The 71,320-nt window shown below is 41.4% G+C and overlaps 7 protein-coding genes and 6 pseudogenes across 8 annotated transcripts in view; 10 read left to right on the top strand and 3 right to left on the bottom strand.

Annotated features, from left to right (window-relative positions):
- The window catches only part of LOC146579503 (programmed cell death 1 ligand 1-like), a 9,811-nt gene extending 849 nt beyond the window's left edge, over positions 1–8,962 (top strand). Inside the window, exons 1-3 of one of the 2 annotated variants that reach the window (XM_085269370.1) lie at positions 1,309–1,318; positions 2,876–3,235; positions 8,151–8,962. In XM_085269370.1, coding sequence (XP_085125496.1) covers positions 1,309–1,318; positions 2,876–3,235; positions 8,151–8,263 — 483 coding nt within the window. In that variant the 3' untranslated portion in view covers positions 8,264–8,962. Of the gene's footprint in view, positions 1–1,308; positions 1,319–2,875; positions 3,236–8,150 lie in introns of those variants that run through there. The other variant, XR_014891593.1, reaches the window with a different exon arrangement.
- Positions 8,963–21,861: 12,899 nt separating this feature from the next.
- Positions 21,862–23,782, top strand: LOC146579502 (histone H1-like; annotated as a pseudogene).
- Positions 23,783–25,483: 1,701 nt separating this feature from the next.
- LOC146579500 (histone H2A-like) lies at positions 25,484–26,503 on the bottom strand. Its single transcript, XM_085269380.1, has 2 exons — positions 26,469–26,503; positions 25,484–25,832 (listed from the first exon to the last, which is right to left on the bottom strand). Exons 1-2 carry the CDS (start codon positions 26,501–26,503, stop codon positions 25,484–25,486), a joined length of 384 nt encoding a protein of 127 aa, XP_085125506.1.
- LOC146579501 (phosphopantothenoylcysteine decarboxylase-like) lies at positions 25,844–26,464 on the bottom strand. The gene has a single exon (XM_085269354.1). It carries the CDS (start codon positions 26,450–26,452, stop codon positions 25,844–25,846), a length of 609 nt encoding a protein of 202 aa, XP_085125480.1. The 5' UTR covers positions 26,453–26,464.
- Positions 26,504–26,828: 325 nt separating the features above from the next.
- On the top strand, positions 26,829–27,239 carry LOC146579499 (histone H3). The gene has a single exon (XM_085269375.1). It carries the CDS (start codon positions 26,829–26,831, stop codon positions 27,237–27,239), a length of 411 nt encoding a protein of 136 aa, XP_085125501.1.
- Positions 27,240–32,719: 5,480 nt separating this feature from the next.
- LOC146579498 (acyltransferase PGAP2 pseudogene) lies at positions 32,720–33,517 on the top strand (annotated as a pseudogene).
- A 664-nt stretch (positions 33,518–34,181) lies between these two features.
- LOC146579497 (phosphopantothenoylcysteine decarboxylase-like) lies at positions 34,182–36,576 on the top strand. The gene has a single exon (XM_085269355.1). The coding sequence runs from the start codon at positions 34,213–34,215 to the stop codon at positions 34,819–34,821; it is 609 nt and encodes a 202-aa protein (XP_085125481.1). The 5' UTR covers positions 34,182–34,212; the 3' UTR covers positions 34,822–36,576.
- Positions 36,577–36,598: 22 nt separating this feature from the next.
- On the top strand, positions 36,599–37,288 carry LOC146579496 (histone H2A-like; annotated as a pseudogene).
- A 1,128-nt stretch (positions 37,289–38,416) lies between these two features.
- On the top strand, positions 38,417–38,954 carry LOC146579495 (histone H4-like). Its single transcript, XM_085267965.1, has 2 exons — positions 38,417–38,421; positions 38,678–38,954. Exons 1-2 carry the CDS (start codon positions 38,417–38,419, stop codon positions 38,952–38,954), a joined length of 282 nt encoding a protein of 93 aa, XP_085124091.1.
- A 15,046-nt stretch (positions 38,955–54,000) lies between these two features.
- Positions 54,001–54,997, top strand: LOC146579494 (CDAN1-interacting nuclease 1 pseudogene; annotated as a pseudogene).
- Positions 54,998–58,236: 3,239 nt separating this feature from the next.
- Positions 58,237–66,775, bottom strand: LOC146579493 (histone H3-like; annotated as a pseudogene).
- A 465-nt stretch (positions 66,776–67,240) lies between these two features.
- LOC146579492 (DNA/RNA-binding protein KIN17 pseudogene) lies at positions 67,241–68,541 on the top strand (annotated as a pseudogene).
- Positions 68,542–69,349: 808 nt separating this feature from the next.
- LOC146579491 (uncharacterized) overlaps positions 69,350–71,320 on the top strand; it is a 7,592-nt gene continuing 5,621 nt past the window's right edge. Inside the window, exon 1 of the mRNA XM_085269381.1 lies at positions 69,350–69,453. The gene's annotated coding sequence lies outside the window, so the exon portion shown is untranslated. The remainder of the gene's footprint in view (positions 69,454–71,320) is intronic.

The following is a 71,320-nucleotide window of genomic DNA, read 5'->3' as shown; positions in this document are numbered from 1 at the left end:
CCCTTACTTACTTTTGAGTAAACACCTTAAAATGTTTTTAAGTCAACCAATTAATATGTTCCTTAACAATTTTTCTACATTATTTAAAAGTATTTAATCTGTTATGCAGTTAATCACAGTCATTACAAAAGTTAATCATTAATCATTTAAAAAAATTAACTTGCTGATTTTCTTCATCATCATTTATTTTAGCGTTTTCTTGTTTTTGCATTTGTAATAGGTTATTAAATAAATTAATCTTAAATAAATTAAGTCAACATTGTCTAAGCAACTAATGATTTTATATGTAACTGTAGATATTTCAACACTTTATGTTTAAACATTGAAAATAAACTTGAAATGTTTTTTCCCCAAAATGTATAAACACATTAGCCTTCAGTAAATCGTTTGTATCATCAAAGTAAATTTACACAATCAGCCTTTATGTGTTTAACGCCACAGTAACAAATGTGTTGAATCTGTAACTCCACTTACAAAAAAAACATTTAGCAAAAGGACTACCTTCAACCAATTGTTAAATACATGTTAACTTTCTATGCACTCTGAACCTCTTAAAGTCTTGCATCTTTCTTTTATATAATGCAGTAAAAAACGTTTAAAATCAGTTTTACACATACAAGACTCAGTTTTCATAACAACATAATTAACAGTATTGTGCAATGCGTAACAGAGTTCTATTATGTGATATTATGCACATGTGTAGAGCACAGCACCTTGGCATGTCCTGTCCCTCAAGGATTTTTGTTCCCTCCACCACACTGATTGTAGTCTTATTGTCAGATCCGGGCGTGTACTGGTCACCAATCAGCACACCAATTTTTTTAAACACCTGCTTTTCAAGGTTAGCCTTAAACTCTTCAGTATGTTAAAGCAAATCTAAAAAAAGGTTAGTGGATTATATCATACACTGTTATCCTAACTAAATCTTAATTAATTTAGATCATCAGTTTAGTTCTTATTTATTTTTTAAAATTACGATATCATAATACAAGTCAATAAAAACAGATTCACTATTTTTTTGTTTTATATTCCTCCCAAAGCAGATGTTTGGTTAATATATCTAACTCAAGTTATAATAATTAATTAGAAATTTCCAGTTTGTTATTAAATTTGTTTCCCTCTTCCACTTCTACTTCTATTTTGTCATGCAGACACTGAAATGATTAAGTGAAGCCCTAATTTCCTTATTTAAAAATTTTAAGGAGCCTTTTGCAATGGCCAACACCTATGCTGAATGGGCCACTGACATGTGTGTGATATGGGGTGATTATTGATCAAGATGTGACCTAAAGTGACTAAGACGGAATCATGATGAAGGGTATGCAGTTCTGAATAAATGGGTTTTGCAACATGATTTCAAAGTTGTGAGAGAATGACTCACATTCATTCCTATGGGCAATTTATTGTTTCCAATTAACCTGTCCCCACCACTAACTGCCTGTCTTTGAACTGTGAGAGGAAGCGGGAGTACCTGGGGAGAACCCAAACAAACATGTAAAACCCACACAGAAATTGGTGGAATTGAACCCAGGCCATTCATGCTGTGAGACAATAGTGATAACCACCAAGCCCACCAAACTCCATGAAAAGGTTCTCTTCCAGGTTCAGTGGGTACTTCGATTGTGCCATTTAAGAAAAAACTCTAAGTATTGAAATAAGTATAAACCAACAAATTGAATTTTGAAGCCAAAGTTTTAATAATTATCATACTTCAAGACGCATGTCATTGATCTGCCCGATTCTCACTTCCCTTGATGAAACTACATCCATCAGTTTTGGGGTCCAGTGGTCAAGTTTAGCCATAAAAGTAGATTCAAGGCTTGCAGTGGTTATTTCCCCGAGAAACTTCGACCATTTTTACAAAAAAATGTCAGGCTTCACAAATATTTTCTTTTCAAAGCACACATTGCTTATGTAAAGTTTTAATGGCAAGTAGAGTCACATAGTCTTTGCCAGGATCATACTACTGAAAGCTTATTAACATATTCCCATATAGTCTGGTGGTTAAGCCTTCTGGTTTCCACCTAGGCGGCCTGGGTTTGACTCCTGGGAACTGTTTACATAATTTTGTTAGGAATTAATAAAGGATTCTGATATCATTAATATTGTCATATTAACATAGTATTTCCAAAAACGCAACTATTCCAAGAAAGGTAATAGTGATAGATACTGGTCTTAAGATCAAGAGCGATACTTCAGTTAAGCTTTATCACAAGCGTAACCGAAATAGTTTACAATATAATATAATGTGTTAGGCAAGTTTTATAAAGACAGAACGTGTGAGGCAAACAGACCAACTCTACAGGACCCCTTCTCACAGACGTATTCAAAGTTTAAAGGCTTCTAACTCTGGTTAAAAAAAAATAAAGTGATTGAAATTAGATAGCAAAATTTATAATATATGTATATAAGTCTTATCCATTCATATGCTAAAGTTCAAAATGGCTAAATAACATTGCTAAATAGTAGCATTACTTACATGTGGTAGTGCAATATTAGGTTGATGTAATTACCAAAATTATTAAGTCAACAGAACCCAAAAGCTCAGAAGACGTATCTCAATAATAAATTTGAGTTTTTCTGTTACAGCCATGCATTTAATCAAGTGGTGGTAACAGGTTTGATGAATTGTTTTTAGGGTGTGTACATGTACACATACAGACATGTACATACTTTAAACCTTTAAAAAAATGTATTTAGATTTATTTTCTTTAGAGCAGTCTAACTTCTGAGCTTGTCAGTGTGCTTAATGAATTTGAACGCCCAGTCTAACGGCTTGATTTGTCCGCTATTTGCTTATATACTCATTTAGTTTTGAGCATTTTTTTTAATTACTCCTAATTATTCTGTGTTGGTTTCTTTTTAACCCCTGAAGGTCAGACTAAATTCACTGTGAGTGCAAAACAGGAGGTCTACTGTGCAGAAGAAAACACTAACGTCACGATGATCTGGCTGCTCCATTTTGACACGAACAGGCCTCCTAACTCCCTGCTAATAGACCTAATGAATGTGAGAAGGACGACACAGATTTTCTTCTATGACAGTGAGAGTGACACTGAAGTGTACCCAGATGAGAACTACAGAGGGCGACTACATTGTAATCCACGGCTAGCCAGGAAAGGACGGCTTGAATGTCTTTTAACTGATGTGAGGCTCAACGATACGGGGACATACGACTGTGTGATTGTCCTTAACAGAGAAAGTAGCTACAAAACATGTGACCTCAATGTTAAAGGTAAGATGACATCACCATCTCCTTTGTTGGTATCCAGGACAATAACTAGACAGGAAAGAAATATTTTGACCTGAATAATCAAGGGATACCCAATTAGTGTGTTTCTTACACTAAGGGACATTTTTCCAGCTTTATCACAGTCAAAAAATAAATGAATAAAAAGAATAAACAAATGTGTCATTTCAGGTTGGGAAAATTCACAAACTGTATATTAAAATATCTACATAGCCAACTTAATACTACTTAATACTTTAAAGGTATCTCCTTGAATGAAACGGTAACTAAACCCCATGCTATATTATCAAAATATAATATTAGAATTGCAATGAATGTACTCTGTTTGAATCTGCTTATGTAGGATACATACAGTAAATTTTATAGATTTTTTTTTTCGTGCTACCTACATTGTAGAGAGTAACTTTACCTCCACTCCTAAAAAGAGAAATTAGTATGGTATTACAGTGGGATTCAGCAGGTGGGGGGACCCTAAGACCTGTGTAGTGTCTCAGCATGGGGAAAATAATCACAACTTACATAATTAATATGAGCTTCAGTAGGTTTTCTTAGTGTACATGATGTGTTCAGCTGACCTGCTGCTCTTTGCGGGTTTACACAACTGAATTCAACAAGTAAGCAGTTTCACATGCCATCTTGGCTAATGCCCATCAACTACACTCACAATATATGGAGAGATGACCCAAATGCAGGACTCCAGGCTGGCTAAGAAGGTTTTATTACAGCGATATGAGGAACAGGTAAATGTGCAGGGATGGTTTGGGTCCTGGCCTCCCTAACCCTAGGAGCAGGAACAGGCGTAGGAACTCCCTGGACACCAGCCCTCCCCACCCGAGGAACAGGTACGGGTGAAGGAGTGGACTGTGTCTCAGCTGCCCTCGCTCTGGGAGCAGGCAATGGCTGGACACTAGTTGCCCCCACCTGAGGAACTGGCACAGACATGCTGAGCCCTAGCCCCTCTAGGAACCAGGACAGGGACTGGCTGTGCCCTAGCCACCATAAGCCAGGAAACTAAAGTAGTAGTAGTAGGTTGGGTCTGAACCACTCTGCAAGCAGAAACAGGCAGTGAGAGAGGTTCTGGCATGACCACAGGAGGAGAAAAATGATCAGGTTCAAAGTCGTAAATGTCCTTCGTGAAAGCCTCAGAGGGCGGAACAGTCTTTATGGATGTAGCTGGGTACTGAACAGTCACTAGCGCTTTAGCAGAGTGAACAGAATCTTTGACTTGGGGTGAGCAGGAGGATGTCTATATCACTCACCCAAGGGAAGTGCTCTGCATGAGAAGAGCAATAGCAGCGGGAGCCTTGCCTCCCCTTGGCGGAGGGAGCAGAGAAACTGGGTGATTAGTCTCTGGAGAGCCCAGACAGGAGGCAGAGTTGCTGAGCCATGTCAAGGAGGAAAAGCTGGCATGAACCATGGTTTCCACCTCAGTTTCCTTTCCAAAAAGGAAAGCGCTGACTACTGCAGCTCATATTTTTCAGAATCCGCTGGGTCCATTCCGTGTTCGAGTCACAGGTCTCGTCATTCTGTCATGTTCAGTGGGTGGAAAATGGAGAGAGGACCCAAATGCAGGGGCATTGAGGGCTTAAAAGAACTGGATAATGAGGAGGGTTGGTGTTACGCCCAGGGCTGGACTGGGACAAAAAATCGGCCCGGGAATTTTGACTAGAGACTGGCCCACCAGGATAAAGATTGAAAATGTGACGTCATTCAGGGGTAAAACCGCAAAGGATTCTGGGAACTTGTGGCAAGAGGTATTAGCGATAAAAAGAAACCCAAAAAATGCCAAGAAGCTGTTGTATTATTAACTGCAATAGCTGGTCGCATGACAGCCACGGGAAGCCGACGGGTAAAGAGATCGTTTTTTTTTTTTTTATCGGATTACGTCGTTGAAGAGAAATTTTTTAAGCCATGTTTCCGAAGTAAGAGCCGACAGATGGTCTGGATATACCAAATATAACGTCTCAGAACACTCCAGCTCACATGTTAGTCTGCTCCAAGCATTCCCACAAAGGTCAGTCTTCTGTTGTAGTTAATACGTCATTTTTCTTAACATAATTGGTGATATAGGTTACAAGCAAGTCTGGCGCTGAACAGAAATTGTCGCGCTATGCTCCTTTATTTATTGTGTTTATTGTGCATAAATAGTGAATTGTCCTGACACAATATTGCGTTTCGCTTCTGTTATTGCCATGGTACATTGACAAAAACATATACTTTTATTCACAGGGTAAAACAGTTGTTTTGTATCACTAATTGTCCAGTGCGATTACAACATACAATATTATTGTCATTGCTACATTTCTGTAATGCTACCAGAAATTATTTCCACTACTAATTAATTACCGTTGAGCTCAAAGGTCCTATTAATAAACGGTTAACGAATGTGTATCTATGACGACGATTTGTGAGACTGGTAAACTTACCTTTGTTCGTACGATGGTCTTTCGTTCTACACGGTGCATTTCAAGGTCCTGTACCCATCCGTCGGTAAACTGTACCTGGGCTTGTTGCAGTGACCTGAAGTTACTAAACTTCATGAGTGTATGCACTCACTCCAAGAACCGTATAATTATAAATCTGAGCGTGGTGAAAGTTGGGCAGCACGCTGACGTCTTTTGTCCACTCTGTGTGCTCGTAAGGGTCTGACCCTTTCACTGGTTTGATTTTTTCCTCGTATTTTTCTTTGTCTTTTCGTCGAGTCTGTCTTTGTACGGACCGGCATTGTTCTCCTTTTGTTTTGTACATTCCTTTTTTGTGCGGCAAAGAAAAAACAAGAAGGTATTGGAACCGGAGAATGAACGTTTTGCGGTGCTGCAAATGCTTGCATTTGATGCGGTACTTGGATTGTTTTGCCACGAGTTCCCGGCATGCAATGCGCAAAAATCACGTGATTGCTAAACAAGGGGGAGGGTGCATCCAGCCTCCTCGGCTGTAATTGGTCCAGCCCAGAGTCGATCATGACCAATTGGCCCATCCAACACCTTTCATTATATATACCCTTCCTAAAAAAAAAAAAAAAAAAAAATCCATCGGCCCATAAAAACAAAAAATCGCCAGCGGCCCACCGGGCAAGTGCCCGGTATGCCCGATGGCCAGTCCAGCTATGGTTACGCCCCTAGTCTAGGCGTGTAGGGACGCACATAAGGTTGGAGGAGAGAGAGACAAATCCCCGCCCTGGTTCCCAAGCCAAACATCCAAACCAGTTGTGAGTAAAAAGGTGATTTTATTTAAGGAAAAGAAGCATAGCTCCAGGGTGAGCCCAGGCCAAAATAATAAACAAAACCAACTAAGTCCCACCAGAGAAAAACTAACTAAACCCTAGGAAAGAAACAGAACAAACAAATGACAGAGCTATCCCTCACTCCCTACCCGGAAAACAGGAGAAAACGGTTCCAAAAGAAAAGGCGGCTCACCCCTTCCGCTTCAGCCCAAGAGTGCCTACGCTCTCAGCTAATGCACTAGGAGCGGCTTTCACAATTCACGCTCACACAAATACACAATAAAAATACAGGCTGGGAAAACCAGGGTCAGGGCCGCGTCGGCTGTCAAGCTACTCGCTCACTCCACTCTCTCTCCCTCTCCCTGTGGATCTGTCAGAGCGGCTTTTTGAAGGTAGTCACCCGCTCCATGGTCCAATCAGCCGCTCACTACTCTTCATTAGGGGAGGGACCTGGAAAGAGTCTTAAGCACAGTACAGAAACACAGAAAGAAAACAGCCCACACAGGGTCCTCATGGCCACAGCCGTAACAGTTGGAAATAGGTGAGAACACAGCTGGAATAAATCTAACTAGTGACCCTAATGACCCAGACAAAGTAGAACTAAACATAATGCACAAAGACAAGAGGTTATCACAATAAAACTGGAAACATACATGGGAAACTTAGTGACAAAAGTCCAAATGGAAAACACTAGGTCAAACACTGAGGTACCCTGACAGATGTGCACATACATTTTTTTTAATGCACGGCAGAACAAGAGCACAATGGTAAGGTGCAATCTCTATCAAAGAGAGAAACAACTGGAGATTACTGTACTAGCCAAGCTACTGCTGGCTCCAGTTTCACTGCTCTGAGATCAGTGATCAGTCTGCACTTATTGTGGAAACAGGTAGCATTTGCAAGTATAGAAGCACCTTCATTTATCATCATAACTCATGAGTATGTATTATGTTAGAAACTTTTAATACCTTGTTTAGCACATGATTAATGAAAGCTTTGCTGATGGAGAGGGTAACTCCTGCCATGTCTGGTTAAACCACTTTATAGTTTCACTAGCCCCGCCCACTCAAGATCAAAGTGGGCTGTACACTATATCGCCAAAAGTATTTGCTCATCTGCCTTCACATACATATAAACTTGAATGACATCCCATTCTTAAACCACAGGGTTTAATATGATGTCAGTCTACCCTTTGCAGCTGTAACAGCTTCAACTCTTCTGGAAAGGCTTATCAGGAGGTTTAAGAGTGTTTATGGGAATTTTTGACTATTCTTCCAGAAGCACATTTGTGAGGTCAGACACGTTGGATTAAAAAAAAAAAATTCACATAATTTATGTGCAGCTAACATAACTGTGTGATGTCATAATGTCAAAATGGACCCAATTCTCATAGAAATGTTTCCAGGACCTTGTTGAATCTATGCCATGAAGAACTGAGGCAACTCTAAAGGCAAACGAGGGTTCAGCCTGGCAGCAAGATGTAATGAGTGAAATGGCCAGTTTGTGGTTTTTGGAAATTGTTTTCACACACCGAGGAAACGTAATAAAGAAGTTGTGTTGTGTAATCCTAGTGCTTAGTCTGTACCAGCTTCTCCATTTTTTTAACTAGTGACTAGGTTTTCTCAGAAGTTCATATTTATTGATCCTGTCACTCATGCTTGTTCAATGTCTTCCCAGCTGCCTTCAAAACACCTGTGGCAGAGACATCAACACCAGTGAAGAGTGGAAGGAACAGCCTATATGCAGTGCCAGCTTTGTTTATAGTGGCGATTTTTGTACTTTTCCTTTAGTAAATAACTACTGTCTATTTATGTGAAGTAGCAGCCCATTACAGATCACTCCTGAGACTGTAATGAGGCTGCTGACAGTTTTTTGAAGTATTGTCAAAATTCCTCAGAGCTGTACCACAGAGCAGTGCACACTTACATCATCCTCCACTGTCCCATATTTAACACAAACTTATGCACTTTTATTCCCAAGTTTGTTTGTTTTTTCAGTGATTTTTCCATTTTTTTTTCCTCTCTGACCTGCTGCATCCCATGTTGATATGTTTAGGCTAAAACATGTGGAAAAGAGAAGTTTAATCATCACTTCACCCAAAAATACTATTTATCCCAAATCTGAAACATGTTAGTTCATCCTAGCTGGATTGTTATTCACATCACAACATTGTCATTATTCACACAATGTATTTATTTTTCATTGGTACAATGTGTGACTAGCACAAATGCTAACCATAAACTGAAAGTAAAAGGGTTAGCAGCTGCTTTGTTATAGTTCTTACAATTTTAATGCTACCTCAGCTTTATAAGTTCTGAAGGAGTTAAAAAATATGCTGTTAATTAACTCTGGTGCTAATGGAGCTCCTTCAGTTTACATATAAGTGTTTTTGTATCGGCTTCTGTTTGCAAACCATCTTCTTCTATGGAGCAGTTTAGACTTGATAAAGGTTTATGTGCAGTAGAGGTCTGCGCGGGAATGTTTTTTTAGTCCCGCTCCCGCCCGCTCCCGCAAGGTTTTGTACCGCACCCGACCGCTCCCGCTGTATATTCAGTCTTTGTTCACCCGCTGCCCGCTTAGAATAATTTTCTACCCAACCCAACCGTTCCCGCTAAATTTAGATCTGGTTTCCAAAATCTCACATTTAAATGGGGTACCACCAAAAAATAGAGATAACAGATAAAACTGCAGGTTGTGCAATGATTGTATTTATTTTTCTTAAACAAGATGCATTTATCTGTCAACATGCAACATTTATCTTTTAACATGGAAAACGTGTTGCAAAAATACAATAAATAAAAACGAATACAGCATTGTGGCTTACTTGTTATTTTTATGTAAAATACAAACGTAACATTTTTCTGTCAACACAGTAGGGAAAGTGTCGCGAAAAAAAAAAAAGTCACTTAAAATTGTAAACAAAAGAACAAAATAGTTGGCCACTGCGAAATTAAATGGTTGTTTAAACTATCAGTTTAACGAAAAAATGTCCCAATGTCGAATTCAAGGTCTCTCCTACAAAAGAAAATATGCATATATAAATACAACAATAAACGACATCTCAAAATTATAAACTATTAATCAAATGAACGAAACTTACTTAAAAAATCCAAATTATTTTAAATTTCCATGCAGGAAAAGAATGTCACTGACTGATGAGGGTTTCAGTACTGAACGTCTCTCCTCCAAAATCCGACCACAAAGGCTGAATGCTCTCTCGGAAGGTGCACTCGTTGCCGGGATGCAGAGGACAAATCTTGCAAGGTTGCTCAGGGCAGGGAACTGGGAACTGTTGGAATTCCACCACTGCAAAATGTTTTGTTGACTTGATAATTCAAGTTTCATGGTCCTGTACTCCTGAATCTGAACATCTAGTGATTTTGATCCACATGATTCTTCCTCTTCCTCCCAATCTGAAAATTTATGAAGAACAGTAGGCCTTTTGGCAGGTGTTGGTTCAACATCCTCATCATGTGCATGATCAAACTTTAAATCTTCGATCATCTCCTTGACTCCCTGTATCACATTCTGTCGCCCTCTTTCATCTAACATTCTCAGACATCGCAGATTTGGTGTCAGAAAGGTTGCTATTTTATAAAGCATGTGAACAGAATGGGATGAAGTGCTGTCTGCTGACAGTAATTCTTTCAGCCGTGTTACACAGACGGTTGCAATTTCAGAGAGCAGAGGGTCTTTTGTGGCTGATGTACAGTGCTCAATTAATCGCACAGACCACGGAAGAACAAGTGAGGCACTGGGAGCTGTGTTATCAGTTTCCAAGTCGTCAGTTGCCTCTTTGAAGGGTTTTAGGAATGATACTAGTAACTTAAGAGTACTGATGCTAATGCGTCCGATCTTGTCATAATTATTGCTCTCAGTCAGCACAGATGCAATGTCTTCGTACTGTTCCAAGACAGAATTTAACATGTCAAAGTTAGAGTTCCATCGTGTCTCTATGGATTGTTTCAGTGACTTTTTAAGCTTGCCCTGCTGTCCTGAGTGTTTGAAATATGTAACCAACTTTTTAACATCAGACAGAAGGCTAGCGATCTCTGGAGACTTTTCGATTATGGCAGTACCAAACGCACTGGAGAGAGTCACGTTTAGTATGTGCGCTGTGCAGTTTAGCCTCGTGTATTCTCGTAAGGCACTGATCATGTTGGCTCCACGATCTGTGACAAAAATAATCTTTTTGCCCATGTCTGTCGCATCAATGCCAAACACTCTTGAGATTCTGCAGCAGGTGCCTTCGAATGTTTTCACCTGTCTTTGAGGTGCTTGGGTCAAAAGGGGCAGCAAAAAGCACTCTTGAATGTAGCTCAGATTGCTCATTAACGTAATGGATGGTTGCAGACAAAAAGGACGTTTTTCGATATGTTTCTGTCCATATGTCTGCTGTAACAGCGCATCCAAACTTCGATATTGTTGCAGTGATTTCCTCCACAACATGTTTACGTAGACTCTGAGCCCTCATTTCAACATTTCTTGACACCGTTGTGGGGTGTGGTAGTATCTCACAGACATCGAATTTTCCTATTCTTGCTGCTGTGTCGACCAAATGTTGGGCCAGCTGTGTGAAGCCTTTTCCAGAGATGGTATTATACGGTCGAATGTCTTGGCAAACAAACTGAACACATTTGTCTCTGGTTTCTTTTTTAAACTTCTCTGGCACCAGCAAAGATTTAGTAAATGCCAGTTTTGTTTGCCCCTTTGTGATGGGACATGAGTGCCGCCTTAAACCTGAGGTTCCAGTCTTGTGACTGCAAAAGGGTAAAACTTTGAGGCATTTATCGCATTGTACAAAGGGTAATTTTTTTCCATTTGCGTCTATGACGCATGAAAAAGACTCCCATACATCAGACTTGCCTGATGTGGGTTTCCTTAAAGTAAACTGACCGTTGTCTAATCCCAGCTGAACGTCCTTCAAGGAAATTGCATCTTCAGTTTGCTCTGCCATGTTGGTAAAGCGCGCTCTGATGCAGGTGATGCGCGCACAGAGTCACAGACTGTGCAAGTAAAATGCACGTGCAAAAAGCACTGATCCATGCGCTCAGTGCGTGTAACAGGCGTGAGCACTGGCTGTACCAGTGCTCAATTAGAATGAGGAAATCACAGATATGCTGTTCCGAAAAAATGTTTTCAGACCGCCCGCTCCCGTTCAAATTACACCAGAGTTACCGACCGCTACCGCATTTTATTTGGAAATTTATTCCCGCGCCGCAAGAAATCTGGTCGGGTCCCGCGGCTCCCGCGGGACAGCCGCGGGAATGCAGACCTCTAATGTGCAGCTACGTTTTAAACCTCAACATGGTCAAAATAGTTTGCTGTTGGTCATTAACACAAGCTAGAGTTATGAAGTTCACTGATCAGTGTTTATCCATTGTTGACCTTAATGCGCTTTGCTCAGCAGCTCAAGACTTGATTGGAATCAGTAATTTGATGAATGTTTTTTTTATTTTTTTATTTCCTTGACGTTTCTACCTCATATTATCCACTTTACATTGGTCCAGAGGAGTCGTCCATTACAGATTACCTCTCAGTTAACCTCTTTCTGTAATGGAATGTTAATATTCACTGGGATTTCCTGGCCAGATTTGAATCATCCACCAGACACTGTAATGTCTGCTGGACATTTTTTTCAAGTTGTTGGTGTGACCAGGGAGGTTGGCAATGAGTGAGATTAATTACTTAGTGGAATATGTTCTAACTCATGTTTTATCAAAGGGAGCTTCATTAATTCATAAGATTCAGGCACGTGCAGAGGGGGGGGGCTATAGGGGCTTGAGCACCCGCCCCTTTCCTGATGGGTGCCCAAAGTGCCCTTTTGATAAGGCAACTTTAAAAAAATATATATATATATATATATTTTTTTTATGTGTGTGTGCGTGCGGAGTCCTGTCTGTGCCCCTCAACAATAATATTTAACTATTAATCACAGTTTTGCTAAATAAAAGGATCTGGCTTGCATCAGTCACATGATCACATTTAACCAATGATCGCCCTTGACGGCAGAACGCGCTGGTTACCAGCCGGGAACGAGCTCACAAAGAGCACGCGCATTTTTTGCGGTCCGGAGCTGTAGGAGAAACACAAGTTAACTCAGAGACAGACTGATGCGACAAAACCAGTAAGTAGGTGTACAGCGCACACTGTAGTGTGTAGCACACAGGAGTATTAGCTTATTACGTACACGTTGGTAAGCTGTCTTGTTGCAACTGACGAACTGAAACAAACGAGCGTGCTGTGTGTGCAACAGCGCGACAAACATTACCTGTCCTTTTATTAACTGCACAGGTAGTGCTGGTCATAGCTGCTGGCTACCTGTGTAAGGCTGTCATGGGTCTGTAGCTCTGTCACCGTTTTAGGGAACATATTTAGTTTTAAAGCAAGTTACAGGGCTTTTCCTGCCTTTCTGGAGGGATTATATTTCACTAAAAAACGATCTAATATGCATGTCCACATAATAATTATTATAATTATAATATATTAAAAAACACAAACTGTATTTTAAAGAACATACATTAAGAAGCAGATTATATTACATTTATATTTTAAATAAGACAAAATTTGGATTTTACAGCAGTAAAATGATTGTATCTCTACAGTTTAAAAATGTAATGAGCTTTGCCCCTGCACAGAGTGGATAGTGAAACAAATGGAATCATCATAATGACATTATTTCATATTTATTACTTCCCCCTCCTCATTGCTTTATTATTGTAGCTCTAGTAATAAATAATAATGTAAGGATTCTGGATCAGCACCATGATGCCCATAGTATATACAGTATTCTGAAGAAGGTCTAAAATGTCACTGTGTGTGCATGTGTGTGTTTTATGTATATGGATTTAAAAAAAAATATTACTCAGGATATAACATTGTCCAGACATGCCTGGTAAGGACATGAGGAGGAAACAGCAGGAGCTGTGTGAGGCTACTAAAGGCAGGGCTATAACATTTTTCTGTCATCATTTTATTATAGATTAAGTGCAAGAGTTGTTAGGTGTGGATAATTAGATTATACTTTATTGCAATAACAAGTTGTGCCTTGTTCTCAGATAGACAGCAAGTGGAGAGTGATATATGAAATGATGGGATGGAAGGAAGAAGAGAAGCAAAGAGTGAATCACAGGCAGAGCCTAAATTATTTCTCACAGTTTTTTGTTGCCTTATGGTTCCAAGCGCTGTCACCAATCTTTGCATTTTGTTATTATCTCATGACACTTGTTTAATCAGCTACCATCTCTCCTATGGACTTTTTAATGTCTACAGTCTCAGATCAACACAGCCCTGCCCTTCCCATATTAGATTCTTGATGAATGTGTGTTGTTGTTATTCAGCCTGGTTCAATGTGCCCCTTTTTAACTTTGAGCACCTGCCCCTTTAAACCTCTCTGCACGGCCCTGATAAGATTAACCAATGAGAGGCTCTCTCACCTTATTTGTTGCTGTTATACTTTCTAATAAGCTTTTTTGGTCTCTGACTGGGGTGTTAGCTTTTTCTGAGCATTTTGTTGAACCATAGTATATCCCTCTGGTCTTAATTCCAGAGTTAGATCCTCGAGGTCTTTATTCCATCTCCTCTTTGTAATCAACTGAATGAACACTGATTTAAAAAAAAAAACATGATGACACATTGTTTTTCAGAAATTTCAGAGAAAAGCAGCAGAACAGCAGGAAAGTTTCACTGAGTAAAACATTCAGATTAATCTGTGGCATGTCTGCTTGAACTCTAGTGTCATAGTGTCCTGTTTTATAAACCTTCGAAACTGGACCATCATCATTAGCAGAGGTTGACAACGAGATCGATGCTCACACATACCACAGCTTCAGCTATTTGTTTATCAGCAAAACTGGAGACAGGGTTTGAGAACAATGCACTAAATGGGAAAGTATCCACAATTTGTGGAGGTTTACTCAAACACATCTCAGCCTAAGATGTCTTTATTATTTTTTTAAAAATAAAATACCTCAAACCTACTGAGAGAAAGCTGATCTCTCACCAACTTTATTGGGATGTGGAGATTGGGGGAATGCACTGCAAAGTGGGCAGACTCAAGGGCACTGATTTTAGGAGTTTGTAGAAGTACAGTACATGATCAACTGTAAAACTCTGCTAATAAAAACTGTATAAAAATAAAGAGACATGTCTAGATCTCCTTTTCGGGATGAGAAGTAACAAGAGTCCAAGTGAAACAATGCAACAGAAGACAGGTTATAAAATATTATTATAACTGCTCTTATATTATTATTATTATTATTATTATTATTATTATATTAGTTATATATTATTATAGTTTAATAGTCCGCGTTATTTTCAAATCTTTATAGAAAGGACAAACAACAGCCACGTTTTTGTCTTCTCACGGAAGCTGAAGAAGAAATACAGATCACATGACTGGAACAAAGTTTAAACTGTTTGTGTGTAAAATTGAGTAATAGTGTCTCTATTACGGATGAATCTCAAATTCACTATGAACACACACAATAATTTAAATTGAATTTTTTTAGGCTCATTTGTTGTTTTCTGTGTTTTCCATAATCTGAAACAAGATTGAGTCTTGTTCCAGATTTGTTTTCATTCTGCACTGAAACAGAATAAGTTTTTATCCAATAAACAGGTGCCCATTCTTCAAAGCAAACACCTGTTTATACCTATTTGACAGAGTTATACAGTTATGAATGTGTCTTTTTCAGTGGCTGTCTGTTTTTTTACAACAGATTATTCATTGCATTATTACTCAGAGCTGAGGTGTTGCGTACAGTGGCAATTTTCATTAATCATTTCTAAATCCAAACATATAACTACAAAAAACCCTTTCCAACTTTGTTAGAAATACAAAATGTGATTGTTTGTCAAACAGTTCAAAGTGTGCCTTACCAATTTTACTGGGTGATAGTAGAACTTCAATGATGCGACTGACAATTTTTATTTTACAGTTTTGACACAATCAGCTTTTTAGAATAGAATAGAATAGAATAGAATAGAATAGAGACTGTATTGTAATTCAGAACACACACCAGTTAGTTGTCATCAGAACGGAATTTCAGTGCATTTACTTGCCATCAGACTGCACGGTATAAATAAAAATAAATACAAATATAAAGGTAGTAGAAAAAAAAGAATCTAGGATATGTACACGTAAGAACATAGGAGACAATTTCTGTATAGACTATTGTTGGTGGAAACGATTGTACAGATTATTCAATGCTTTTTAATGTTTGGCTTCTTTGTGAGGTTGGGATTATCAGCTGTGTTGTGCAGAAGTCGGCTTTATTTGACAACTGTTAGAAACCATATAATTGTAAGAACCAATCACCTAAGTAAAGATAAACAGCAGTCCATCATTATTTTAAGAATAGTCAGTTCAGAAAACTGCTAAAACTTTGAATGTGTCCCTATGTACAGTTGCAAAAAGCATCAAGCACTATGATGAAACTGGCTCACATGAGGACCGCCCCAGGAAAGGAAGACCAAGAGTCACCTCTGCTGCTGAGGATAAATTCATCTGAGTCACCAGCCTCAGAAATCACCTCAGCCTCAGAGGTTAACAGTACCTCAGATTAGAGCCCAGATAAATGCCACACAGAGTTTCAGTAGCAGACACATCTCTACATCAGCTGTCCAGAGGAGACTGAGTGATTCAGGCCTTTATGGTCAAATAGCTGCTAAGAAACCACTATTAGGCAAAGCAACAAGCAAAAGAGATTTGTTTGTACCAAGAAACACAAGGGATAAAGATCAGACCCACAAGAAATAAAGATCAGACCAGTGGAAATCTGTGCTTTGGTCTGATGAGTCCATGTTTGAGATCTTTGGCTCCACCCGCCGTGTCTTTGTGAAACAAAGAAAAGATGAACAGATCTCTACAAGCATGGTTCTCACTGTGAAGCATGGGGCAGCTTGGAGGGGTAACTGTTGTTTGTAAACTCAGACCTAAATTTAACTTTTGAATCATATTCAAATTTGATTTTTTTTTTTTATCATATCAACAGCTGTAATGCAGACTTACATGAAGATGTTCTCTTGTTGTCTAACGTAATCTGGACTAAAATCCAGGAGGTAAACAGACAGAAGATGTTTTGTTGTTTTATTTAATTGAAAACCAAATGAAAAGATGACATATTTAATCAACGTGCAGGGTACTCCCATTAAATGGGAGCTCCCTTTGGTAGTTGCACAGCATTAGACTACAGTGAGAGAGACTGTTGTCTGTTTATTTATGTAATTCCAGAATATCATAGTTGTGAAACACAAATGTAGCAGGTGTCAATATATCATAAAATATAAGATAACTAAAGAACAGGACCTTTAATATAAAATAACTAAAGGACAGGACCATTAATATATTCTGCTAATATCCCAGCTGTAATTGGGACACCTTAAACCAGCAGTGAAAGGAAGTGTCACTGCTTCCTTCCGCCCTCGTGCTTTGAAGCTCGTGATTATTGAAAGTTGTGAATCAGAAAGAAGACATACAAGAAGGCGTATGAAACAAGAGGGAGGGGGGCACAAAACACATCAATCCACAAGTGTGCCTAATGATATGATCCCTTTGTGTTCGAATCCACACGAGGGGATTTATGAAGTTCAAATTATTAATGCTGTTTTTTTATGTCTGTTTTAGAGTTCTAGAGGATGCTAAAGACTGTGTGACCTGCAGAGAGTGACAAACAAAATAACTTTTTTTGATAAATGTTGTTGTTTTGCTTAGTTGTCCTCTCGAAGATAATAGTTGTGAGAACAGTTGCCAGAGTCAGTGGAAGAGCTGATTTTTATTGAAAGCTGTAGACTGTGCCTGAAAACCTACAAACACTGACTGTGAGTGTCTCGTTTTTTATCTGAGTGAAGCTCAAATGTGGAGTGGTTTCTGAAATCTATTCTTATGTTGCTGAGAGTTTTGTTACGTTAATATATTAATAAAGTTGTGAAATATTATCATAGCATTTTAACTAACTAATCTTCTACACGCTGTAAACATGATAATAGTTATAAATGCTTTTAAAACAATGTGGTTTAACCAACATCAGGGTTTTCCCTTTAGTTTATCTGATGAAGTGGCGCCATCGTGTGACGTAAACATTTCTTTTTTCTGCAGGCTGAAGAACAACAACACACATTCATCAAGAATCTAATATCGTATCACACTATATCACTGTCATCAGGTGGAGAAAATGCAAAGAAAACGTAGCCTGTGTTTTACCTGATGGGTACAATGTTACTGTTGAGGAGTTGCTGCTGCTCCTGCTGCTGATGGTGCTGGGGGGAAGGGCTGTGTTGATCTGAGGCTGTAGACTGTAAAAGGTCCATAGGAGTGATGGGAGCTGATTAAACAAGTGTTATGAGATAACAATAAAATGCAAAGATTGGTGACAGTGTTTATAAGGCAGCAGATTAAAAAAGAAACTGTGGGAAATAAACTAGGTTCTGCCTGTGAATCACTCTTTACGTCTCCATCTGCTCAGGGCCGCGGTTACCATAGCTACTGTGGAAGGTACAGTGAATTAAACAGCTGGCACTGCGATGACTTACTGGCGATATGATTGCTTATGTTTTTCATTACAAAAGAATTGTCTGATGTGGCTGTGTCCTCGGAAATCTGGATATACACCCCGAGGTGAATACATATAAAAAAATTGGATGGTGTAATCATTTCTGGAGGCTGGAGTTTTCAGTATACACAAACAACAAGCTGCTTCAGACACTGATCCTCCCGGTGGAAATGCACCTTCTCTTTCATCCTTGTATAAAACAGACTTTTAATGTTAGTTTAAATTCAAAATACACGGTTAAAAATATATATGAACACTAGATAATAAAGCAGGAGTGGGGAACTCCAGGCCTCGTGAGCCGGTGACCTGCAGGTTTTAGATGTGTCCTTGATCCAACACAGCTGATTTAAATGGCTAAATTACAACTTCAACATGTCTTGAAGTTCTCCAGAGGCCTGGTAATGAAGTAATCATTTGATTCAGGTGTGTTGACCCAGGGTGAGATCTGAAACCTGCAGGACATCGGCTCTCGAGGCCTGGAGAGGCCAACTCCTGTAATTAAAAAAAGTGAATGGTTCAGTCTCATGTGTTCTCTAGTAAGACATTAAATTTCACTAAAACTATGCAGTTATGAAACGTAACTTTAATCTGAGCCAAATCGATTTGCTTAGTTGTAAATAAAAGAGTGCAGTAAACGTGACCTGACAGACAGAAGCTAATTATGCCCTACGGAGCCCCCCAGGGGACATGGGAGAAAAAAAAATTACGGAGGAAAAAAAAAAAATTAGGGAGGAAAAAAAAAATTAAGACGGACTTTTGCGAGATCTCGCAAAAGTTTTAGCCGCATTCTTCGGAGGCCGCCAGCTCGAAGCCGACCGGGAGGTCGAGGCACGATGTGCCGGGAAAGCGGTGTTCCTCCCGGCTGTAGTAGGTCTCGACCTCCCGTTAGCTTCGAGCTAGTGGGTGTCAGATCTCCAAAAACGTCGGAGCTCTTTTGCAAATATGTGATGTCTTGTAAACTGAGCAGGTATCTGACGTTTACACAACTACATTCACGCCTCAAAATATCTTAAAAGTGTATTTTGTGACCCAGAAGGAGTAATATTACAACTAAGTAGCTGCCGCCATTGTTGGAGTTTTGCGAGATCTCGCAATACTTTTGCGAGATCTCGCAATACTTATTGCGAGATCTCGCAATACTTTTGCGAGTGCTCGCAATACTTATTGCGAGATCTCGCAATACTTTTGCGAGCGCTCGCAATACTTTTGCGAGATCTCGCAAAAGTCCGTCTTAATTTTTTTTTTCCTCCCTAATTTTTTTTTTTCCTCCCTAATTTTTTTTTCCTCCCTAATTTTTTTTTCTCCCATGTCCCCTGGGGGGCTCCGTAATGCCCAGTGTTTAACCTCCACTGAGAATAAAAACTCAGCAAGGTTTTAAAGCTGTGTGCTGGTGAGCAGTAAACTGTGATTATCACCAGGTTAAATGGACACAGAGAAACGAAACCAGGTGGAATTGTAATTAAAATGATTTCATTGTTGGCTGAAGATAATACGGATACTAACACATCCATATCTGCCACACAGAGCTCTGCATTTACTGCTCATTTAGAACAAATGACTGTCTCAGCAAACGAGGACACAATCACACAGTCCACTGTCTTTGTTAGATGCGCGCCTGTTTCAGCACAGTTCACAAACTCCCTCGAACACAACGTCCGGCCCACTGTGCGGCTCCACCAATGAGATCCGAGGGCCCGCGCAGTGGTATTAGCATACAGCCTGTATAAAAAGCACTGCTCTCAGTCACGGAGCTCATTCGTTACTTCAAAGTATCGAAGAGAGAAAATACCTGAACCCGCCAAGTCCGCTCCCAAGAAGGGCTCCAAGAAAGCTGTGACCAAGACCGCCGGCAAGGGCGGCAAGAAGAAGAGAAAGACCAGGAAGGAGAGCTACGCCATCTACGTGTACAAGGTGCTGAAGCAGGTCCACCCCGACACCGGGATCTCCTCCAAGGCCATGAGCATCATGAACTCGTTTGTCAACGACATCTTCCTTACTTTTTAGACTGTAGAAAGAAACTCACTAAAAATCCAGCATTGATATGACTTTGCCACTCGCGCCTTTTTATTGCACGGTCTTGTGTCTGTATCGTTTTTGGTTGTCTGTCTTTGTTTTGTTGCAGGGTTGTTTTTTGTTTTTTTTTTTTTGTTGTTTTTTTTTTTTCCCACACATGCACATTTATGTGGTCATGTGTCTGTTATATGGAGCACCATGGTCTTTGGAGGAATGCTGTCTCGCTTCACTGTGTACTGTAGCACTGCACATGGTTGAAATGACAAACCCACTTGCTCACTAACCTTACAAACAAAACTAGACTAACTACTTTGATACATAAAGGGCTGATTTGTTGGACTATCAACGGGCAAAAATTGGCAACTACATGCCAAAATCTAAACTAAGAGAAATTCGTATTAGTTTGTTTTTTGTAATCCCCCCTTGGCAACCTTGGATGGATGACACCTTTAGCATTTGCCTTTACTGCCTATGCCACAGGCCCTGCTGTGTCCTTCACATCCAGCTTTTCTAGCTATAACCAAAGAGGAATTTCCATCAAAGCTGTCTTCAATCTAACTCCTAATTTGATGGCTCCATAGCCACCTTTTTTATCTGCCTTTATATAATGCAACTATTGTAGTAAGTGCTGTGCATAAGATGGAGGAGTTGTACAGGATGTCGGTAGGAATGATTTCCTGTGGTGTTCAGAGGTGAATTTTGGTTCTCAGTCTCTCACTCCTGTGACTGGTCAGCATTTTACTTATCTTGGACAGAAAATTGTGGTTACACATTTTTCAGTAGGTGGAAGAATCACAGAATCCTCCAGAAAGAAGAGCAGAGATATACTGGGCATAACTAAAGACACTAGATTAAACTGAGGTCGCTATCCAGGACATGAGATGAGCTTTATTAGTCCCACAGCTGGGAAATTCACCAACATGGGCAGAGCAGGATAAAATAAACAATTACAACAATATTACTATGAATAAAATGATTAAATATGTTTGACTAGTAGAGTCAACAAGACGAGGTTTAACTGGGAGATAAGCTGGATGTGTTTAGCAGGTATTGAGTATTACACATTGAGATACGCAGTGATCAGTTTGTGGATGTGTGTAGTCACGTGTTCATTCACTGCTGTTGTTTATTGTAGAGTCAGTAACTGTAGAAGGAAACTGAGTCAATGCAGACTAAGAGATCAGAGCCAAAGTGTGGAAGCGAGCTGCTGTAAGGTCACTAATGAAGCTTCTGATGTACAACAATGTGAGTGAAACTGTGCTTTGGTTAGAAGCGAGCAGCTGTCACACAAGTCTCGCTGCTCCGTGGGCCTCCAGCAGCATCGGTGTGTTTGCTGGGAGCTCGCAGCGTCACTTTGTCCCAAAGCTGCGCTCACCAGATGCTGCTTTTAACTCTGAGTGTGTGAACAAACATGTGTATCAGCTGGAAAAGGCTTTTTACGGAGCTCTGCTGCGGCTCCACCGGTTTTAGCAGAGAGAAGAGTCAAAGAAGCCGCCGAGCAGCGCTGAGCTCCGCACCGAGTCACTGAGCTTTGGGTTAGCGCCACGAACCGAGAGCACGAGAGTCCGACACGAGGCCTGTACGAGGAGACACAAGCCCGCTGTGGACGGCTCCACTGTCGACCTGCAGTGCTGCTCACACACTCACTTTAAGCTCTTTGATCCCGAGACACGAAACACAAAATGAAGCATTGCGAGGCACGCGTGAGAGCTGCGCGCGCTGCCTTCACTCTCAACGGTTCTCATGATGCGTTTAAGTGCAGCGTGGCGCTTCCGACTTGCCATCGCTGTACCGTGAATCTCGATCAGACGCGAAAGAGGAAAATGTCCGAGGAAGCTCCCGCACCTGCTGCCGTCCCAAGGCGGCCAACAGGAAGAAGACAACGACTTCCAAGCCCAAGAAGGCCGGCCCCAGCATGGGCGAGCTGATTGTGAAAGCCGTGGCCGCTTCCAAGGAGCGCAGCGGCGTGTCCGCAGCCGCACTCAAGAAGGCTCTGGCTGCCGGAGGCTACGATGTGGACAAGAACAAGGCCCGCGTTAAAACCGCCATCAACGAGTGTGATCGTGTGTACACAGCGTCTCTTTATGTTTGTCTCCACGTTGGTTGAGTGTGGAATAAGTGCATATGAGAGCATGAGGGTGGGAATGGATGTTTGTGTCTGTGTGTGCCTGTATGTCTGTGTCTATATGTCAGGTTGGGTATCAGACGCCACCTCTCTGGGGACATCTCAGGCCCTCCAAGGTTTGGAGGCCTATCTCCCCCACCACCACCACCACTTCCCCTGCCAGTGGCGGACTCCCTCAGACATCGGTGCGTTGGTGGTTCTTTGTGTCTGGGGGTGGGCGTCCAGGTACACACCGGCTCACTCCTTGGCGGCCGCTTATCGGGGCCTGGAGCCTGGGGCTCGCTCGGGCCACTTCGGAGGTGGGGTGCCCCCGACCTCTCGGCCTGGGGCTCGGTCACTCAGGCACAGCTGGCTGCCGGCGGAGCTCACGGGCACGTCACTGCAACTCCCCCTGGCTTCTGCTCCGCGGCTGCTGAGTGAGCCCTCATCTGGGACTCTCCTCAGCTCTTTCCGGGACAGTGGCGCAGCTGCCCCTCTGTTGGTCTTCCTTGGTCTCTTGTGTTCTGGGGGCCTCTGGATGTCTGGAGTTTTGATCTCCTCCATACCTGCTTCATACCCTGGAGGACGGGGCTGTGGCCCCCCCACACCCTCTAGCAGATCATTACATGAAGGAACCTTTTAAAAACAAGCGCGTCCATGCTCACAGGTGTACACACGGGTGATCACACCCACAAACTACACCCTTTTTGGCTCCTACCTCAAAGCACACTGTGTTCTGTTGATCTTATGTGCTGCACAATAATGTTTAATATTTAGTATTTACTGTCATATTCCCATATATCATTGTGATGTTGTTTATTCTATTACTCTTGTTTTCTTCTGCTTGTTTTCTTTTTTCTTTCTCAACAGGTGATTCAGGTGATCGATATATGCATTTTTTTTTCTGCTCATTCTGTTGGTTTTTGTTTTTTGCCCTTCTCCCCCGTCCCTCTTCTCAGCTGTTTCTCTTTCCCTCTTTCTTTCTCCGCTTCTTTCCCCCAGTCAAGTCTGTCCCGTATTCAGTAAGTGAAAATAAAATAAACAATAAAAGGTGAATCAAATGGACCATTACGGCAAGGCTGGGATGGTCAATTTGGTAAAGTAAATCCGTTGGGCATCTTTCTTTGCCTTTAGACAACAATTCTGATGGCAAAAGAGTCAAACGGGACAGGCAAAAAAAAAAAACAAAAAAAAAAAGACCGCCATCAAGAGCCTGGTGGCGAAGGGCACTGTGGTGCAGACCAAGGGCACCGGGGCCTCCGGATCCTTCAAGATGAACAAGAAGGTTACTGAGAGCAAAGCCAAGAAGCCCGCAAAGAAAGCCGCTCCTAAAGCCAAGAAGCCCGCCGCGGCCAAAGCCAAGAAACCGGCAGCAGCCGCTAAGAAGTCGCCCAAGAAGACCAAGAAGCGGCGGCCAAGAAAGCGCCCAAAAGCCCCAAGAAGGCGGCAAAGAGCCCCAAGAAGGTGCTCAAGAAGGCTCCTGCACCAAAGAAATCCCCCGCCAAGAAGGCCGCCAAGCCCAAAGTCAAGAAGGCGGCCACAGCAGCCAAGAAGAAGTGAGCTGACACCGCTCTCACACTCAACAACGGCTCTTCTCAGAGCCACCACAGCAACACACAAGAGCTCCTTCCTCTCACTCACTCACCACTCTGTCATTCACAATAATGTCCATGTTATTAAAACACGGTTTTTTTTTTCTCCATTGTCCTCATTACAATTACAACTTGGATTACTATCATGGTGCACATTAGTGCTGTTTAAGCAACTCTACAACTCCAGAGGAATACAAATATTAACGACTTAATATTTATAATCACACCTTCGTAATACAAGTCATAAACTGTTAAAAGTTAGCAACTACATTTTAAAATATTCTATTAAACAACACATAATACATTCATAGATGCATGTTATTATTCACGTATGAAATACTGAGTTCTATTTTTTAAAAGCCTACACTGGCTGTTGTACTGGAAGTACACTGTATATTTTAATGATACCCAGCTAATATAATCCACTTGAAATGCTCTAATCTACAACCTTACCTGACTAAATCTAGTCCAGTTGAATTGATATTGTGTGATTTCAAGGACACATTTTACTCCAAGCTGAGCCCGTACTGCTATTTATTTTACCATGGAGCTCTGTAGCGTGAAGGATGAGGGGAATTAAATTATTTCAAAATAGTCTTGAGGTTTACTTCTTGACCTCACCGATTCTTTGGATATCCCAGCTGAAGAAGAGTCCGGGGCTGCCCTGTGTCCCCCTCCACAGCAGTTTTCCACTAATTCTATTGTTCAGTCTGGGGGGGCTGTCCTCTAACCAGACTAGTAACTGTGGCTTCTTGTTCTTGGCTGAGGCAGCTTTCACTCACTTTATAACAGGCAGACCCCCACTGTCAATGCATTTTTCATACTATACAGTTACACACCAAAGTTTATAGCTGAACCAACTGATTTGGCACGTCAGAGGTCAGCAACTTAATGTCATTCTTGGGAGCTTTAAGGTCGCATGAAATGCTTTGAGAACACAAATCCACTATTGTCCTTAAAACAGGGGTTGACAAAGACATTCTAACAAAAGCCACACTTAGGAATCATTTCCTGTTCTTCTGATCACCAGCTGCCCCCTATTATCCAAGCAAACTCTATTGTAATAGTTTTATTCTACTCACAATAGACACAAAAACCTAAGCGTAGATGTAAGTGACTTTGCAAAATGTCCCAAATTCAGCAGCAGTGCTGAACACGTTGCAAACAGCTGCACATTTTCCTCCCTCTGTACCAAACAAGTCCACCTGTCCCTCTCCACCTGTTTGGTGTTATGATTTCCTGTTGCGTTTGTGGTCTTGCCACATCATGAACTGTGTGTTGTCCGTTTCCATGAGCTTAGAAACTGTTTTAATTATAAAGCGAGTGAACCATGATGAGTGTCCACAGTCAGTTATGAAGCTAATAATTAGTGACATCCAATTTACTCTTAATTAGTAAGATGAGCAATGAGGTTGAACACGACCCCTAACCACAACGCAGGAGGCAGAGCTTTTTGCTTTAGTTTTATATCAAGACCTAAAGTTAGTTTTATTCACAAAAGAATAGACTAAACACACAGAGCTTTGGAGTTAATGAAAGTAGTTTTTCTTTGAAAGTGGATTTCAGTCCCTGATTATGTAAGATGACATGAATGAACGTACATTTCAAAGTAAATCAAGATGCATAATCTACATTTCCCAGTACACAACTTGTTACAAACACCATAACAGCAAGAAGGATGTTTGCTCAGAGAGAAGTGTGTGGCTCTTAAAAGAGCCTTTGTTTTTGGTGAAGCCGAGCGCTTTGCGTTTACTTGGCCTTGGCGGGCTTTTTGGTCTTCTTGGGCAGCAGCACAGCCTGGATGTTGGGCAGCACACCACCCTGAGCGATGGTGACTCCCCCCAGGAGCTTGTTGAGCTCCTTGTCGTTGCACACAGCCAGCTGCAAGTGACGTGGGATGATACGAGTCTTCTTGTCGCGGGCTGTGTTGCCTGCCAGCTCCAGGATCTCAGCGGTCAGGTACTTGAGCACAGCTGCCAGGTAAACAGGGGCACCGGCTCCCACACGCTCAGCATAGTTGCCTTTGCGCAGCAGTCTGTGGACACCACCCACGGGGAACTGAAGCCCGGCACGGGAAGAGCGGGTCTTGGCCTTAGCTCTGCCTGACGTTCATGCCTCCAAAGATAACTCATCTGGTTTCTGAAGATACTCTTTGACAAGACTGACAATTGTCGATACTTCTGCCATGGCACCTTTACCTTCATCTCCACACACTAGCTTTTTGGCAACGCAGGGGATTTCCACATATCCAAACTCTTTCAGTCTGGATACCTGCTGGGCTGTAATAGGATGCAGCCACATAGCTGTGTTCATTGCAGGGCAGAAGAGAAGAGGACGACTGGTATCCCAGGCTCTTACCACACACGTCAGTAGATTATCACAAATACCACTAGCAATCTTTCCAAGACTGTTGGCATCAAGAGGGGCAATGACAAGTAGATCTGCCCAACGCCTTAGCTCAATGTGTAGCACAGGGTCAGATCTCTGTTTCCACAGCTCCCATTCATCCTCGTCACTGTAGATTTTGACTGACACCTCAGCAGAATTATAGAAGTGCTTGGCATGCTCTGTAGTGACTACTCGTACATCCACCCCAGAGAGTTCAAGAAGCTGGGAGACCAAAAGAGGCAGTTTCAAGGCTGCAACACTCCCTGTCACTCCAACAAGGACATTAAATGTCCCGGAAGTTTTCAACAAATCAGTTTTTAAACTTGACATGTGGTCGTCTTGCTGCCTGTCAGCAAAAAGAGTCTTGCCGCGCCCACTCATTTTGACAGGTTCTTTTCTTCGTAGTATCGAGACTAAGAGAAAATGTGGTCCGATCAGCTCAAAGCCTCGCTTATATTTCCGCAGAGCGCGCGCAGCTTCGTCACGCACCAATCGCAGAGAGGCTTGCGGCAGCGCGCAACATCAATGCACTTTTCTCCAATGAGCAGCACACACCGAGGCGGGGCGATGCTCCACGTGGAGCCCGTCACCAATCACGAGCCGGAGCGGCACCGCGTCACAGCCAGTCACACACTTTAAGAGCAGCGAGTCTCCTCTGTTCGCTACATTTTCTGCTCGTATCACAAGAAAAGAAAAGTGAGGAAGAATGGCAAGAACCAAGCAGACTGCTCGCAAGTCTACTGGCGGCAAAGCCCCCAGGAAGCAGCTGGCCACCAAGGCCGCTCGTAAGAGCGCCCCGGCCACCGGAGGCGTCAAGAAGCCCCACCGTTATAGGCCTGGTACCGTGGCTCTGCGTGAGATCCGCCGTTACCAGAAATCCACCGAGCTGCTAATCCGTAAGCTGCCCTTCCAGCGCCTGGTCCGCGAGATCGCTCAGGATTTCAAGACCGACCTGCGCTTCCAGAGCTCTGCTGTTATGGCTCTGCAGGAGGCCAGCGAGGCTTACCTGGTCGGACTCTTCGAGGACACAAACCTGTGCGCCATCCACGCCAAAAGGGTCACCATCATGCCCAAAGACATCCAGCTGGCTCGCCGCATCCGCGGAGAGAGAGCTTAAGCTGCACGCTCTCCTACCAACAACTGCTCTTTTCCGAGTCACCTCACTCACACCAAGAGCTCGCTCCAGTAGTAGCAGTAGCAGTAGTAGCAGTAGTATCTCGTACTCACACTTCAATCTTCATGCTCTTTTTATTCTGGAAACGACAGTCGGCATGAACATGGAATTCACTAACTTCCGTAAAAAAAAAAAAAGAAAGTAGTTTTGTAAGCATGAATTGTTATGCTAAATGGCTCCCTCCTTTAATTATTCACATATTATTTTCCAACGCTCATCACATTTCAGTTCTTTGTACTAGACAATATGATAGACAAAGTGCTCCAGCGTAGACTCCTATTGTTTAAATATGCTATAAAATACTATAAACTATAGACATGACAGTAAGGCAAACATGTTAATATTAGTTTGCAGAGGCTGTTAAAATGTTATCTAACGTTAACATGTTGGTGACACAATTTCATCCTAATGGTACTGACCTATTCATAGGATTCATTTGAGACATATCAAGATCTTCACGAATTGACAGAAGCACTGAAGCAGCTACCCATTTTATTCTTGTCATCTATGTCCTATTGTCACGTGACAGAAGAACCAAAACAGTGTCCTATAACTGAAGTAATGTTGTTAAGTCCTTAAAGTCATATAATTTTATTGTCATAACTGTATTTCAAGCTTTTTTTTTATTTTTGTATGATACCTGATTTATATGGAATATGGCTGAAGTAAACTAAAGTCTGAAATTCTTAGTTGGTCATTTGTTCAATAGTAATTTAGAAGAAGAAGAAGAAGAAAACTTTATTTGTCAATTTCTTCAAATGTACTTGCCATACAAAGTAATTGAAATTACATTTCACACTGTCCCATTGACAACAATAAAGTGCAGATGCACAACAAAAACAGCCCTAACAATAAGGTAATATTAAATAGGTAACAGGATAGAAGCGCCATTCGTCACAGGGAGGCGCCCGAGCGAGATGAGCCATACCACGCCTCTCATGCTTTCGGATAATAATTTGTCTTGTATATATATATATATATATATATATATATATATATATATATATATATATATATATATATATATTATTTATTTTTGCCAGTCCCGTTTGGCTCTTTTGCCATCAGAATTGTTGTCTAAAGGCAAAGAAAGATGCCCAACGGATTTACTTTACCAAATTGACCATCCCAGCCTTGCCGTAATGGTCCATTTGATTCACCTTTTATTGTTTATTTTATTTTCACTTGCTGAATACGGGACAGACTTGACTGGGGGAAAGAAGGGGAGAAAGAAAGAGGGAAAGAGAAACAGCTGAGAAGAGGGACGGGGGAGAAGGGCAAAAAACAAAAACCAACAGAATGAGCAGAAAAAAAAAGAAATAAATAAAAAATGCATATATCAATCACCTGGATCACCTGCTGAGAAAGAAAAAATAAAACAAGCAGAAGAGAACAAGAGTAATAGAATAAACAACATCACAATGATATATGGGAATATGACAGTAAATACTAAATGTTAGTTTCTAAAATTGACGGCGTCTTCATTAATCCCATGCAAACGTACACCTATCTGGAACAACCCTGTCTTGTATATTTTTAACTATTAAAAGATTTTCATCTTGATTTGCATACTTATATTGAATTACACCTTCATTTTTGGTTTCATTAATTTTTTTATAGATATTTTTCGTATTATCTTGGAGAATATCCATCCATTCGCTTCCGCTTGTCCTTTTCAGGGTCGCGGGGGGCGCTGGAACCTATCCCAGCTGTCATAGGGCGAGAGGCGGGGTACACCCTGGACAGGTCGCCAGTCTGTCGCAGGGCCAACACACAGGGACTAGGGTCTCATCTTCATCACAGTCGGTCATAGGACATTTCATGGTGGTAACAAAACAACTCCACTTCACCACCGCCCTCACAGGGAGGCGCCCGAGCGAGATGAACCATACCACGTCTCTCATGCTTTCGGGTAATAGTTTGTCTTGTATATTTTTAACTATTAATAGATTTTCATCTTGATTTGCATACTTATATTGAATTACACCTTCATTTTGTATTCCATTAATTTTTTTATAGATATTTTTCGTATTATCTTGGAGAATATTTAAACCATAATGTTCCCATTGACTTGATAAGTCACCGAACATAAGTCTGTGGTATGGAACACCCGCTCTGGCCCTGCCTCTTTTCTTTTGCCACAATTCCTCCTTCCCTCGAACCCACGGGGCACCCCGAGAAATTGCGCTTTGAGTAATTTTTATAAAAGGAATTCGCAAAACAATCTCTAAGTCTCGGGCTCCCAAACCCCCGTGTTTCCTAGTCTTGTACATAAATTTTCTCTTAGTCACTTCTCGATTGGATCCCCAGATAAATTTAATGCACATCTTAGTTATTTTCATTACAGTTGTTCTCGGAGGAGGAAAAATTGCGGCAAGGAAAAGAAGTTTCGAAATTATGTGTGTTTTTACAATATTAATACGTGTTTTATAATTTGTATCTTTATTTTCCCATTTCATAATTTCCATTTTAATTTCATTTTCTTTCTTATTCCAATTTAGTAAACTAGAGTCAGTATTATCAATCCATATACCCAAAATTTTAATCTCCCTACAAAGAGAGATCATCATGTTAGGTTGTCTGGTCTGATGTCCAAGCCACACCCCTTCAGTTTTTTCTTGGTTCAGTTTGGCACCTGATGCCTGTTCGTAGTGTTGTAATATCTCCATAACTGAAGACAGCTCGTTTTGGTTTCTGATTATCACCGTCATGTCATCTGCATATGCCAAAGCTGCGATTTTAAGGGATTTGTCAAGGACGTATCCCTTAATCCGTTTATCATCATTTATCCTTATCAATAAGGGATTAATTGCAAGGACATATAACGCAGCACTCAAAGGACATCCTTGTTTAACCCCGTACTCAGCACTAAAAGGGGGTGAGAGCTTTCCATTTACCTTAACTTGCACTAGGGACTTTTTATAACTCAATTGAATAATGGAAATAAATTGGTCCGGGAAATTATAAGCTTTCATTACTTTCCATAAATAGGAGTGGGAAACAGAATCAAAAGCTCTCATTTGATCTAATCCTAAAATGCAGAGTTCTGAATCCTTTCCGCTATAAATAATTTCTCTTAACATACTTAAGTTATCCCACATCAGTCGTCCCTTAATTGCGCATGTTTGTTCCTTTTCAATGATAATATCTAATACATCCTCTAGTCTGGACATAATTATTTTAGAAAAAATTTTATAATCTACATTCATTATTGTCAGTTGCCTATAATTGTTAATGTCTTCTCTATCACCTTTCTTATATAATAAACACATAACTCCTTCATAAAACGATTTACCCATTGTTTCTCTTTCTATTCCTTCATTAAAATACTGAGTTAATAATTCAGACAGTTCTTTACTCACAATTTTGTAAAATTCAGAGGGGAGTCCATCCAGACCAGGTGTTTTATCGGTACTAAGTTGGTTAATTACTGACTCCACTTCCTCTCTTTTAATTTTTCCAATCAAAGTTTCATAAATGACAGGATCTAATGGTTCAACCTCACTCAAAAAATTGTTAATAGCGTCGCTGTTTGTAACTATGGATGAAAACATCTCCGAACAATAGTCTCTAATTACTTGTCTTTTCCCCTCTTCTTTAAAAACTGACTTTCCATGTTTATCCTTAATTGAGACAATAAAATCATTTCGACTTTTCTTTTGATTATTAAGAATCATATAATCACTGTTTCCATGAAAGTCAGTACGTCACAACATATTAAATAAAACTTCTCTATTGACTCGATCAATGTCCTCTTTAAGAGACATCATTTGATTTTCCTCCTCCTCTTCCTTCTCCTTCTTATTTCTTAAATATATATATCTACTCACATCTTCGTTATATTTTACATTCTTTGCATGATTTATTTCTCTCGCTTTAAATTTAAAAAATTGACACATATGTCGTTTAAGGAGCTCCCAAAGTTCCGAGAAAGAAGTAGTAAAAATCTTAAGATCTAATATTTTCTTAATTTCAGATTTAACTTCGAACCTAAGTAACTCGTTTGCTAACAAGGATGTATTCAATTTCCAATAGTTCAAAAATTCATGGGGGCAACACGACACTGTTGCCATAACCACCGTATGATCAGAAAAGTCTGTTAAGAGAGTGTCATATTTCAGACCTTGAACATTATGTGATATGTAGAATCTATCAATCCTTGTTTTAGTTAACGAATCGAATCTAGTGTAGTGGACGGTATGTGGATGCAAGTGCCTGTATAAATCACGGAGTGCTGCTTCCTTACAAACCTTAACCAACAATTTGCTTTCTCGCAGTTCTCTAAATTCAACCTTGGATATTCTGTCAGTAGCTTCAGTAACAATGTTAAAATCTCCACACAAAATTATATTAAAACCAATCTCTAATAAATACTTCAGTTTTTTCAGTAATTGTATCTTTTTCGTTCGTTCGGGTGCATTATAAACATTAATAATACGCAACCTTTGCCCGTAATAACAGCAATCAACAAGGAGGACTCGTCCCGGTATTATGTCTCTTCTTTTGATTATATTCACCGCATCTTTTTTAAAGAAAATACCCACTCCGTCAGAGCTGTCTTCCCCTATCGATATTATTGAATGGGCAGTGTTCCACATTTTATTTAATTCACATACATCTTCATCACAGTCGGTCATAGGACATTTCATGGTGGTAACAAAGCAACTCCACTGTACCACCGCTCTCACAGGGAGGCGCCCGAGCGAGATGAGCCATACCACGTCACTCATGCTTTCGGGTAATAGTTTGTCTTGTATATTTTTAACTATTAATAGATTTTCATCTTGATTTGCATACTTATATTGAATTAAACCGTTATTTTTGGTTTCATTAATTTTTTTATAGATATTTTTCGTATTATCTTGGAGAATATTTAAACTATAATGTTCCCATTGACTTGATAAGTCACCAAACATAAGTCTGTGGTATGGAACACCCGCTCTGGCCCTGCCTCTTTTCTTTTGCCACAGTTGCTCTTTCCCTCGAACCCACGGGGCACCCCGAGAACTTGCGCTTTGAGTAATTTTTATAAAAGGAATTCGCAAAACAAGCTCTAAGTCTGGGGCTCCCAAACCCCCGTGCTTCCTACTCTTGTATGCGTCCACTCATTTTCCCGAAGCCTTGTAGAAACACTACTTGGTTCGTGCCATTCTTCCTCACGTTCCTTTCCCTGTGATAAGAGCATAAAATGTAGCGAACAGAGGAGACTCGCTGCTCTTAAAGTGTGTGACTGGCTGTGACGCGGTGCCGCTCCGGCTCGTGATTGGTGACGGGCTCCACGTGGAGCATCGCCCCGTCTCGGTGTGTGCTGCTCATTGGATAAAAGTGCATTGATGTTGCGCGCTGCCGCAAGCCTCTCTGCGATTGGTGCGTGACGAATCCGCCCGCGATCTGCGGAAATATAAGCGAGGCTTTGAGTTGATCGGAGCTAGCCTCGGGAGCCGAAGGATGCTTCAGGGGCCGTACAGCAACCTGGACCGGGACCGGCTCCTCATCCGGCTGCCTTTCAAAAGCTTCTCCGTGGGGACGTTTCTGCTGCCGGTGACCGGCTTCATCGCCTGTATCTTCATCTCCCTCTGGTACCACTATGAGGAAGCGACGTACACGCACTGTAACGTGTCCAACTACCTCCCGTCCATCAGCTCCGCCATCAGCGGTGCGACCGAGCGCTACATCTGGAGCGGCTGCATCGGGCTCCACTCGGCGCCGCGGTACCTGGTGGCCTTCGCCTACTTCAGCTTCTACCGCAGCCGCTTCGCCGACAGGCTGCCGGAGCTGCTGCTGAGCGGGCTGGCGCTCCTCTGCAGCCTCGCCGAGAACACCGGCCTGGTGATGCTCACGTACGTGTCGTCCACGGAAACCTACAGTGTTCATAAGTACGGGTTCATCACGTTCATAGGGAGCTCGCTGGTGCACATGCTCATTACGTGCTGGCTGTGGTACGTCATCAAGAGACACTACGTGAGCTCAGAGGAAGTGACATATCACTGGAAGCTGCGTCTCTTCCTGTTCAACATCAGCTGCTGTGTGATCGCTGCCTACTTCTTCAGACGCCACAACAAATACTGTGAAGCAGGAATCTACTCTCTGTTCGCCGCCTTCGAGTACCTGGTGGTCTTCTCCAACATGGCCTTCCACATGACAGCCTTCTGGGACTTCGGGAGCAAAGAGGTGACCGTGGCCACGCCGCTGGAGGACAAACGATACTGAGCAGGAGGGGGCGGGGCGTTAATGCCGTTTCTGAACTCAAGAGCAGAGAGAGGAGTCTGATGACATCATTCCAACGACACCCTGACCTTCGGAGCAGGACGGCGTGATGGAGACGTGGACCAGAGTTCTTCTTCTGTTGTTGTTTCTCTAGTGTGCCTGTGTCTTTGAATCATCAGAAATGATGCGTATTGATGATGTCACACTTGTTTACAGAAACAGCTGATCAGGGTTTTAATGGTTTTATTTCCACACAGATAAAAACCATCAGAGACTAAATAAATGTGATGGTGATGATGATGATTTCATGGTGGTGTTCTTCATCCTCGTCGTCACCAGACGTTTAGTTTATTAAAAACAAGAAAAGCTTTTCCAAAGTGGCCGATGAATAAACGCTGAAGGAGAAAGTGTTGGAAATGTAAAGAAATACAAATGAACCTTTGAGTAAAGAACAAAATGTTTTGACAGAAATCAGAGAGGCTCAGACGGTCTGAGCATGTGAAGAGGACGGAGGCGGAGCTGCCGGCCTGCAGTGTTTGTATCTTAAACAATCCTGCAGCACGTTACTGAGAGCACACAGGAAATCGTTTTAGTTACACAGGACGTGAAACGTTGCGCGCCGGTTGGAGGCTCACAGACTTTAAAGAAGAAAAAAAAAAAAAACAAGACTCTTTTTGCTCTTTTTGCTGACAGGCAGCAAGACGACCACATGTCAAGTTTAAAAACTGATTTGTTGAAAACTTCCGGGACATTTAATGTCCTTGTTGGAGTGACAGGGAGTGTTGCAGCCTTGAAACTGCCTCTTTTGGTCTCCCAGCTTCTTGAACTCTCTGGGGTGGATGTACGAGTAGTCACTACAGAGCATGCCAAGCACTTCTATAATTCTGCTGAGGTGTCAGTCAAAATCTACAGTGACGAGGATGAATGGGAGCTGTGGAAACAGAGATCTGACCCTGTGCTACACATTGAGCTAAGGCGTTGGGCAGATCTACTTGTCATTGCCCCTCTTGATGCCAACAGTCTTGGAAAGATTGCTAGTGGTATTTGTGATAATCTGCTGACGTGTGTGGTAAGAGCCTGGGATACCAGTCGTCCTCTTCTCTTCTGCCCTGCAATGAACACAGCTATGTGGCTGCATCCTATTACAGCCCAGCAGGTATCCAGACTGAAAGAGTTTGGATATGTGGAAATCCCCTGCGTTGCCAAAAAGCTAGTGTGTGGAGATGAAGGTAAAGGTGCCATGGCAGAAGTATCGACAATTGTCAGTCTTGTCAAAGAGTATCTTCAGAAACCAGATGAGTCATCTTTGGAGGCATGAACGTCATATTGTACATCCAAGCAAAGGCCAAAGCAAAAGAAACACTATGCCTTGTTGTTGGATTTGTCAAACTGCCACGGTCCAACACACTCATGGTAAACACATTTACTTGCTTTCACCTGTTTTACTTCATAAATTCACTTCTTAGAATGTGTGGGTGTGTCCAGAACATCATGACTGAGATCTCTCTAAATCCTCTTTTGGTATTGTTAAACCTGTTGGGGCACAGCGGCTTTACATTTCAAAGACGTGCATTGACTTTTTCAACATTAATTCCCATCATATCACCTCTGGAGCCTGATCAGCCCAGAGGTTAAAAACAAAAAAGTTGGTAGTGTGAGACGTTAATTTTTAGCTGTCACCATCAGTTTTTTGAGGTACATTTTAAACAGTTTTGTGTTGTTTTTTTTGTATATTTATTTTGTTTAGATAGTAACACATTATTTGGTATCCCAAGTAACATAAAAGATAAGGTAGCAACAGCTGCATCTCTCAGAGATGACATGAAAGTGCGTTTTGTATTATGCATTTTTTCCTGACTTGAACAGACAGTTTGAGCCTGTTTACGATGTGCTCGACTTGTTTTTCCTGGAAAGGCTTTCCTCTGAATTTACCTTTGTTTATTCTTTTTGTTTAATGTTAGCTGACGTATTCAGATATAGATATAAGGATAATGAAAACTGCGACATGCCACATTACTGTTTGCTAAGTACCACCCTAAATGAACATCTAATAATATACCTGTTAAAAAGGCCATATTTATACTCCAAGCTGTAAAATGTGTGATTATACATTTTGTTTATTTGCTAAAGGAACTAAAATTTTTGTCATTATCAAAGGGAAAGAGACAAAAGTGCAACAAGTTAAAATTTCAGTCATGTATTCCCATCAGATTCATGAAAGCCGTTGTAATTTGGGGTTTTCTGTGGGTTTTAATTAGTTATTTGAAGTGTCCTTTTTCCAGGATCGATTATTGAGCATAATCAATCATATCAGACATACAGGATGTGCCTTTAATGACTTAAAAAAACAAGAATTGGGTACATGAGAATTTCTAACTCTGGTTGTTTTCCTTTTAAGCATAGTCCACACATTTTCATTAGGGTCGGGGAAGGTGATTCCTGAAGCTTGCCTTATCTATTCCAAAACCAGGTTTAGTTTTTGGATTGTTGTCCTGTCCAGCTCTTGATTTGAGAAAAAGTTGACAAATTTGGAGGTAGTCCTCCTCCTTTAATATTCTGCCAGTATTGCTGGAAGCAAAACAGCCCCAGAGCATGCTGCTACCACCACCATGCTTGACAGTTGCCACAGTGTTTGTCCATTTGAAAGCCTCACCTGTGCTCCTCCAAACATACCTCTTTATTGTCTCAATCTTTGTCACATCTTTGACCATAAAACATTTTTCCAGAAGGCTTGTTCACATGTGGACAGCTGCAAATTTCAGTCGAGCTTAAAGGGTTTGCTTTTGGAGGAGGAGCTTCTTTCTTGGTTGGCAACCTCTCAGTCACTAAAAGTTGTAATCAGTCGCTAACGACGAGTTATTAGACCTTGGCTTTGTCGACCTAAGACACTGTAGAACCTTCAGCACCAATTATTAAAAAATGTAAGTAAGTGCATGTATATATTTGAGCCTGCATTTATATTTTGACCCTGTGTGGATAAGAGACAATCCAAAATGAATTCTTGTTTTTTTTTGTTTTTTAAAGTCACTGAAGATGAATGGTGAACAATCATTCCACTCTGGGAAAGTTTTAAAATAATAAAAAGCCCAAAATTACCATGACATTCATGCCCATGGTGTGTATATGTAAGCTTGGTTGTTCATATGTGTGTGTATATAAAATAAATGATAAAATATGCAAGACTGGAGGCAAAGCCAGAGCTAAGGCCAAGACCCGCTCATCCCGTGCCGGGCTTCAGTTCCCCGTGGGTGGTGTCCACAGACTGCTGCATAAAGGCAACTATGCCGAGCGTGTAGGAGCCGGCGCCCCTGGCAGCTGTGCTCGAGTACCTGACCGCTGAGATCCTGGAGCTGGCTGGCAACGCAGCCCGCGACAACAAGAAGACTCGTATCATCCCGCGTCACTTGCAGCTGGCTGTGCGCAATGACGAGGAGCTCAACAAGCTCCTGGGGGGAGTCACCATCGCTCAGGGTGGTGTGCTGCCCAACATCCAGGCTGTGCTGCTGCCCAAGAAGACCGAGAAGCCCGCCAAGGCCAAGTAAACGCAAAGCGCTCGGCTTCACAAAAAAACAAAGCCTCTTTTAAGAGCCACACAATTCTCTCTGAGCAAACATCCTTCTTGCTGTGACTGTGTCTGTAACATTTTGTGTATTGGGAAATGTAGATTATGTATCTTGATTTATTTTGAAATGTATGTTCATTCATGTCATCTTACATAGTCAGGGACTGAAATCCACCTTCAAAATATACTATCATGAGTGCTTAAGCAGTGTGTTTCTTTTATTCACAAGACAAGAATAGAGGGTCTTAATATAAAGTCAAATTAAAACTAAAGCAAAAAGCTCTCAGTCTCTCCTGCTGAGTGGTTGAGGCTTGTGCCTTGTTCAACCTCATTGCTCATCTTACTAATTTAGAATAAATAGGATGTCACTAATTATTAGCTTCATAACTACCACTGTAGACACTCATCATGGTTCACTCGCTTGATAATTAAAGCAGTTTCTACGCTCATGGAAACAGACAACACGTGGTACATGACACATGTGGCAAGATCACAAACCTTGTCAAACACAATAGGAAATCATAACAACGTGAGGAGAGGGACAGGTGGACTTCTTTGGTGCTGCAGAAACTACCCAGGTACAGAGGGAGGAAAATGTGGAGCTGTTAGCAACATGTTCAGCACCACTGCTGCTAAATATGGGACATTTTGCAAAGTCACTTACATCTACGCTTAGTCAACCCCTGTTTTAAGGACAGTAGTGGGTTTGAGCAGGATTCGAACCTGGGCCTCCTGGTCTCAAGGCGGCTATTCATCCCATTGTGTTCTCAGAGCATATCATGCGACCTTAAAGCTCTCAAGAATTCCATTAAGTTGCTGAACCCTGACCTCTGACGTTGCAAATTAGTTGGTTTAGCTATAAACTTTGGTGTGTAACTCTGTAATATCTATAAAAAAATTAATGAAACCAAAAATGAAGGTGTAATTCAATATAAGTATGCAAATCAAGATGAAAATCTATTAATAGTTAAAAATATACAAGACAAAATATTATCCGAAAGCATGAGAGACGTGGTATGGCTCATCTCGCTCGGGCGCCTCCCTGTGAGAGCGGTGGTACAGTGGAGTTGTTTCGTTACCACCATGAAATGTCCCATGACCAACTGTGATAAAGATGAGACCCTAGAACATCTTCTATTGGATTGTTATAGGACAACTGAGATCAGGCAGAAAATGACAGAGATTGGCTATGATGTGGATGTTAATATTAAAGCAGTTAAATATGGTTTGTTTAAAGAAAAAATGTGTGACGACAAAAGGAGACTCTTTTGGTTAGTAATGTGTGTAATAAACACACATATTTGGAAAACCCGTGCCAAAGGAGTACTTGAACAAAAGATGATAAGTAGTGATGTGGTGAGTAAACATATCATTACAGATCTGCGGAGAAGACGAACAATGGACCTGAAACTTGGGAAAGTTTTCCCCTGGAATGTATTGAAATTGTAAGTTTTAAAAGTGGTTTGTGGACTCAGATGCTCGATTTTCCTCCTTGTTTGACTTTTTCTTTGGTGAGTGGTGTGTGATCACGGTTTTGTATATGTAATTGTATGTGTGTGTACATTTTATATGTAATTTTGTATACTTTAAATAAAGTGTTTAAAAAAAAAAGTAAAGGAGGCGCCAAGCGTCACCGTAAAGTTCTCCGTGATAACATCCAGGGCATCACCAAACCCGCTATCCGTCGTCTGGCTCGCCGTGGCGGAGTGAAGCGTATTTACGGTCTGATCTACGAGGAGACCCGCGGTGTGCTCAAGGTGTTCCTGGAGAACGTCATCCGTGATGCCGTCACGTACACTGAGCACGCCAAGAGGAAGACTGTGACCGCCATGGATGTGGTGTACGCTCTGAAGAGGCAGGGCCGCACTCTGTACGGCTTCGGCGGTTAAACTCATTCGCCCTAATCCATCAAACGGCTCTTTTAAGAGCCACACACTTCACTTTGAGAGCTGTTCTGTTATGGTGTTATATTTTTTTTTCTGAAGTCTTGAAAATATTAGTGAAATACCTGCCAGTATTTCCATACCGACTGCTGATGTAGTGTGTTAGAACTTCACGAACGATTACCGACTGACATTGCCTACATATTGTAACGGACTGGGTTACAAGTTAGTTGACTGTTGTGTTATCAGTGTTCTGTGTTGAGAATTGCAAATTACTTATGGCATAGTTGGACCACACCCGCAGCATGGTGATTTACTGAGTGTCCTTGAATGTGCAGTAGTCTAGAGGCCGGTTAGCCTGTCAATCAGATCAGCTACCAATGACAAAGTCTGGAGGAGAGCAGGTGTGTGTGTGTGTGTGTGGTTGGCGGAAGAGAGAAGAGTGTCGGTGGTTGTGCTGTTGCTGTAGAGCGCACTTTTTTCCCCTGTTTTGGCGTTGGCTACGGCCCACAGTAGCCCGTGTTACTATTCTGAATAAACACCGGTAACCGGAACGCTGATCGTCTGTCTTCTGTCGAGGGACGCTACAATATTATATTGACTCTTCGTTTTGCTATAAGATTCAGCTGTAATGCGTGCTTTTCTTCACAACGTTACAATAACTGACATGACCACAAACTGAACTTCAGAAGTTAGAGACAATGTTTATGCTTCTGACAGCATAAACTCCGACAGCACTGAGCAGCTCCTTTAGTGGCAGGCTGCAGCACCCACGATGTGGGACAGAGAGATTACTCAGGTCTTTCCTCCCCACTGCTGTCAGACTCTACAACAAAAACTTGCAGCTGATCAAACACACACATCCACACAAGTGCAATAAGACTGCTATATGTGCAATTCTTTTTTTCTGACAAAGTTGTACTTTTCTATTTTCTTACTCAGTTGTATATAGCATTTGTATTCTATTTTATTCTATTGCATACCAATGTTTTCTAATTTCCGCTACATAACTTTGCACTTTTGCTGTAACAAAATAAATTTCCCACCTGTGGGACTAATAAAGGTCATCTAATCTTATCGTATGCACTTACGACACAGATCTCTGGTTTCAAAGCAAGTTTTTAAAAAGAAAAGTCTGGGTAATAACTTCACAATTTAAGTCAGTCAGATTTTTATTCATGTACTAAAACAACTAAATGTGTTGCACATACTGATAGACTAACAGGGCTGTCCCACTTCAGTTCTAGTGTGAACATGAGTTTGACACCTATGGATTAAAGATTTAGTTTCATTACTTTAACCAAGTGTACTCTCAGAGGTGAGTGGCTCTTACAAGAGCCGTTAGTCGGTTGAGGAAAGTGGCTGGATTTTATTCAGCTTTCTCATTCTTCTTGGCCTGGATGTTGTCGGCCCAGCAGCTTGTTCAGCTCTTCGTCGTTGTGGACGGCCAGCTGCAGGTGGTGGGGGATGATCCTGACAAGGGCGTGTTTTGGCAGTGGTGGGGACGGATGATTCAACCACCGAACCCTGCCCTGCTTTTGTCTTTGTTTCTTGATAAAAAAAAAAAAAGGAGAAATATACTTGCCTACATTTGCTATTCTACATGCGTTTAAACAATTTAAAATTACAATTCATAGTTTTATATGTGAATTACTTAATGTTAAATTACCATTAAACAAATGACTGAGTAAGTATTTTAGACTTTTGTTTGCTTCAGTCATATTCCATATAAATCAGGTATCATACCAAAAAAAAAAAAAAAAGAAGCTTGAAATACAGTCATGACAATAAAAGAATATAACTTTAAGGACTTAATAACATTACTTCAGTTATAGTGCACCAACATCTCTTATACATTAGCACTAAGGGAACACTTATTGACCTGGTGGTTTTTGTCCAACTACGATTACCACAAAGTAAAAGATCTCTCAGCAAAATGATGCAACATTTTAGGCACAATATTGCCCCGATCAAATCAGTGAGCTGGGATGTTTTATTCTCAACATGAACTACTGTTACAGCAAAAGACATGGACTACATGCCCCACACAACAACTCAATGTCCACTATGTGAAGGAGCCAAACACACGCCTGCTCCTCTTGTTAACTGAGATAAACTGCTGGCATATTTGTTTTACATCTATACTGTCCAGACTCTCCTGGTGGACATGGCATACATCAGGATTGTTTAATCTCATTTGAGTCATTGTTGACCTTAGCCATCTTTTTAGTCTTGTGAGAGCACTGAAGCTTCTTTCAGCCTCAGTACATGCGTTTTATCCTCAGATTAAAATTATTGTGTGGTTGATGTGCCTCACCTTTGGCCCTGGCTCTTCCCCTCTGACTGCACTAGGACATATTGCTACCTGATAAAATAACACATGGATTCGTGCCATATAAAAAGTGAGACATGTCAATTCAGATTCTCTGTCAAATATACACTAATGAAACAATTTACATCAGCAGCCTAACAATTGTCATGATAATAAATACTAGTTAATCTATAGCACCAAATCATCAGTCAGTCACCTGTGACCTCGCCTCTTCACCTCTGTCCGAGCTACAACATGGCAGAGCTGCCTCTGTCACCTGATGAATAACAGTGAGCCATTCCACATACATACAGTCACACATGTGCTTCAAATACAGTCATGAACCACCAAGTCATCATCCAACTTCACCTGTGATTCTTGTATCACCATTACTCCACCACTACACCATTATTAAAACAATTTGTGCAAAGTGCACTCCAAGGTGGAATATTTGCAAAATCATGACTACCTCATGATATTTTGTCTCAAAAATTAACCCTATGAATATGTCAGGATATGTTTACATGTTTGTTTTGCATCTATGAACAGAATCAACTTTCTGGAGATTTACTTTCCTGGGTGACTGAGAATGCATCAAGACGTAAACAGCTCCCTGAAAGGCACAGCCAATCACATTGACCATAGTGAATGAGGCAATTCTGAAAATAAAGTCAGTGAATTCCACGTTGATCCCAACTGTAACTTCTAGTATAGAAACAGCATGAAGATTTAAGTGTGAGCATAAGACTTATATTATAAAAACAATACTAATAAAAACAGTAAAGGAGCGAGCTCTTGGTGCAAGTGAGTGAGGTGGCTCTGAAAAGAGCCGTTGTTTGTAGGAGAGCGTGTAGCTTAAGCTCTCTCTCTGCGGATGCGGATGTGCAGAACTTGTCTGTGTCACCATTTCAGAGAATATGATCAAGAGATGACAATAGCCAAATTGTCCAGCAGGTGCCACTGTGGAGATGGTTTCAGATTGTTTTGAATCACAAACACTTCAAATCTTTCATGAAGCCTTGCTTTGCTCATCATGGTGACACCTTCACTGGAGATCTGTATCTCATCATTGCCATAGTTATGTCACAGTGTAGCTGGAAGCTGAGCCAAAATCCAGATTAAAGGGCAAACTTCATAAATCGCAAAACTGACCTTTATCTTCTGAAGCAGAAAGTCCACATTTATTCCCAACTAAGGGTTTAAATGCACAAAGGGCCAAAATAAGACAGAAATAAAACAGGAAACAAACACTGAGACAGAGACTAAGATGCACAAACTTGACAGGGACAAAAAAGAAAACAAACATGAAGCTGAAACCAGCTAAACACATGTGACACAGGGTTCATAAGAACAACAGGCAAATTTTTACTCAAACACAAAGTCCCCAGAGAGATGCATGCTTCACTAGCACAAACCTATCATCCAGGGGAAGGACAAAGAGCCCAAAACAGTAAGTAGTTTATCTGTAATTCTGTTTTTATAAATTCCTTCACCTTCTTTTACTTTGTGTTTGTAAGTGTGGCTTTAAAAGGACAATACGAGATCTAGTAAGGCTATAATTAGGTAACATGTTCTTATTCTTATGAGGTAGGCCTGATACAGTTTGTTTGCACCATCTACTTTCAAAAAGTTTAAAAAGAAGAAAGATCAGAAACTAACAGAGATCAGTGGAATTATTTCCTCTCCTCAATCTAATCCACTGACCTTAAGTGTTACTCTAATTTAAAAGCTTTGTGAGCTCCTGATGTCATTTCAGTGTTAGAATTCATAGACACTGTTGTGTCTGACACTTTACTATCAGGTTGAAGAAACCTTTTGTATTTCCCATCAGTTTCAGTGCAGTGTTTTCACACGTAAAGAACAACATGGGGAAATTCTGTAATTCTTCACCAACGTGTCTGATCAGATTAGTGGAATAAAGAAATATTTATGGCTTTTTAACTTATTGCATTTATTTTCTGTTAGAAAAAATTAAAACATTTAATTGTAAACTGATTTGGTTACTACAAATTTGTGTATGAACATATAAACTCTGCCGTTTCTTGCATGGTGAACTTCACAGTCACCATCATTATGTGATGTGTTGGTTTAGTGTGTGACCAGCTCAGTTAGAAGAGACTCCCCAATCAGGGCAGCAAACAATACAAACAAACAACAAATCTGCAGAAGCAAAGTTAGTCACCAGAACTATTCTGTTAGCAGACATTTATCACAGATGGCTGGTCTTTGACTCTGACCACACTGCAAGGTGTCACCCCTTATTCAACAGAGCATGTCTGTATCAGAGTGTGCAGATCCTCTCTGGAAACCCTAACTGTAAAGCAGGTCTCAGTTTATTTTTCATAGTAAAAGGAAACCTCAACATCTGTCAGCCTACGAGACCCTCCACAGATTTTTCAGGACTCAGTGAACAAACACCAGAGATTTTTTTTTCTATTTGTGGACTAGGTAGAGGCACAGGACTCTCTCAGCAAACATGGGACCCCAAAACTACAAGCTCGACATCAATATTGTATCTAGATCAGCTCTCTCAAGTTACTGAAGTAATTATGTGCTTAAGAATGCATTCTTCGGGTGGCCAGAGAGAAAGGCCAGATTCTATGGCGTGGGGCGAAGATAATGTTTTTTTTCGGATTACTCCCGACTAACCATGGACCGGCGTGTGTCCTTTAAACAAATCAAGTTGGAGTTGAGGGAAAGAGGAGTGGAATACTCCCTGCTCTACCCTGCCACTCTAGAAATAAAACATAATGGAGCAAGGCACAGATTTTCTTCACCTGAGGAGGCTTCAAAATTCATTAAGAACCCCCCCCCCACGCACACACACGCACAAACGCATCCTCCAACCGTTTATGCATGGACGATGAATACAGAGTTTATCATGCAACATCAAAGGGATGTGCCTTTTTTCACGTCACGCTGTGCGCCACGTTATTGTTTACATGAGATGAATTGCAGAATGGCAGATAGAGACAAAATACTGTTACTCTGACTATCTTCAGGTTTTACAGCTTACATATACACACGCAGTTACTGTCCCTCCATTTAGAAAGGCAGAGGCATCACAGTGTGATTATTTTACATGTAGTTGTTTTTTCCCTGTGTAATAATATTCAACATTGCTATCAATACATTTTTCAAAAAATGCCTCTCTGTGCAAAATGGGTTCAAAAACATAAACAGCTGTGGGATCCTGTTTGTCTGTGATTTGAACCGGGGAACAAATTGTGGCAGGATCAGCCTGATGTTATTTGTATCCCACTGTAACTTTACTGTATAAAGAGCTAACATCTCCAAAATGTCAGGAGTAGTTAGTCATTACAACAAGTGTTTGTGAACTAAAAATCAAGAATGTGGGATACTTTAACTGAACAAACACACACATCCACACATGTGCAATAACACTAAGTGCAATAATCTTTTCTGGCATCGTTGTATTTTTACTCAGTTGTATATAGCATTCGTATTCTATTTTTATCTTATTGTATATATTTATTTTATTTTATTCTACTGTATATAGTATATTATTTTATTCTATTCTGTACAGCTGTGTACTGTATTTATTCTTATTGTATTCTAATTTTTGCGTCATAACTTTTGCACTGTCCACTTCCTGCTGTGACAAAACAAATTTCCCACGTGTGGGACTAATAAAGGTTATCTTATCTTACTGTTTGTCCGTGATTTGAAGAGCCCAGCGCGTGCTCCGGACGAAGGGAAAAGCAATTACGCAGGGGAGACCTACCTTGGCATTTGTGCAGGTAAAGCCAAAGGGAAGATATGCTTCACCATATTTTCTAGTCTTTGGCTTAGAATGAAGTTGGTTTGGAAACATATTCAGCTATGCTTCCTCTCCTGCTTTGCGTTTCTTTGTGCTCCCCGTGCTAGCAGTGTCCAAGTATTTTTTTGGGTTTTTTTCCCTTTCATTGGTCCCCCTTTAGAAGCTGGCTTTCTGTAACTTGAAGAACAGAGGAGTAAGGACAGAGTGGTGGTGTGGGGATTGGTGTGCGAAGAAAGAATAGGAAACCTCCCTTTGTCTTTGTTTTTTTTTGTTGTTGTTTGTTTGTTTGTTTGTTTGTTTGTTTGTTTGTTTGTTTTTGAATTACTTATTTATGTATTTATTTTTCAGTTCTGCTATCAAAGTTTAAAATGAAATAAAAATTGTTGATGACAAAAAAAATTAATTTTTTTCATATCTTTTCTTTTACTTTAAATATATAAACTTATACATATATAAAATATATAAACTTAAGCTGTAGCTGTGGCTCATGTTTCTGGAGTTTTCAATTCAGAATCTTCACTCTCAGGCTGTAGTGCAGTGAGTGACACCTACTGACAGGTACTAAGTGTGGTTGCTGTCAGCTTTGGTAGCGTACTATACCTTTGTGCAGAAAAGAGTCACACTGACACATTCAGACAGTTTAAGAAGCGCTTGGAGAAAAATGATTTAAACAAAAATACCTAACTGTGTGCAGTTTTTTAAAGGATAAATAGTCTACATACATGTCTGAAAGTGATTATTATGAAAGTACTCATTTTATCTGTAGCCACAGTCATGCTTCTAATTATCAGGTGCCCTCTGTATTGCTGTTACACTGCTTAGGTCAAATTGAAACATTTTCAGATAATATAGACTAATATCAGTGAAAGTGATAAACTGTTCTGTACTTAATCATCAGTCAGTGAAGGACTGAAAGCCAGAGAAAAAGACTTTTATAGTTTCATTTTCTTTATGAGTTGAAACATGGCGCCACCTTGTGGATAAAAATCATTTCTGAAGCTCTGAAGACTTTAAAATGTGAAATATTTTCAGAACAAATTAAAGTGCAGGTTTTTCCTCTGGTTGTTTCTACTGCAGTGGTTGTAGGTCTTGTAGTTTTGATCAGTCAGTGTTATTATCTGACTGACATTTTCCTTCTTCTGGCTGTACTGACTGACCTTTGACCTCATGTGTTGATGACTCTTCGCCTCTGTCTCCTCTCACAGGGAGAAGATGATCTGCAGGATCCTGCTGCTCATCATCCTCACCTCATGTGTCTCTGGTTAGTTTACAGCTTCACTTTATGAACTCCAAATAAAGCTCAACAACAGATTTGTTCCAGGCAGGCAGAGGAGAACCACAACATCACACTGGAGTGGACGTTCACCACCAAACCAGACAGATCTCCAAAACTCTCAACATCCGCTGTGAACTCTTTATCAGTGATAAATCCAGGCTCAGGACTGATGACTCGGGTCTTTACCTGTGTGAGGTGAACACTGATTATGGCTTCAGTGTTGGAAGATGTCAACTCAATGTCACTGGTAAGATGATTATAATTGCTATTTTTATCTTTATTTAAATAAACAAGAAGTGAATGACAGGTGTTAAGAACTGTATTATCTTGTACATGGCAATAAACATCATGAGTTAAAGTCCACATGGTCCTGGGACTGACAGCAGCAGTTCTGTTTGTCTGCTGTCATTATTTTTGTTTTACAAAGAAAAAACATCTCTTACTGTTACGTCTGTTTTATTGCCAGAAAATAAATTATATACAAGGTAATGAAGCCACATATAGGGGAAGTTATATACATATGTGGATAGATACAGTGTTGACAATGACTGTTGACAGTGTTATAACTACTTGCACTTTCAATTCAGTTTCCACCCGCATGTAAGCTACAAGATCTACAAAACACTGCTTTTGCTTATTATTACTTTCTTTTGGTCGTGTGAAGGGAACCTGCAAAGTAAGAATTTCATTGCTCTGCGTAACCATTTGTGTTTTGCGGTGTACATGACAATAAACTTCTTGAATCTTGAACACTTTATTAATCCGAGGTGGGAAATAGTTCTGTTTTAGATGATCGGTTGTATTATGAAAGCTAAAAAATGTAAACATTGGAAATATAAACAAAGTAAGTAAAAATAAGTCAAATAAAGTGAAATCATAAATTAAATATTTCAAAGTTAAAATAACACCATGGGGAGCTTAAGACTCATCATGAAGATCGATCACTCCACAGAGCTGGGAAACAAGCTCTGAGGACTGGGGTTCACGCCATCAGGAAGTTTTCTTCTGATTGGTCAGCAATCAAGGTGAGTGTGTGACAGTTCATGTAATCAAAGTTGGGGTAACAGTCAGGTCTCTCTCCTGACACATAAGATTGATGCGGATGAAAGCTTTACCCTTGAAATACACAAAATCTTTACAAAGGATGTAAACATATTACAGTGATTATCACACCAAACATTAAATTAAACAAACCCCAAAATCACAGTTTTGTTTTCCAATCCAATGAAAGAAATAAACGATGGTAATTATGAGAAAACAAACAAGTGTACAGTGTAAATTGCTCGTTTTGGAAAAATTGTGTAACAGAGGGCTGAATATGGATGTTTACTTATTGTCTCCAGTGTGTTTACTGGTTCTATGACCTGCAACTCTGGCACTCTCCCCAACTTCACACCACATGATTTATATCATTATGTTATCAACAAGGCCTCAAGTTATCCTGGATAGGATCTGAAGGCCTACAAAAGCTTGGATGCTTCTCAGTATTTTGTGCCATGATGAGAAACAGTGTTAGTGTTAGTGTTAGACCGTGGGTGCAGCGTGTTTCTGAAACACGCTGCACCCACGGTCTCTGTCACTGCTCAGGTATTTATGTGATGAGAGAAGAAACTGGCAGAATGAAAGTTGGAACGAGTCTTCTGCTCCTCGCTTTTTCCCCTTATAGACTGTAGACTTGTAGTCAAGACCGCCTAAACCAAGACCAAGACAAAGTCGAGATGACACCGAGACAAAAAAGTCTTTAAACTGCAGCCAGATGCTGCTTTGTTTACGGGTTTCAGGCATATTTATGTGTTCTTGCTTTCACACAGCCCTCCTCACTGCTGTCTACTGTTTCACTCACTTACTGAGAGGACAGACGCACGCTCCACTTGACTGTTGCGTCTCTCACCCTCTCTGTTTTTCACACAATGATATTATCCTATATCCTCGCATGTGATTGGCCACAATATGGAGGGATTGGAGCACAGCTGAGCCAAGAGCTGAGCAGTGAAAGGAAATTAATCTCATTTGAGTCATTGTTGACCTTAGCCATCTTTTTAGTCTTGTGAGAGCACTGAAGCTTCTTTCAGCCTCAGTACATGCGTTTTATCCTCAGATTAAAATTATTGTGTGCTTGATGTGCCTCACCTTTGGCCCTGGCTCTTCCGCTCTGACTGCACTAGGACATATTGCTACCTGATAAAATAACACATGGATTCGTGCCATATAAAAAGTGAGACATGTCAATTCAGATTCTTTGTCAAATATACACTAATGAAGCAATTTACATCAGCAGCCTAACAATTGTCATGATAATAAATACTAGTTAATCTATCGCACCAAATCATCATCACCTCTGTCCGAGCTACAACATGGCAGAGCTGCCTCTGTCACCTGATGAATAACAGTGAGCCATTCCACATACATGCAGTCACACATGTGCTTCAAATACAGTCATGAACCACCAAGTCATCATCCAACTTCACCTGTGATTCTTGTATCACCATTACTCCACCACTACACCATTATTAAAACAATTTGTGCAAACTGCACTCCAAGGTGGAATATTTGCAAAATCATGACTACCTCATGATATTTTGTCTCAAAAATGAACCCTATGAATATGTCAGTACCATTAGGATGAAATTATTGTGGCACCAACATTTTAACGTTAGACACATACTTTTAACAGCCTCTGTAAACTAATATCCTGGCCTGCTCGAGGCTGCCGTTTTCTCTGACAGTTTCAATCAAAATTGGAAATGCTACTGTGGGAGACTGAGAGAACTAATAGTGCTGCCTGTTGTGCAGTTAGTTTCCAAAACACGTTATTCATGGTTACATACAGTTTCAGACTGATGTGGGCCAAAGCCTAGCATAGCCTGTAACGTTATTATGAAGGACACATTTTATGAGTGAACTTGAGTTCAAGTGACTAACAGGTTTCTTTGAAAAATACTTTATTAAATATAAATTTCGTAACTGAAGTCAGTGAATTCCATGTTGATGCCAACTGTAATTTCAGGAATAGAAACAGCATGAAGATTGAAGTGTGAGCATAAGATTCAATTTTAAAAACAATACTAACAATAAGAATAAAGGACGAGCTCTTTGTGTGAGTGAGGTGGCTCTTGGTGGATCCTTCTCAAGTTATTGATCCCCCCGTGAATGACCAGGTGAGAGAGCCCCCTCCCTCTCGTCCCCCTCCCCTTCCTCCTACGGCTGCCCCACTGTCACCCCCAGTTTCGCTTGGATTGGATAATCCACAAGTGGATGATCAGGATAACCAGTCTAGTCCTGTTCAAAACGAGTCACCTTCTCCACTGTCTCAGTCAAGTAAAAAAAGTGACGAGAGTGATGAAGAGCTAGATGGTAACCTAATCATAGAGACATCGGATGGTGAGAATAAAAGCAATAGCGACGACGAAGAAATCGACAGCGAGTGATGACGACGGAGATAGCGAGGACCATGGATCCTTTCCTCTCTCAGAGGCGGCATCTCTGGCTCTTGCTTCGCTACCCGGGGAAACGAGAGTTAAACGTAAGACCTTCTTTAGTGGAAGTCACCCGGCCCTCGATGAGCTCGTCAACGAGGATACGAGAGGAAGCAGAAAAAGGAGCGTTTCTGCTTCTAGCGCTGGAAGAGATAAGCGGAAGGATAATAGACCAAGTCCTCCGTGAGTAATACTTCTGAGATGGTCTCTCCTTTAATGGACCTATGAGTAACATCAAAATAATTACATTTAATGTCAGAGGTCTCCAATCAGATAAGAGCAGGAAAAGGAAGGTTGATTTCTTAAAAAGACTTGATTATGATATTTTGTGCCTTCAAGAGATGAGATTAAAAACACACGTAGATGTATGTGAATTAAATAAAATGTGGAACACTGCCCATTCAATAATATCGATAGGGGAAGACAGCTCTGATGGAGTGGGTATTTTCTTTAAAAAAGATGCGGTGAATATAATCAAAAGAAGAGACATAATACCGGGACGACTCCTCCTTGTTGATTGCTGTTATTACGGGCAAAGGTTGCGTATTATTAATGTTTATAATGCACCCGAACGAACGAAAAAGATACAATTATTGAAAAAATTGAAGTATTTATTAGAGATTGGTTTTAATATAATTCCGTGTGGAGATTTTAACATCGTTACTGAAGCAACTGATAGAATATCCAAGGTTGAATTTAGAGAATTGCGAGAAGGCAAATTGTTGGTTAAAGTTTATAAGGAAAGCGGCACTTCGTAATTTATACAGGCACTTGCATCCACATACAGTCCATTACACTAGATTCGATTCGTTTACTAAAACAAGGATTGATAGATTCTACATATCACATAATGTTCAAGGTCTGAAATATGACACTCTCTTAACAGACTTTTCTGATCATACGGTGGTTATGGCAACAGTATCGTGTTGCCCCCATGAATTTTTGAACTATTGGAAATTGAATACATCCTTGTTAGCAGACGAGTTGCTAGTGTCTGAAGTTAAATCTGAAATTAAGAAAATATTACATCATAAGATTTTTACTACTTCTTTCTCAGAACTTTGGGAGCTCCTTAAACGACGTATGCGTCAACTTTTTAAATTGAAAGAGAGAGAAATAAATCATGCAAAGAATGTAAAATATAATGAAGATGTGAGCAGATATATATATTTAAGAAATAAGAAGGAGAAGGAAGAGGAGGAGGAAAATCAAATGATGTCTCTTAAAGAGGACATTGATCGAGTCAATAGAGAAGTTTTATTTAATATGTTGCGACGTACTGACTTTCATGGAAACAGCGATTATATGATTCTTAATAATCAAAAGAAATGTCGAAATGATTTTATTGTCTCAATTAAAGATAAACATGGAAAGTCAGTTTTTAAAGAAGAGGGGAAAAGACAAGTAATTAGAGATTATTGTTCCGAGATGTTTTCATCCATAGCTACAAACAGCGATGTTATTAACAATTTTTTGAGTGAGGTTGAACCATTAGATTCTGTCATTTATGAAACTTTGATTGGAAAAATTAAAAGAGAGGAAGTGGAGTCAGTAATTAACCAACTTAGTACCGATAAAACACCTGGTCTGGATGGACTCCCCTCTGAATTTTACAAACTTGTGTGTAAAGAACTGTCTGAATTATTAACTCAGTATTTCAATGAAGGAATAGAAAGAGAAACAATGGGTAAATCGTTTTATGAAGGAGTTATGTGTTTATTATATAAGAAAGGTGAAAGAGAAGATATTAATAATTATAGGCAACTGACAATAATGAATGTAGATTATAAGATTTTTGCTAAAATAATTATGTCCAGACTAGAGGATGTATTAGATATTATCATTGAAAAGGAACAAACATGCGCAATTAAGGGACGACTGATGTGGGATAACTTAAGTATGTTAAGAGAAATTATTTATAATGGCAAGGATTCAGAACTCTGCATTTTAGGATTAGATCAAATGAGAGCTTTTGATTCTGTTTCTCACTGCTATTTATGGAAAGTAATGAAAGCTTATAATTTCCCGGACCAATTTATTTCCATTATTCAATTGATGTATAAAAAGTCCCTAGTGCGAGTTAAGGTAAATGGAAAGCTTTCATCCCCTTTTAGTGCTGAGTGCGGGGTTAAACAAGGATGTCCTTGGAGTGCTGCATTATATGTCCTTGCAATTAATCCCTTATTGAAAAGGATCAATGACGATAAACGAATCAAGGGATACGTCCTTGACAAATCCCATAAAATCGCAGCTTTGGCGTATGCAGATGATGTGTCGGTGATAATTAGAAATCAAAACGAACTGTCTTCAGTTATGGAGATACTACACCACTACGAACAGGCATCAGGTGCCAAACTGAACCAAGACAAAACTGAAGGGGTGTGGCTTGGACTTCAGACCAGACAACCTAAAATGATGATCTCTCTTTGTAGGGAGATTGAAATTTTGGGTATATGGATTGATAATACTGACTCTAGTTTACTAAATTGGAATAAGAAAGAAAATGAAATTAAAATGGAAATTATGAAATGGGAGAACAAAGATACAAATTATAAAACACGTATTAATATTGTAAAAACACACATAATTTCGAAACTTCTTTTCCTTGCCGCAATTTTTCCTCCTCCGAGAACAACTGTAATGAAAATAACTAAGATGTGCATTAAATTTATCTGGGGATCCAATCGAGAAGTGACTAAGAGAAAATTTATGTACAAGAGTAGGAAGCACGGGGGTTTGGGAGCCCCAGATTTAGAGATTATTTTGCGAATTCCTTTTATAAAAATTACTCAAAGTGCAATTTCTCGGGGTGCCCCGTGGGTTCGAGGGAAGGAGGAATTGTGGCAAAAGAAAAGAGGCAGGGCCAGAGCGGGCGTTCCATACCACAGACTTATGTTTGGTGATTTATCAAGTCAATGGGAACAATATAGTTTAAATATTCTCCAAGATAATACGAAAAATATTTATAAAAAAATTAATGAATCCAAAAATGAAAGTGTAATCCAATATAAGTATGCAAATCAAGATGAAAATCCTTTAATAGTTAAAAATATACAAGACCAACTATTATCCGAAAGCATGAGTGACGTGGTATGGCTCATCTCGCTCGGGCGCCTCCCTGTGAGGGCGGTGGTACAATGGAGTTGTTTCGTTACCACCATGAAATGTCCTATGACAGGCTGTGATGAAGATGAGACCCTAGAACATCTTCTATTGGATTGTTATAGGACAACTGAGATCAGGCATAAGATGACAGAGATTGGCTATGATGTGGATGTCAATATTAAAGCAGTTAAATATGGTTTGTTTAAAAAATGTGTGACGACAAAAGGAGACTCTTTTGGTTAGTAATGTGTGTAATAAACACACATATTTGGAAAACCCGTGCCAAAGGAGTGTTTGAACAAAAAATGATAAGTAGTGATGTGGTGAGTAAACATATCATTACAGATCTGCGGAGAAGACGAACAATGGACCTGAAACTTGGGAAAGTTTTCCCCTGGAACGTATTGAAATTGTAAGTTTTGAAAAGTGTTTCGTGGACTCAGATGCTCGATTTTCCTCCTTGTTTGACCTTCTTTTTTCGTTTCCTTTGGTGAGTGGTGTGTGATCATGGCTTTTGTATATGTAATTGTATGTGTGTGTGCATTTTATATGTACCTTTGTATACTTTAAATAAAGTTTTGAAAAAAAAAGAAAAGAGCCGTTGTTGGTAGGAGAGCGTGCAGCTTAAGCTCTCTCTCCGCGGATGCGGCGAGCAAGCTGGATGTCTCTGGAAGCGCAGGTCGGTCTTGAAGTCCTGAGCGATCTCGCGCACCAGGCGCTGGAAGGGCAGCTTGCGGATCAGCAGCTCGGTGGATTTCTGGTAACGGAGGGGAAGATAAGAGCAGAAAATGTAGCGAACAGAGGAGACTCGCTGCTCTTAAAGTGTGTGACTGGCTGTGACGCGGTGCCGCTCCGGCTCGTGATTGGTGACGGGCTCCACGTGGAACATCGCCCCGCCTCGGTGTGTGATGCTCATTGGAGAAAAGTGCATTGATGTTGCGCGCTGCCGCAAGCCTCTCTGTGATTGGTGCGTGACGAAGCTGCGCGCGCTCTGCGGAAATATAAGCGAGGCTTTGAGCTGATTGGACCACATTTTCTCTTAGTCTCGATACTACAAAGAAAAGAACCTATCAAAATCAGTGGCCGCGGCATGTAAATTTGTTTACTTTAAATAAAGATTTTTTTTTTAAAAAAAAAGCAAGACTGGAGGCTATCGGGGACGGTACTAGGACTGCCGGAATTAAGAGTAAAGATCCCTTTCTCATGATGAGACTGTCCCGAGCAGAATATAAAGAGATAGTGCGGTGGACTGAAAAACTGAGACCTACACGCCGATGCATGAAGATACTGAAGGACAAGTTTCCAAGTCACTCACAGTCCACTCTTCTGAGCATCTTCTCCCTGGAGTACCAGAAATGGATCAAAAGGACATTCTCAAGACACCATGTGCCGGATGTTATTGAAAGCTACTACCAAAGGTATCTGAGTGAAGCCAAGGCACAGCCTACTGCTCCTGTCCTGCTTGAATTGGCCAATGAGGTGGATCTGTCTCCTGCGCTGATGGCTCGTATCATCCTGGACAGGTTCCTTCAGGGCCAGGATGGTGGAATGCAATCTAAATCAGTCCTCAACAGCATGCTGAAGGAGCCATCTTTAATTCCAGACCAAATTTTGGCCAGTAATGTCTACCAATGCACAATAAATGACTGCTGTTATGGACCGCTGGTAGACTGCATCAAACACGCCATAGGCCATGAGCATGAAGTGCTGCTCCGGGAAAAACTGAATGAGAAGAACCTTTCCTTTCTGGATGAAAACCATCTGAGAACTATGGGCTATGACAAAACACCTGATATCATCCTGGAGGTTCCAGTTGCTGTGGAAGGACACATTGTACACTGGATTGAGAGCAAAGCCTCTTTTGGAGATGATCAAAGCCATCAAACCTATCAAACCTATCTCAATGAACAATTCTGGAGCTACTGGAACAGATTTGGTCCAGGCCTTGTGATCTACTGGTATGGCTTTATTGGAGACCTGGATTGCCAGAGAGACAGAGGTATCCTACTCAAAGACTGCTTCCCTACAGACATTGTCACCCTGTGCCATGCCACGCAACAAGACCGATCACCTGAGAGCCAGAATAAAAACAAAGAATGAGAAAAGATCAGAAGCAAGAATAAAACCAAAGTAGTATTAGTATTATTGTATTGTATATTATTTATTGCTAGTTTCGTTTCGTTTTTGTATGGTCTGGCATAAGCATTTCACTGCATGTCGCACTATGTATGATTGTCTATGTGACAAATACAAATTGAATAAAATTTTAACTTTTAGATTTGATCTAAAATGGATCAGGAGAACAAGTTGATTTGAATAATGTGTTCATTAGTTTGTTCTGTTGCGGTGCATCATAAAGGTAAGCTGTAAATGTAGCACATAAAACACTTTTCAAAAAATAAAGAATTATTTAAAATATTGTCAAACTCTGTTGCAGATTGTTCAGTTAATACATTTAAAACAGATGACGTTCATCACGCTGTACAGATCGTGTTTGATTGTGTGTGTTGGGCATTTTGCACATTTTTGTCACAAATATAAACATTTTTTTAAGGAAACAACGACGAAAAGTTTTCATGAGACGGTTGCTTTACTTGCATTAGATAACAGTGCATATTTGCATGTACACATATGGATGTCTTACAATTTTTCTACAATGTTTTCATCTTATCTATATTGTTTTTATTATATTATCCCTCTGTCCAGCACTTTGAACGACACTTGATGTCTTTTAACTGTGCTATAAAGATGACTTGACTTGACAATAGAGAAACGAGGAAGCGGTGTCCTTTGCGTCATCCCCCGTAACCCGCGTATTTTTGTTCTTTTGGTTTCTTCCGCGTTTGGAGCCATGTGCAACTTGACGTGCAGTCTGAGCTCTGGAGAAGCAGGAATGTGGATTCTACCGCAGATATCCGGTTAAAACCTTTGGGAGAGAGATCAAAGTTTTGTTTTTGTATTTGATACCGCGTTGGTTCTGCGGAAAGAAAGACACGATAGTAAGTACATTTGTGCAGAGGTTTGTTGCATCATTCAGTGTTATGCGATCTCCTTATTTTCCCCGCACTCATCTTCAGATCAGAAATAGGTCCGACATGTTTGTTCACATTTTTTAGTTTTGGTCCGGGCTGCTGCATAAAAACAGAAACACATCGACAACATTCCGCCGAATTAATTCCATATTAGACTTCAAACGCACTAAATAATTTCTGAAGCAGAATCGGCTGGAATACGAAAACATCTACACAACTAAATAAATAGTGGTTTGCATTACTCGATTTGCACTAATTTGCATTAGCAGTAACAATAAGTGAGCGGGAGGAGTGAGGCGTGGGGTCTTCACACACCCCCGTTCTCTGTTCGCCATCTGGGGCAGGGGTTTGGTCGGTGTCTGGGCTAGTGGGCTGACAAGACTGACACACTTTGTACAGTTACATCATAGTCATTGGTTACAACACATAGCAAGGGCGTAGATTTGGTTTTGGCATTGGTGGGGACGGATGATTCAACCACTGAACCCTGCCCTGTTCCTTTTTTCCTTTTTGTCGCTTCTTGAGAAAAAAAAAAAAGGAGAAATATACTTGCCTACATATGCTATTCTTCATGCTTTTAAATCATTTAAAATTACAGTTCATAGTTTTATATGTGAATTATATAATGTTAAATTACTATTAAACAAATGACTGACTAAGTATTTTAGGCTTTAGTTTACTTCAGCCATATTCCATATCAATCAGGTGTCATACAAACATAAAAATAGCTTCAAATACAGTCATGACAATAAAAGAATATGACTTTAAGGACTTAACAACATTAGTTCAGTTATAGTGCACCAACATCTCTAACACATTAGCACTAAGGGAACACTGAATAACCTGGTGGTTTTTGTCCATAAAACCACTTAGCTACGATTACCACAAAAGATCTCTCGGCAAAACGATGCAACATTTTAGGCACAATATTGCCCCGATCAAATCAGTGAGCTGGGATGTTTTATTCTCAACATGAACTACTGTTACAGCAAAAGACATGGACTACTGGTGTCCCACACAACAACTCAATGTCCATGTGAAGGAGCCAAACACATGCCTGCTCCTCTTGTTAACTGAGATAAACTGCTGGCATATTTGTTTTACATCTATACTGTCCAGACTCTCCTGGTGGACATGGCATACATCAGGATTGTTTAATCTCATTTGAGTCATTGTTGACCTTAGCCATCTTTTTAGTCTTGTGAGAGCACTGAAGCTTCTTTCAGCCTCAGTACATGCGTTTTATCCTCAGATTAAAATTATTGTGTGCTTGATGTGCCTCACCTTTGGGCCTGGCTCTTCCCCTCTGACTGCACTAGGACATATTGCCACCTGATAAAATAACACATGGATTCGTGCCATATAAAAAGTGAGACATGTCAATTCAGATTCTTTGTCAAATATACACTAATGAAACAATTTACATCAGCAGCCTAACAATTGTCATGATAATAAATACTAGTTAATCTATAGCACCAAATCATCAGTCAGTCACCTGTGACCTCGCCTCTTCACCTCTGTCCGAGCTACAACATGGCAGAGCTGCCTCTGTCACCTGATGAATAACAGTGAGCCATTCCACATACATACAGTCACACATGTGCTTCAAATACAGTCATGAACCACCAAGTCATCATCCAACTTCACCTGTGATTCTTATATCACCATTACTCCACCACTACACCATTATTAAAACAATTTGTGCAAAGTGCACTCCAAGGTGGAATATTTGCAAAATCATGACTACCTCATGATATTTTGTCTCAAAAATGAACCCTATGAATATGTCAGTACCATTAGGATGAAATTATTGTGGCACCAACATTTTAACGTTAGACACATACTTTTAACAGCCTCTGTAAACTAATATCCTGGCCTGCTCGAGGCTGCCGTTTTCTCTGACAGTTTCAATCAAAATTGGAAATGCTACTGTGGGAGACTGAGAGAACTAATAGTGCTGCCTGTTGTGCAGTTAGTTTCCAAAACACGTTATTTATGGTTACATACAATTTCAGACTGATGTGGGCCAAAGCCTAGCATAGCCTGTAACGTTATTATGAAGGACACATTTTATGAGTGAACTTGAGTTCAAGTGACTTACAGGTTTCTTTGAAAAATACTTTAAATATAAATTTCGTAACTGAAGTCAGTGAATTCCATGTTGATGCCAACTGTAATTTCAGGAATAGAAACAGCATGAAGATTGAAGTGTGAGCATAAGATTCAATTTTAAAAACAATACTAACAATAAGAATAAAGGACGAGCTCTTGGTGTGAGTGAGGTGGCTCTGAAAAGAGCCGTTGTTTGTAGGAGAGCGTGCAGCTTAAGCTCTCTCTCCGCGGATGCGGCGAGCCAGCTGGATGTCTTTGGGCATGATGGTGACCCTTTTGGCGTGGATAGCGCACAGGTTGGTGTCCTCGTAAAGTCCGACCAGGTACGCCTCGCTGGCCTCCTGCAGAGCTCTGGAAGCGCAGGTCGGTCTTGAAATCCTGAGCGATCTCGCGGACCAGGCGCTGGAAGGGCAGCTTGCGGATCAGCAGCTCTGTGGATTTCTGGTAACGGTGGATCTCGCGCAGAGCCACGGTACAGGGCTATAACGGTGAGGCTTCTTGACGCCCCCGGTGGCCGGGGTGCTCTTACGTAGTGATGTGACGTTCTGTATCGAGGCTTCGGAGCGTGTGTCGAGTACTGGAGGGGGCGTTTCCGCGAAGAGCGTATCGAGGCTTGCTTCATTTATGGGAGGAGCTGAAAATGATGACGTCCGAAGCCTCGCTGCCCGGCTGTACCACGTGACTGGTTCATGAAGTGGTTCGAACTTTGCCGTGAGATATGACAGCGATACAAACCCCTCAGACTTCAATCAAAATGTGGGTGTTTGATGGAGAGTTGCGGTTAGTGAGAGTTGGAGAGAGTTTCGAGGTTTATGAGAGTGAGGAAAGTCAGGAGAGAATGGAGCCAGCTAAGAAGAGGAGGATGTCCTCCCCTGTGTGGGAACATTTTGATCTTATTCCTCCCAACAAGGTATGTAAATTTCTACAGAAGATGTATTTTCATGATACTGATGGTGCAATAAAACCTATGTTAAGCTGTCTGTACTTTTGTACAAGGTGAAGTGTTTGCTATGTGCCAGGGAGCTGGGATATAACAACAACACCTCATCCATGCTTAGGCACTACAGAGCTTTGCATGAGAATAAGGGGGACACCGATCGTGGAGCAAGACCAGGTGAGCCATCAAATGCAATGATAATATAGGATGCAGTAATGTTACTAAATGATATAACAATATTATACAACTGTTATAAGTTACGTGTGTGATATTTATATTTGTGCTTTGTTTTATTGTCTTTCCTCAGGAGAACAATCTCAAATAGATGAAGACCTGGTCAGCATGGTGATTGAGGACTCCCAGCCATTTAGCATTGTGGAGGACAAAGGATTCAAAAGATTTGTGAAATCATTAAATCCTAGCTATGTTCTCCCCACTAAAGGTTATAAAAGCAGTGAAAATTTAGTTTTTACAGAATAAAATGTGAACAGGCAGGACTGAGGCTCAAAGCCTCAGTGTGTAGCTGTCCATACCTCAACGTTACAAAAGCACAACCACTGTCCACACCCCAACCACACCTCACCTCACAGCATAGCTGGACTGGCCATCGGGCATACCGGGCATTTGCCCGGTGGGCCGCTGGCGATTTTTTGTTTTTATGGGCCGATTATTTTTTGGAAGGGTATAAATAATGAAAGGTGTTGGATTGGCCAATTAGTCATGATCGACTCTGGGCTGGACCAATTACAGCCGAGGAGGTCGGATGCACCCTCGCCCTTGTTTAGCAATCTTATAGACGAACTAAAGAAAATGGAGAACAAAAAAAGGAAAGGAGGTGCAGAAAAAATTAGGGCCAAAAAGAAACAAGCCCTTCAGGCAGACGCTGCCAAATGTGTAAAAATAACTGAATTGTTTGGCGGTAGCTATGGCATAGCTTCCACAGATTTAGCAACATCACCAAGAGGCCAGCAGGTGGATAAGGGAAAGGGGAGGCAAGAGGAGGAGAGACCCGAGGCGTCCACCGGTCATAGTGGCAGAGGAACTGAACTTCAGGTAAGAAGTTATGACCAGGGCCCTATTTCAGGAAGCCGGTTTAGTGGAAAAACTGAGTAAGTATACCCTGAGTTAACGAAAACTCTGGGTTTTCGGTTTCACAAAGCGAGTTCAGATGAAGCCTCAGTGAGTCACTATGACGACACACTCCGTGAAGCTAACCTGCCCCCTAGCAGGTTTACTTCAACTAACCCTGACTGTCTCCGCCCCTTTGTCGGAAACCTGACAGTAGGAAGTGTCGGACATGGCGTGCCACTTCCTTGAAGAGCCAGTAGATCGTGAAGCCCAAATTCTCCGCAGAGCTCTCCGCCGGGAGAGAGTGATCAGAGCGCGTTTGGACATTTTATCATTTCCTGATGATTTTCTGTGCGAACGTTACCGTTTCTCAGCACAATCTATAATTTATTTGGATAACATCCTCAGGCCATATATTACGCATGTGACACATCGCGGACATGCTCTCAGTTCATTGCATATTATTTGTATTGCACTTCGGTTTCTTGCAAACGGGAGCTTTCTGTATAATATTGGTGACGCTGAGCACGTTTCCAAGGCTACCGTCTGTCGGGCAGTCAGGAATGTTACAGTTGCACTGAAACGTCTCCTGTACTCGTTTGTGGTGTTCCCCGGTCACAGACCCACAAGATTTATCAAAGAGGGATTCCACAAAATTGCAGGTATCAGGATGACCAAAACTTAATGTATGATGTGGTGATACTTGGACTACTACTTAAATTTTACATTTATTTTCAGGGTTCCCAGGCGTGATTGGCTGTATAGATGGCACTCACATTCCAATCATTGCTCCTTCAGTAAATGAAGGAGACTATGTGAACAGGAAGTCTTTCCACAGCATTAATGTACAGGTACATAGTTCCCTGTAGCATGTAAAACTAACAAATTATTTCATCATAGTAATGGATGCTAATTTGTGTTCTCTGCACTGTGAAGATCATATGTGATGCTGCCAACATTATCACAAATGTGGAAGCCAAGTGGCCAGGCTCTGTCCATGACTCACAAATATTCCGTGAATGTACACTGAGCACAAAATTTGGACATGGTGAGTTGAGAATACTTTAAAATATATAAAGACCAATTGCTTCAGGGACATTTGAACTGAAGTGTATCCTTCTGTCTTAGGAGAGTTCACTGGCTACTTGCTTGGTGATAGGGGGTATCCATGTTTACCCTATTTGCTTACCCCTTACCCTGACCCTGAACCGGGCCCACAGCAGCGATATAATCTGGCTAATTGCAGGACAAGAGCCAGAATTGAAATGACTATCGGAATGCTTAAGGCCCGGTTCCAGTGCCTGCAAAGACTCAGGGTCACCCCAGAAAGGGCATGTGACATTATTGTGGCATGTGTGATTCTTCACAACATTGCCACAATTAGAGGAGAACACTGTCCTTCTGAACCAAACATCAGCAGTGATCCAAACCATGAACATCCTGACCCTCCCACGGACATACAAGATGGAAGAGCAGTCAGAGACACCATATGTCACAATCATTTCTTTTGACCCATCACCTCAACATGTTGAAAGAAGAATAAACAGATTTTTTGTTCAACTGGCTTTATTGGTCGCCTGTGTTTCCTGTACACAAAGTATTAAAAGATGTAAACCTCATAAAGTGTCTCTGTTGCTTCCTCCTCTGTAACAGCTGTCAATGTTTCTTCATTATTTTCCTGTAGTAAAGAAATAAACAACATTGCTGTTCTACTGTAAACTCATATAATCTGTGGAGTATTACTCACAACTGCATGTTGGTCTGGCTCAACAGGAGGCTGCACCAGATGCAGTACACCACCACCATCAACTGATAGAATATGAGGTTTATACAGGTCACTTATAACTTACAAGGGACCAAATGGCAATTAACAAACATACCAATCACCTTACACTTCATTGTCATTATGCTCTCAAAGACAACCAAGACTGAGGCAAGGCAAAATCAGTCGGAAAATAACTTCACTACAAAATAATCCATTATGGTAAAGAGTTTATCAAATGAATGAGTAGCACTGCAAAGGTGACTGTGAAGAAAGGATGTATGCACATCATGTATTATTTTGGATTTACCCCCTATGTAGGCACTTGTGTCTTGCGGGGTTATTGACTCAGAGGATGTCCCCGCAGAGATGCCTTCGGCCACAGGGCGCCCACTGTTTTGGCTGAGGGCCAACTGCTCAGCCTCTGTGAGTGGTGGTGGTGGAGGACCCCCACCTGTTTTTCGGGCCTCCGCTTTTTTTCTGTTGGCTATAACGGGCCACATTTGAGCATACAGAGTAAGCAAATATGTACTTGTAATGTGCTCAGATAATTTCAATAAGTGCTTACAGAAAGAAAATTAATGTAGCCTCTAACTGCAATTGATTTACATGGGACAAACAGACCAAGCACTATGGCTCATAATACAATTACACCTTACCTGTTTGGACTATATTTTTATATTTCATTTTTACTTGCTGCCAGGCACGTTTGGGGCCTGTTGGGTTGCACCTGCGCTCACATCACATCACAAAATAAAATGTATAAAATAACAAATAAAATAACATATGATAAAATAACGTGTTAAATGGGTGGAAATCCCTCGATCAATGTTTATATTAACACTCACGCATTGACTCTGTCGGCTATGTTTTGCCATGCATGCTTTTGCAGCTGTGGCTGTGTTACTTTTTTCCGCGGAATTTGCATGTTATCTGCCATCAGAATTTCGGCCTCAAGCGCTGTAAGATACATTGCCTTCTTTCCCTCCGTCTCCATGGTGACTCGCTTAATCTGTGCTCCGCTTATCAGGGCTTTATGTATCCTCGTCCGCGCGCTTCACTTGGGGTTAAAGCAACTCCGCGTTGACTGAACTAATTGTTATCAGCCTTTCTGAAACGGAATATTCCGAGTTGGACAGTTCGGGGTTACTCAACCGTGAGTGTCGTTTTTCACTCTGAGTTTTCCAAACCGGCTTCCTGAAACAGGGCCCAGGGCCCTGTTTCAGGAAGCCGGTTTAGTGGAAAAACTGAGTAAGTATACCCTGAGTTAACGAAAACTCTGGGTTTTCGGTTTCACAAAGCGAGTTCAGATGAAGCCTCAGTGAGTCACTATGACGACACACTCCGTGAAGCTAACCTGCCCCCTAGCAGGTTTACTACAACTAACCCTGACTGTCTCCGCCCCTTTGTCGGAAACCTGACAGTAGGAAGTGTCGGACATGGCGTGCCACTTCCTTGAAGAGCCAGTAGATCGTGAAGCCCAAATTCTCCGCAGAGCTCTCCGCCGGGAGAGAGTGATCAGAGCGCGTTTGGACATTTTATCATTTCCTGATGATTTTCTGTGCGAACGTTACCGTTTCTCAGCACAATCTATAAGTTATTTGGATAACATCCTCAGGCCATATATTATGCATGTGACACATCGCGGACATTCTCTCAGTTCTGTACATATTATTTGTATTGCACTTCGGTTTTTTGCAAACGGGAGCTTTCTGTATAATATTGGTGACGCTGAGCACGTTTCCAAGGCTACCGTCTGTCGGGCAGTCAGGAATGTTACAGTTGCACTGAAACGTCTCCTGTACTCGTTTGTGGTGTTCCCCGGTCATAGACCCACAAGATTTATCAAAGAGGGATGCCACAAAATTGCAGGTATCAGGATGACCAAAACGTAATGTATGATGTGGTGATACTTGAACTACTACTTAAATTGCACATTTATTTTCAGGGTTCCCAGGCGTGATTGGCTGTACAGATGGCACTCACATTCCAATCATTGCTCCTTCAGTAAATGAAGGAGACTATGTGAACAGGAAGTCTTTCCACAGCATTAATGTGCAGGTACATAGTTCCCTGTAGCATTTCAAACTAACAAATTATTTCATCATAGTAATGGATGCTAATTTGTGTTCTCTGCACTGTGAAGATCATATGTGATGCTGCCAACATTATCACAAATGTGGAAGCCAAGCGGCCAGGCTCTGTCCATGACTCACAAATATTCCGTGAATGTACACTGAGCACAAAATTTGGACATGGTGAGTTGAGAATACTTTAAAATATATAAAGACCAATTGCTTCAGGGACATTTGAACTGAAGTGTACCCTTCTGTCTTAGGAGAGTTCACTGGCTACTTGCTTGGTGATAGGGGGTATCCATGTTTACCCTATTTGCTTACCCCTTACCCTGACCCGGGCCCACAGCAGCGATATAATCTGGCTAATTGCAGGACAAGAGCCAGAATTGAAATGACTATCGGAATGCTTAAGGCCCGGTTCCAGTGCCTGCAAAGACTCAGGGTCACCCCAGAAAGGGCATGTGACATTATTGTGGCATGTGTGATTCTTCACAACATTGCCACAATCAGAGGAGAACACTGTCCTTCTGAACCAAACATCAGCAGTGATCCAAACCATGAACATCCTGACCCTCCCACGGACATACAAGATGGAAGAGCAGTCAGAGACACCATATGTCACAATCATTTCTTTTGACCCATCACCTCAACATGTTGAAAGAAGAATAAACTGATTTTTTGTTCAACTGGCTTTATTGGTCGCCTGTGTTTCCTGTACACAAAGTATTAAAAGATGTAAACCTCATAAAGTGTCTCTGTTGCTTCCTCCTCTGTAACAGCTGTCAATGTTTCTTCATTATTTTCCTGTAGTAAAGAAATAAACAACATTGCTGTTCTACTGTAAACTCATATAATCTGTGGAGTATTACTCACAGCTGCATGTTGGTCTGGCTCAACAGGAGGCTGCACCAGATGCAGTACACCATCACCATCAACTGATAGAATATGAGGTTTATACAGGTCACTTATAACTTACAAGGGACCAAATGGCAATTAACAAACATACCAATCACCTTACACTTCATTGTCATTATGCTCTCAAAGACAACCAAGACTGAGGGAAGGCAAAATCAGTAGGAAAATAACTTCACTACAAAATAATCCATTATGGTAAAGAGTTTATCAAATGAATGAGTAGCACTGCAAAGGTGACTGTGAAGAAAGGATGTATGCACATCATGTATTATTTTGAATTTACCCCCTATGTAGGCACTTGTGTCTTGCGGGGTTATTGACTCAGAGGATGTCCCCGCAGAGATGCCTTCGGCCACAGGGCGCCCACTGTTTTGGCTGAGGGCCAACTGCTCAGCCTCTGTGAGTGGTGGTGGTGGAGGACCCCCACCTGTTTTTCGGGCCTCCGCTTTTTTTCTGTTGGCTATAACGGCTCACATTTGAGCATACAGAGTAAGCAAATGTGTCACATGAGCAATATTAGGCCTGAGGATGTTATTCAAATAAATTATAGATTGTGCTGAAAAACGGTAACGTTCACACAGGAAATCATCAGGAAATGATAAAATGTCCAAACGCGCTCTAATCACTCTCTCCCGGCGGAGAGCTCTGCGGAGAATTTGGGCTTCAACATCTACTGGCTCTTCAAGGAAGGGGCACGCCATGTCTGACACTTCCTACAGTCAGGTTTCCGACAAAGAGGCGGAGAAAGTTAGGGTTAGTTGAAGTAAACCTGCTAGGGGGCAGGTTAGCTTCACGGAGTGTGTTGTCATAGTAACTCGCTCAGAATTAATCTAAACTCGCTTTGTGAAACCGAAAACCCAGAGTTTTCGTTAACTCAGGGTATACTTACTCAGATTTTGCTCTAAACCGGCTTCCTGAAATAGGGCCCTGCTGTCTATCTGTGTCAGATATAAACCAGGTTTAGTTGTAGTTTGTTTTCGTTGTGCTGACTTTTTACAGTCACTGGTACTGCCTAGCTAGCATGACGGAGTTTATATACTGCTGGGCGGGTGCTATGAAGTTACTGATAGTAAATTTTATTTTATGCTTAAGGTTAGTTTCTCAAACTCCTCAAAATCTTAACAAATTGTGCCAATCCTTACATGTTGCACCAGGCTGATCTATCATCAAAAGTGGAGAAGTCTGTGACAGAGGAGACAGAAGAGCAGCAGAGAGAGATGGAGCAAGAGAGAGAAATAAAAGAGCAGGAGAGAGAGATGGAGAGATGACTTTATGTCATCCATGAGGGATGCATTTGACCTATGTTTCACATATTATAGCCCAACAAGTTTCTTATAGCAATTTAAATATGAGCAATCACTTTTTGGCACAACACCGGCTATTGCAGTTACAGCTTCTTGCCATTTTTTGTGTTTCTTTTTATCGCTGTGTAACTGAGTTCAATTGAAAGCCTGCATGTGCTAGTACCTCTTGCCACAAGTTCCCAGAATCCTTTGCGGTTTTACCCCTGAATGACGTCACATTTTTGGTGGGCCGGTCTCTAGTCAAAATGCCCGGGCCGATTTTTTGTCCCAGTCCAGCCCTGCCTCACAGTAAATGATCATTTCCATTTCAAGCATTTCGAAATAATTATTTCCCATACTGCCACTATAAATATACACAGTGTACTGCCATCACTACAATATACATGTTTTACACACTCCTTTTGTTGTTGACATTTACAGGCTGTGTGCAAAATGCCACACTCTTCAAATTCATGCCAGCTATTATTTTTACGTCCAGTAGGTGTCCTGCTAGAGCAAATGAAGCTTCATGAAGCTTCGCGTTGGGGTGAACCAATTGGATGAAAAGCTTCAGTGCTTCATGGGGCTTCATCTGCCCATCACTACTCTTACGTGCGGCCTTGGTAGCCAGCTGCTTCCTGGGGGCTTTGCCGCCAGTAGACTTGCGAGCAGTCTGCTTGGTTCGTGCCATTCTTCCTCACTTTTCTTTCCCTGTGATAAGAGCAGAAAATGTAGCGAACAGAGGAGACTCGCTGCTCTTATAGTGTGTGACTGGCTGTGACGCGGTGCCGCTCCGGCTCGTGATTGGTGACTGGCTCCACGTGGAGCATCGCCCCGCCTCAGTGTGTGCTGCTCATTGGAGAAAAGTGCATTGATGTTGCGCGCTGCCGTAAGCCTCTCTACGATTGGTGCGTGACGAAGCTCCGCGCGCTCTGCGGAAATATAAGCGAGGCTTTGAGCTGATCGGGCCACATTTTCTCTTAGGTTCTTTTCTTCGTAGCATCGAGACTATCAAAACGAGTGGCCGCGGCAAGACTGGACATTCGCAAGTTTTTTCGTTTATTCGCGAGGGTATGACGTAGAAGCACACGCGGAAACTGTTTACCCTAGCAGCGAGCGCTGGTCTGAGCGGCTTTTCGAGGAAAAACGTTTTTTTTAAATCATTTTATAAAGTGTTTCGTGTTAAAGGTAACTAGTCATAATGGGAAAAGCAGATTTTCTTTCACCCAAAGCGATAAGCAACCGAATAAAAGCCAAAGGTCTACACAAGTTGAGATGGTATTGCCAGATGTGTCAGAAACAATGCAGGGACGAGAACGGATTTAAGTGTCACTGCATGTCCGAGTCCCATCAGAGGCAGCTACTGCTGGCCTCTGAGAACCCCACCAAGTTCATGGACTACTTCTCAGATGAATTCAAAAGTGACTTCCTGGAGCTGCTCAGGAGACGATTTGGGACCAAGCGAGTACACAGCAACATCGTCTACAATGAGTACATCAGTCACCGGGAGCACATCCATATGAACTCAACGCAGTGGGAGACTCTGACCGACTTCACCAAGTGGCTGGGCAGAGGGGGTTTTTGCAAAGTTGATGAAACCTCCAAAGGCTGGTACATCCAGTACATCGACCGCGACCCAGAGACCATCCGACGCCAAGAGGAGCAGGCGAGAAAGAAGAAACAGGAGCTTGACGACGAGGAGAGGAGTGCCAGAATGATCGAGGAGCAGGTCCGCAAAGGCCGTGAAGGCAAGGGCACTGATGAAACTCCAGTCTACACAGAGCTCAAACGGGAGAGTGAGGAAGAAAAAGTTGCTTTCAACTTGGGTGCCTGTTCTTCTGTCACTGGCCCCTCCAAATCAAGTTCGGTTCTGGGTGCTAGTGCGCTTAAAGCAGCATCATCTTCGTCTTCGACCTCAGTAAAAAGGAAAGACTCCAGCTCAGACTCCAGAGGAGGGGAAAAGAAGAAGAAATCAGCTTTGGAGGAGATCATAGAGATGGAGAAGAAAAAACAACAACAACAGCAGCCGGTGAGAACTGATGACTGGCTGCAGCCCAATATTATAGTAAAAGTAATCACCAAAAGACTGGGGGAGAAATACCACAAAAAGAAGGCTGTCATCATGGAGGTACGAGACAAATACACCGCAGTGGTAAAAATGATCGACTCTGGAGACAAACTGAAACTGGACCAGAATCACTTAGAGACAGTTATACCTGCCCCAGGTAAACGAGTTTTGATCCTGAATGGTCCTTACAGAGATATGGAGGCTCTGCTAGAGGGCATTGATGAAAAACATTTCAGCGCTGCACTCACTCTTGACTCTGGACCTCAGAAAGGAAAGAGAGTGGACATTGCCTACGAGGATTTCTCAAAACTGGCCTGAATAAGCATACTTCCTGTTTAAACCTCAGGTAGCTTTTTAGCTGAAGGACTCTACTGTGTCAGAGTTTATTCTCCGGGAATCTCTTGTGTAATAGGTGAAACCACACTCAGAAAAATTATGGTTCTTAAGTGGTTCTTCAGATGTCTTCATGGTTCTTTAAAGAACCATCATACGTCAAAGAACCTTTTTATTTTGTGGATGGTTCTTCAGCTATAACAAATGGTTCTTTAAAGAACAAAAGGTTCTTCATCTTTAGCAATCTAAGTTTGATGGTGTAAATGGCATAAATATTTATTCACTATAATGAGGCTGTGAATTATACTGTGTGTTTTCTTTGTGTGCATGTGTGTGCGAAGGGGAAGGGCGGGATACCTGGCAATTACCCTTTAAGAGAAGATGGTAGGAAACTGAATATTCAAATAAAAGTTAGAAATATTTGCAAACAGTAGACACAATACACACATTCAAATACTGTACTTTAGTTTTAAATTTTAATAAAGCATTACTATTTTCTACTCCAAGGCATTACTTTTGAGATTATTATATATTTTTGAAAATATAGCATAATGATAATACTAGTTATTGTAAACTTTACAAACCACCCAGCAGTATGTAAAGTCAAATTATAAAATACAAGTAAATAACAATTGCAGGACAGAATGTCAGTGTAATGAACACAGACTTCGTTTTGACAAAGCACACTGCTTAGGTAAATGATCTGAGTAGTTGTTCATCACTGATCAATTTGTTAATATGTGTTTCGAGCCAAATAAATGACAGGGAGAGAGAGAGTGACGTCAGAACAGGTCATACTGTAACCTCCCGGGAGCGGACGGAGGGGGTCAGTCGTTGGGATGCGCATGCGCAGACAGAGTGTGCGACCTTCGGGAAAAAAAAACTCACGGACTGTGACAGCGAAACAGATAACAGTCTTCAGTACCTGCTGGACTTTGAAGCTGTGGATTCTGGGATTGTTAGAAAAGGTAAAACATTTTCATTAAAACCTTATTACTGTGGTGTAATTGCATTGTACAGTAGATGTTAATGCAGCCGGTCAGTGTAGTTAGGCTGATGGCAGCTAGAGGGCGAGACCGGTGTGTTTCTGTATAGAATGTTATGTTATCTGGGGCAGAGCAAGAACAGGAAAATAAAGTGTGGTTATGAATCGTACAGTGGACCCGCGTATAATTGAATAACACGACATGGTGTCAGAAGTCCTGTACTGATCCATATAACCTCGACTGAACGAACCTGTGTCTGGCGGAGCTCGCGGGATAACGAGGGGAGAATATGGCGGATGAGACTGCACAGAGAGCACCGGCGGGGCCGAGCGCGACATTCAGCATCCAGCCACCGGAATCCTTCGACTTTTCAAAACCGCAGGAGTGGTCCAAATGGATACGGAGGTTCGAGAGATTCCGTCTCGCCAGTAATTTGAACGTCAGCTCGGAGGAAAACCAAGTCAACACGTTGATTTACTGCATGGGAGATGAGGCGGACGATGTGCTTCGCGGTCTGAGTTTAACAGCGGAGCAAAGGACAACGTACGAGGGGGTACGTGATGGTTTCCAGGCTTTTTTCATTGTGAAGAAAAATGTGATCTATGAGCGCGCCAAATTCAATATGCGCCGACAGGGAGACAATGAGACAGTGGATGCTTTTGTGACAGCACTGTATGCGCTAGCAGAACATTGCAACTATGGAGTGCTACATGATGAGCTGATACGTGATAGGCTCGTTGTCGGTCTCACGGACAAACGGCTGTCAGAACGCATGCAGCTTGACCCAGATTTGACTTTGCAGAGGGCTATCAACATGGCGAGGCAAAGTGAAGAGGTAAAGCGACAACAATCCTCCTTGCGAGGTGACTCTAGAGGTGAGGCTAGCGATGCTAAGTCAGTAGATAGAGTGCATAAAATCAGTCGTAAGCCTGTTAGAACCAAACTGCTCCAGACTGATAGTCGTCAAGCTAAAACACGTGGATTCCGAGAAGATGGCAGAAAAGGGCCAACCTGTCAGAAATGTGGTGGCGCTCCATCCCATTCAAAGCAGGATTGTCCAGCGAATGAAGTGAAATGCCATGCATGTGGAAAGAAAGGACATTACAGGCGTGTATGCAGGGCACCAAAAACAGTGCATGAGGTTGAAGAGGATGAACATGGTTTGTTCCTGGGCAGTGTTAAGTGTGAGGGTGAGCCGTGGACTGTCGACTTAAGCATAAACAACAAAAACGTGTCATTTAAAATTGATACAGGAGCCGATGTGACAGTCCTACCCCTTAAGGTGTTTAAGGAGCTCTACAGACACAACCACCCCCCCAGTCTCCACAAATCAACCAAGGCTCTGCTGGGTCCCGGGAGGAGTCGTTTGGATGTCGTTGGTGTCAGTGAGCTTGCACTGAGGAAGGGAGACAAAGAAATACTTGAGGATGTCTTTGTCATCAGACACCTGCACACTGCTTTGCTGGGGAGACCTGCTATTAGCAAGCTGGAGCTTGTGGCTCGTCTGGAGAGCATAACTATAGAGACGCTTAAAAAGTGCTACCCAAAGCTGTGCAGTGGTCTCGGTGAAGTACGTCAGCCGTACGACATCAAACTGAAACCTGGAGCTCAACCTTTTTCCTTGAAGACGCCACGGAGAATCCCGTTGCCTCTGATGGACAAAGTTAAGCAGGAGCTGGCCCGTATGGAAGAACTAGGGGTGATCAGCAGGATTGAGGAGCCAACTGATTGGTGCTCAGGCATGGTGGTGGTACCGAAGAAGACAGAAGATGTACGCATATGTGTCGACCTTACACACCTCAATGAGTCTGTGTGTCGAGAGAAGTACATACTGCCATCGGTGGAGGAA

Source organism: Mchenga conophoros, linkage group LG3 (genome assembly GCF_057382185.1).
Source record: "Mchenga conophoros isolate Kocher_MC1m ecotype Shallow Benthic linkage group LG3, M_conophoros_male_GT1.1, whole genome shotgun sequence".
NCBI classification, from domain to species: domain Eukaryota; kingdom Metazoa; phylum Chordata; class Actinopteri; order Cichliformes; family Cichlidae; genus Mchenga; species Mchenga conophoros.
This window is presented reverse-complemented; position numbering and strand designations above follow the sequence as displayed.

Excerpts from the sequence above, each read along its gene's own strand:
- LOC146579501 (XM_085269354.1), bottom strand. The coding sequence starts at position 26,452 with ATGTCAAGTTTAAAAACTGATTTGTTGAAAACTTCCGGGACATTTAAT.
- LOC146579500 (XM_085269380.1), bottom strand. The coding sequence starts at position 26,503 with ATGAGTGGGCGCGGCAAGACTCTTTTTGCTGACAG. Across the intron at positions 25,833-26,468 it reads AAGACTCTTTTTGCTGACAG|AGCTAAGGCCAAGACCCGCT; the intron begins GCAGCAAGACGA and ends AACGTCAGGCAG.
- LOC146579499 (XM_085269375.1), top strand. The coding sequence starts at position 26,829 with ATGGCAAGAACCAAGCAGACTGCTCGCAAGTCTACTGGCGGCAAAGCC.
- LOC146579497 (XM_085269355.1), top strand. The coding sequence starts at position 34,213 with ATGTCAAGTTTAAAAACTGATTTGTTGAAAACTTCCGGGACATTTAAT.